The sequence below is a fragment of the Aythya ferina genome, assembly GCF_964211825.1.
Source record: "Aythya ferina genome assembly, chromosome: 1".
In the NCBI taxonomy this organism is placed as follows: Eukaryota; Metazoa; Chordata; class Aves; order Anseriformes; family Anatidae; genus Aythya; species Aythya ferina.
Window position 1 is genome coordinate 30,222,005 of NC_140296.1, and position 72,089 is coordinate 30,294,093.

The 72,089-nt window shown below is 45.1% G+C and overlaps 1 protein-coding gene across 1 annotated transcript; it reads left to right on the top strand.

The window, feature by feature from the left end:
• The first annotated feature begins 19,019 nt into the window (after positions 1 to 19,019).
• SIAH3 (siah E3 ubiquitin protein ligase family member 3) lies at positions 19,020 to 58,306 on the top strand. The gene is made up of 2 exons (XM_084506455.1): positions 19,020 to 19,589; positions 56,715 to 58,306. The coding sequence occupies exons 1-2, from the start codon at positions 19,155 to 19,157 to the stop codon at positions 57,306 to 57,308; spliced, it is 1,029 nt and encodes a 342-aa protein (XP_084362581.1). The 5' UTR covers positions 19,020 to 19,154; the 3' UTR covers positions 57,309 to 58,306.
• Positions 58,307 to 72,089: the final 13,783 nt, after the last annotated feature.

Below are 72,089 nucleotides of genomic sequence, written 5' to 3' on the forward strand. Positions count from 1 at the left end.
TATGACATGAAAGCAGAAATATGGTAAAATGCATTCGTGCATACCCACATTTTTGATGTTAGGGTTTTATCTTGTCTGAATTCTCAGTGGCTTCAGGAGTAGCACAATGCATCCCATCCTCTCACCAAAAGCTTGGGTGTGTCCAGATGAGGTTCAGTCTTTAACTTAAGGGCTGACTCCTTCGTGACTAGCACTTGATATCTTACAGGTTTATTTTATGGTCTCTCGCTATGCACAATTGAATATTGATGAGAGTCTTGCACTTATGGGATGTGGTCATAGTACAGATCACCGCTCAGTGGTCTGTTGACTGTTTTCTCTGTTGTCCATGTTGTCTCTAATGCATCACAGCAAAGCACCAAGGCAAAACCTTCTCGTTTAGCATACCCTTGGAGACCTCTAAAAATCGCCTCACTTCATTACTGCTGCAAAATGATCAATATGCTTCGCCAAAATTAACTGTACTTTGGATGTTTCCCTTGCCAGATTACTGTGCATTTTTTATTCCTCAAGATTAATGGAGGTTTGTTCCTGGCCAAGATTTTATCATGGGTGTAGGCATGGCTGTGGAGTCTCTCTGTGCCTGTGGCCTTTCTCAGGAACAGGTCTTAGCTGCTAATCGAAAATTGTCTTTGTACAAGCACACACGATTTGTGTTTGGTGAGTATGAGTTGGAATTCATAAATGGGGAGTGATTGATTGGAATAACATACTCCTGTGCTTTTATAAACATTAGGACGAGGGCTGGAATACCTCACTTATGACTGTCAACAGCGTATGTCCACAAATCAGACATGTTTTCCCATCCCTCATTTCCTGCTGACCTTTTAATGTACTAGCTGAAGCTAATATTATGGATACAACAGCATACTGATTTGATGTGTTTGTTACAGATAATTAATATTGCTCTAGTTGGCCATGTTCTCAATTATTACTTCCAGTTGATTCGTAGTTATTAAACTGTCACATTTTCAAGCATAGACAAGTGTCCACGATCATATACGGAGGCTTTTTAAGTGGAAAACTTCTAGGTGCCTTTTTATTACTCAGATCCCCAGGGGATACTGCTGTGGTCATGCTGTCTTCAAATATACATTTGACCTATACTTCATACGCACAGCTAAAGGTTAGAATAAATATGCGTGTTTTCTCTGCTTATTAAGTGAAACTCGAGACATTAAGAGAACATGAGAGGAGGCTCTGCTGGTCTCACAAATAACACAGCAAATTGCTCATACTGCCTGCACCTGCCTGTCCCAGCTCCACTCCACTCATCCATGCCTCTGTTTCGCCATGCATGCATGCACAAAAATCCATTTGCATGGGAATATGCCTCAACAGTTAAAGTTTGGCATTGGAAACCCAGCTTTAATATTGTTGGCAGTGCTCCCTGCCATGCATCAGGTTTCAGCAAACCCCTCCTCTGTAGTGTGTGTTGGAGGCCCCATTGCACATCCTGCATCTTCTAGGCTCTTACATTCTGCTATACCTCCTTCCAGGTCCCTCTTGCTGCTGTGGTGGCCAGTTGAGTTGCTAAAGTAAGTCAGGAACCTCCTAGATGCAGCACCACTGACTTGCTTATGTATTGTCCTTAGTAAAATCTCCTTATGAATGCCCCTCTGGCTGCATCCTTTCTGTATAGATGGAGTTAGATCCCAGGGGAGAGTGAGCTTCAGCGTAGAGGTCTAAGGGACAAGGTCAAAACTGCAAAACCCTGTCCAGCTCACCTCACTGTCTCAGGGGTATCTGTGGTCCTGAGCACTGTCAGCTGGCACTGAGCAGTGACCGTGCTTGAAGAGAGGGGGAGAGGAAAGCTGCGCTGGAAAAGCAGGGGAAACAGTTTGAATAAATGTCCCAAAAGGAAAGTGAGTGGGTGAGAAAATGACAGAAACAATATCATTAAGTCTCTGTTTTGCAGGTAGTAAAAATCTCCCTTCTGCACATGGAAAAATCCTTTGGTATCCAGGACGGACCCAGCTCCCAGCAAAGTCATGTTGGAGTCATGGAATTGTCTTTTACAAGCTTCATCCCAAGCAAAAACATTCCTTGGCTTTTTACCGAGAAAAGTGGTCACCAAAAGAGGTCAGGAATCCAGCTAAAGATAATCATCAATAGTCCTGTTTGGCTAGGACATGGCTCCCCCTTCCCCTCTCTGCTTTCACACCCTATTACTTCATTTTCTCTCATAGTCCCTCAGAAGACCCTTTTGCTCCCCACTATAGCCCTTGTCCCCTTCCCCCTTTCCAGTTTGGGTACATTTCCACCATTGCCACGACCTTCACAGCTGATATATGGAGTATCCCTGCAGGATTGTTCTCTCTGACATTGAGCGTGAGGCTGTGCAATAAAATGAGGAATTAGGAGGCATTTACATTCTGAAGTTAATGACGAGGAGTGTGAGCCTTATGAACATCTGTTTCCACTGTTTTCAAGGGGGCCTTCAATTTACTCCTGGTTCTCATCTACACAGCCATTACCATTAACCATCAGCTAGTGCTGCCCTGGGTCTGGGGAACAGAGGCTGGGCTGTGGAATAAAGGCTTCTAAATCATGGTAGGGTTTGGTTTTGGGAGGGGATAGCTGTGACAACCACAGGGTTAGGAAGTGATGGAGAACTTTGCAGGTGAGAAGAGAAGTACAAGAAAAGCTATCAGCATGTCCTGGTGCCGGTTGCTGTTCCTTCTTATGTGCAGGATTTTGTACGTCCCTTTGTGGAATTTCATCACATTCCTGTTGGCCCATTTCTCTGGCCTGTTGAAGTCCCTTTTAAGGCAGCACAGACACCTGGTCTACCCACTGTCCCTCCTATTCATCACATGCAGACTTGCTGAGGATGCACTCTGTCCCATCATCCAGGCCACTAATCACGATATTAAACACTTTTGGCCCCAGTATTGACCCTTGGGACATCCACAAACCTGCTGAGCGTGTGGTTGGTCCCATCATCCGGGTCATTAACGAAGACCCCAGACAGTATTGACCCCAGTATCCAGTGCTATGACACACCACTTGTAACTTGCCACCAACAAGAATTTGGGCCCTCCAGGCCCATCTGCCTAGCCAGTTTTCAATCCACCTCACAGTCCATTTACACAGCCTGAACTTCATCAGGCTATGAGGATATTATGGGATACAACGCCTATGTCCTTAATAACATAGAGATAAACAGCATCTGCTCCTCTGGATCAGGTCAATCAGTCATGATTTCACCTTTTCAATTAGATTCGTGCTGACTACTCCCCATCACCTTCAATTTCCAGGATTAGTTTCCCCATCACCTTCCCAGGGATCAAGGTGAGCTGACTGGCCTGTGGTTCCCCAGAACTTCCTTCTTGCTCTTCTTGGAGTTAGGAATGATATTTATTTCCTCCCAGTCCATGGGAACCTCTCCCAGTTGCTGTGACCTTTCAAATATCATTGGGGGTGGCCTCACAATGTTGTCAGCCAGTTCTCACAGCACTCATGGACACAGCTTCTCTGTGTGCAATTCATTTAAGTGTTCCCTAACCTGATCCTCTTTCACTGAAAAAGACTTTCCTTGCTCCAGACTTTCCTGCTGGTCTCAGGGGCCTGAGATTCCTGAAGGCAGATCTTACCAGTAAAGACTGTGGAGAAGGCATTGACTCAGACATTTTTCACATCCTTCCTCACCAGGGTCCCTGTCCCGTTCAGCAACAGACCTACATTTACCCCAGTCTTCCTTCTGTTATTGATTTATCTGCAGAAGCCCTTCTTGTTGCCCTTCAAGTCCATTGAGAGTTTCAACTCCAGGTGGGCTTTGGCTTTCCTAGCCCCATTCCTGCATGTTTAGGCAGTGTCTCCATATTCCTCCTCGGTGACTTTATCCTGCACCCATCCCCTGTACCCTTCCTTTTGTATTTGGGTAAAATATCAACCCTTCTAATTCTGACCCATAAAAAACAAAATCTGAAAGACTCTAATGCAGAACAACACACCCAATGTCCTGTGCTGTGTTCAGGTGGCAGAGAGGGCCTTTTGGAGAGCAAAATGCCTGTAAAAAGGGAAAGAGACGGAAGAGAATGCCTAAGTGAATTACAAAGGGCAGCATAAGGACAAATCTTCTGGAGCCTCTGCCTTTGACTTTAAAGCCTTGTAAGAGGGCATGATATGCAAATATTACACCCCTCCCTGATTTAGTGATGCTGGAAGTAGTCCTCACCTCTGACAGTCTCCCACTTCATTGCCTTTAATAACATCATGAAGGGTAATGAAGCATTTTAGGTTTCATGTCGAGATGGCCAGTATGGTGAGGGTAGGACACGAGGGCTTTCAGACACCTGAGACAAGTGCTCGTCGTTTTGGCACCACACTTGAGACCTATCTCTGCTGTGAAGGAGCAGCTGTGACATGGATCATTTGGGAAAATGCTGTCGCTGAGGCTCTGTCTCACCCCGTACTTTATTGGTCACCAAGAACATGGGCAAGGTTTCAAGATGACTTTGAGTAGGAGCCCACAGAGAGCAAGGGCTCCCAAAGCTCAGTGGGGGGGAAAGGGTCCTGCTGCTGTAGGATTTTTGACTAGGAGCCTGGGAGCTGCCCCTGTATTCAGTGATAGCTCCGTGGCCTTTCCCAAATTCTCTGTAGTCTGCCCATGAATTCCTACAAACCCATGGAAGGGCTGTGGGTATCTGGGGTTGAGGCATTGCCAGGCAGCAGGTAGAGGGGGTCATCTGAGGGTTGCATTTTAGCTTTCCCCCTCGTCAAAATCTAAGCATAATAATAGCCTTGAGGCCTTTAAAAGCCTGACACCAAAAGCAGCTCTTATTATGCGTCACCCTGCTCTCAGTCTTTGAAAAGCTGTGATGCCGGTGCACACCTTAAATTACACACCTGTGACAGCTGGATTCATCACATAGATGTGGAAAGCTTTGTCCTCTCCCCCGATAACAGGGAGAGACAGGAAAATCAACATGTCATGCGAGTGTCTGTTGGTAGTCGGACTGATTTAACAAGCTCTACACTTTTCAGTGTGTGTGTGTTGGATTAGCTTTGCTTTTAAAAGCAGGAGGGCTCTCCAGCTGCAGCCACTCTCAAATCAAGCAACACTCACCACTCCGTTCCCCATACTCTCCCCAAATTTTTTTGGCTGGCACGGGTTGTCTGATGAAGATTCAGTACTAAAATGCTGATTTTTTTTTTTTTTGGTCCATTTCCCTTTTAAAAAGGGTAACCCAGAAAACACAATTTGCACCCAGGAAGGCTGATTGCGCTAAGTAGTTTAAGTCCATCAAGTTCCCGGTGACACTTTCTGTCTGTGAGTTTCAGATAAAGGCGGGGAGCTAAAGTAGCTTAATGGATTAAAGCAATTGCCTTCACCGTTGAGACACCTCGGTGGGAATCCAATTTCGGCACACGAGTGAAATTTCTCATTTGCTTCAGATCACCCCAGTTGCCCCAGTGGCCAAGAGCCCCCGTGGAGCAGCCGTGGGGTGACCATGAGCAGGATGGTGGGAATCAAGCCCCTGGTCCTGTAGAACCACAGCCTGTCACATCTCAGGGCTGATGGATATATTGACCTGCTGATGCACATGTCCCTGTAAATAAATCACCTGCCAGATGGCCTCGTCATATGGGATTTCCCCACTTCTAAAAAGGTAGCTTCCTATGGCACGGAGTAACCATTCCTTGGGGCAGATAGCCCTATTGCCAGCAGTGGGAAAGCAAGGGCATGGAAATGGCACAGAGGAAGGGCAGAAATATTGTATTGGCACAAAGCAAACACCCAACAGTAGCATATGGAAGATGAACAAGAGATGGTGCCCATTCAGGTCTCCCTAAATAAACCTGCAATGCTTCTCCCAAGAGGAGAGCAGACAGATAAGCAGGAAACCTGCTTTGTCTTTCCACCCCACCAGAAGGTACTTTGAGCTGGGACTGAACTGGGCTGTCAGGGTGGGAAGCTTGTCCTGCTGTTAAATCTACCAGGACAAGTCCTGCCAGATTCTCATTCACTTAGAAAACAGAGTTCAGACTGAGGAGGTGCTAAATGGTTAACCTTTCCATCAGACCACGGAGAGGCTCTGGCTGTGAAAACACCAGTAATTTACCTTCCATTAGGATTCTGCAGCTTCTCATCTATTTGAAGGCTGATGGAAATTGTTTTTGAAATAATAAGGCTTTCCCTGTAAAAAATACCATAGGTAATGGAAAGATTAAAACAAAAGTTGAGACAGGACCAATCTATATATTCAATCAATGCTGAATGCTGAATGCAGTCGTTCTCCGCTTCTGGACACATGCTACTAGGACCATACCCGAAAGCTCAGGAGAATTTCCAGGAATTGCTGCTATTTTAGTTTTTTTTTGTTGTTGTTGTTGTTTTTTTGTTTTTTAGTTCTGCTTTGAGGTCAAGAAGAGAATAATTGAAAGCTATCTAAATGATCTGAGGGACGGGTGGAAAATCTTGCAGAGCACCCACGACTTTTCATTTACAATCTTAGCACCACTTCCAGGGAAGTGGCACAGTTTTGGGGCCGTTCCTTTCACTTTCCAGGGTGGCTATAGAAAAAGCAAACTTTCGTAAAGGATCTGCTTGTTTCTGTGTGTAGCTGAAGCCCATCACTCCTCATTTCCCAAGACATCCCAGAGGGTCACCTCTTCATTACTGTCTTCTCTGAAGGGGAATATTACAGTTTTGTCTGGGCTGGTGATGGTACACTGCAATTTTCATAAAGAGAACATTTCTCCAGGGTAGACAGGTTTTGTCAGGAAGAAGAGAAGAAGCCCGGATGGGTCTAGCCAGGATATAAACCCAGTTTTACAAACTCTTTTTCCCCACATGGTGTCTAGAAACTCAGACGAGGGAAAAGAAACCTCTTTCTAACCCCTGCAGGTGGAGGTTGATCCCATGCTGCTGGTTGAAAATCCCGTGAAATGCATCAAGGACAGCACTGCACAGGAATGATGCATCTGTGTGTCGGAGAAGAGAGACAGAAATACCACTTAATGCCAGATTAACCCAATGCGATTTAATAATAAAGAGCAAAGGAACATAGCTGCCATTTGCCACTGGCTTTAAAATGCTTTGTGTTAACTGTATTTACTCCTCCATCCGATGTAAGCTCTCTGTTTAAACCCTCTTGGCATGTTCTCTCTCTTGGTATTTCCTGCAGATCCCTGCTTCACTCCCCTCTCTCCTGGGCTTTTCCTGCCCTAACTTTGACTGAAGTGTGATGGGAACAGAAAAATGGCCCAAAAGCTGCTGCATGGGGGTTCATTTCTCTCCATTCCCATTATTCTGTTAAGAACCTAGAGGCCTGACCTTGACATAGGGCACCAAGTCATGTCCTCTGCCCAGTGCCACGCAGTGTAACCATTGCTTTCTCTCATGATGGAGTAGGAGGGAGATTGCTCTGCAGGCTTAACCAAAACAAAACTTTTCCTTGCCAATAAAGCAAGCAGACAGGATGAGAAATCGTTCCTGGGTCCCATCTGCAGAGCTGTTTCTAGACTGCAGCCAGAGGTGATGGACGGATTTATTTTTTTCTCCACAGAATTAGGGACTTTCGCTGTCTGTGCTGGTGTTGTGCAGGTTTCTCCTTGAGAAACCCAGAGCCTGAGAAATAGAAACATTTTGGAGTTTCTTGGCAATGAAAGACTTTCAGATCACGGAAAATCATTGAGAATAGCATGTAGTTGAAATTTTTATTGAGTGGAAATGCTGTTTTTCATTGGAAAATATCAGGGACAATTTTCTTCTCCACTCTAGCGGATCGGGTCGCACCTGAGCTTGAGTTCCTTTTCCACGTGGCTTTGTTTCTGTTGATTTTGCCTCCTTTTCCCCAAAATGTCCCTGTCCCACTAAGGCTGGCAATGCCATGATGAGGCAGCAAGGGTGCTCACAGTGCTTTTAGTGCACAAGGGTGTTCAAACAGCCCAGATAATGGTGTCATTTCGTGGTACCCTGGTGTTGGGATGAAACCACCTAAACAATTCCTCATTTACTTCTTCGGTCTGAAATGCAGAGTGACCCAAATGACTGCAGGGAGCTGTGGGCTTTCTTCCAGGCTGTCTTACAGGCACCACCCAGGTTCTGCAGGCAGCAATAGCTCACGTACTCACCACCAAGCTGCCCCCATGCCCTCTTTGTCCCATGCACTGTCACTTAAAAAGCACCAGGACCTTCATCTGAAGTGCCATGACAGTATGGCTAGGGTACAGGTGGTCCCATTGCTCCTATCTCATTAAGATCCACCACCTAATGAAATTGCTATTTGCCACAGATGGCCACAGATTATTGCTTATTTACCTTACAAAATATACAAATAGGCTGGCAGGCAGAGGGTTAAGAGAAAGCAGCAACTAAGTACTTGTAAATTGATGTAGTGGCCTGAGGGTATCTCTGCTGGTAATAAAGTGCATCTCATAAACAGATCTGACTCCATGCTATAGTCCAGCAAAGCAAAGTGGAGTGGATATGTCCCAAATTAACTGTGAATGAGACTGACACTCTAACACAAATCGAATGCCCCTAGGGCTCTGCTTACATTAATTACAAAGCCTTAGAAAATGATCTAGAAGGGCTTTCTCTTCTCCAGGAGAAGCTAATTGAAGGGATCTACAAGCAGTGGAAAAGGCAGTGGTGTAAGAAGCAAAAACCATTTAAATCCTCTTTCCTCATGCTTTCTCATGATGCACACCAGCAATATTAACAATTACTGCTAAGTGTGAATTCATCTGGGAGCTGTTTTCCTCCTCCACAGCTCTCCCTGTTCAGACCTTCAAGAAGAAGTCCATCCAGAGCCAGAATTTATTTTTATTCTTTTTCATTTCATTTTAAAGGAAATGAATCTGGCAGCCAGGACAAGGTGAGGGGTCGGGGGTCATGACTCTGTCCCACACGGGTGGTGACACCGTGCCAGCATCACAGGGACAGCACAACCGTGCACGACTGTGTTCAAAACTGATCACAAGAAGGGTGGCAAAATGGGAAACACAGACCGGAGAAGCCCTTTACTATCATCTCAAAAGGTATAAAGCTGGGATAGATTTAAAAAGCCGAGCAAAGCCTCACAGCAACCCCAGCAGCCTGCCTTCAACAGCTGGGATACAGATGATTTCTAGTGTAGTTATTTTTTCCCTTGACATGGCATGACGGATGTCCTTTGGGATGGCTCTGAACCCACAAACCCGGCAGTACAGAGGGATGAGCCAGCAGGGTTCTTGCAGATGATGAGGGTGAGAGAGCTCTGCCAAGGCACGGCGTCTGGTCCTGCTCCTCCGCCTGTGTTTTCTCCTACAAGACCTTACTGAGCATCACGAATCAGCAGAGGAATAACAGCTCGGTGCTTTGATTTACATGCAGCTGCATGGACTTGCCAGATTCCTCCAAGCTGGTTTGACGACAACATTTAATGTTTTACGTGCTAAGCCACGTGTGAATATTAACCACTTCGGAACATCTCCCCTTCAGAAGGCAGAAATGCCAACGAGGTGGAAACCTGTGGACTTCACACCCAGGGACTGAATGAGACTTGGAGCCAAAAGTTTCAAATAAAAATTAAAAAATCCTGATCTGAACTTCAGGATGGCAACTTGTCACTCTGTCCTTTTTTGTGATGGGCTCTTGAGGAGCCACAGGATGGTTTCTCATGTGCTTTGGCTCACCAAGCCACCGCATCAGCAGCAGAGGGTGGCTCTGTGCCTTTCCCTCCAGCTCTTGCATTTCTAATTTAATTCCAAAAACAAAGGATGGCATCTATTCTTTATGCTTTGTTAAGTAGCCTGTTAGGACTTTTATGATTCGACTAATATTTGTGTAGGTTTTTTTCATTGTAAGCATCAATCCAATGGTGACATTAAATAAAAAGTGCAGTCTCTTTATTGATTTTCTCTTAGTTAAAAACAAACATGTCATATATAATCGAGATGTACGCTGCCTGCAGACCGTAGAGGGCACATTTATAAAACCATCGAAAGAAATAATTAAACAGAATATATCACTGCCACCTTTCCAAATCATTTGAACAGGGATGTTACACACATAAAACGCTGATAGTCCTTCTGGCAAACTTTTAATACAATCATTTGGTTTGCACTTTAAATGTCTGGCATATTTTAACCCTGGAGATAAATTAATCTCAGTGGGATTGCTGAGTAATTAAGAAAAGTATCTCTGATGGGCTTGCTTCATACAGAGAGGTGAAATAACATGGGGGTATTCATTTGATGATTTGATATCTTTACATTAAAAGGAAAAAAAGGCAAACCCCGAGGCGTGCCATTGTCGCACAGAAATTGCTTTCAGACAAGTTGGGTTTTCAGTGTTGGGTGTATCACGGTTTTATAAATTGCCATTTAAAATGTAAAATACCCTGCATCCTGAAATGAAGTCTCTGGAGACCCCCCAGAGATGGATGGTCTTTGATGTTTTGTATTGAGCTATCTGTATGCTATTTTGCTGGGCACTGAAGGCTCTGATTTTGGGGGGTAAAAAATGCCAAATTGAAATTTAAACACTGAGTCCTACCCCTGGCCCCCACTCACCCACCCGCCTAAAGAAAAGAAATCAAACCTTGAGTTACTGCCTGACTCTGTGATGGGCCATGATCACTGCATGTGAGCAACACAAGTAATTTTATTCCCAGTGCTATTACATGCACATCACTCCAGGAACTCTTCCCAAGCTGTTACTGCTATCGGAGGGATGCTTTCATAGCAAGGCATTTAATTCATTTAAGACATTTTTAGTTGGACTTGATGATCTTCATAGGTCTCTTCCAACTGGAACTATCCTATCCTATCCTATCCTATCCTATCCTATCCTATCCTATCCTATCCTATCCTATCCCATCCTACTCCAAATAGCCATTTTGCTGAAAATCCTCCTGAAGGAAGGCTGTGAGAGTTTCCACTTCAGCACCAAGCACCAGAGGTAAATCCCAGGCAGGGAGCAGTAGCGTTGATCTCTGCTGGCTGTGCTGATTTCAGGCTCTGCTTGCTTCTGGAAGGCTGGTTCCAACACAGGATATGAAACACAGTCCTAGTTGAGATTTGAGACAATGATCTGGCTCTTGGTTTCAACTTGTGTCCTCCAGCATGAAAAGGATGCCAGGAAGTAGTAGGTGGATGTATCTGTAGAGAGGAAACCCATCTCATTATGAAAATAGTTCTCTGGAAAACAGACCTGAAATTAAGACATTAGGCAATTAGGACAGTCCCTTTACATGATTATTTTCAGCTAAAACACAGCGTTATTGCTGGCTGAGTAGTGGCTGCATGAACAGCCCCTTTGACTACACTGTTTGAGAGCAAGGGTCAGAAGCTCCTGTTAATTGGCTATATAAATAAAATTAATTTAGTTAAATTTACAAAGAAAGGAAGAAAAAGCAATAAGGTCTGTTCCTGTGGCTTGCCCCAAAACAGAGGCAACGCCATCCATATTAAAACAGCTCTCCCCAGAGAGCCTGACAGTGCGATGTGGCTGCAAGTAATTATTTGTTTGTGGTCATTTCCAGTGCTACATATTTATAATTTATTTCAGGCTCTGTTGAGCCAAACACCTACATCAGTGAGCAATTACCTGCCCAGATGGAGCAGGTGGAGCGATGGGCTCACCACTACAAAGGCGAGTTATGTCCTCTTGCTCCGAGGAAATAGTGAATTAAGGGTCTGCAACCAAGGTTAATAACTCCAAATATATCCACCGCACAAGGAAGATGGATTATTTATAGGCACATATTCTGGATCCCAAACTCTCACCTCCTGCCCCTCCCCATTGCTCTGCCAGCATCCTCTGCCCTGTCCATGACTCCAACTACATTTGAGGGCACAGCATCACTTTTCCACCTGCCATGTGAAGAAGCTGTACTTCAACAAACCTCCCCAGGCTTCTCACCTCGGTGTTTGTTGTGTCAGCCAAGGCAAGCCCGATATCTAAGGGGACATCCTGGACATCACAGCCTGTTTCTAGCTCAAAAGTCATTTGTCCTGATGCAAAGAAAGTAAGCAGTGACTGTAGGACATAGCCCAGAGGGCTGGCCAGCTGGCAAGGGCAGGCATTGGTCTGCTTCATCTCTCCTGACATTAGCATAATTGCAAGGGTTTATTAGCCTGAGGCACAGCCCAAAAATCCACTTCAGGGAGGACTAGCCTCTTCTTTATTGATGAGAAGATCCTGAAGGTGAAATAAATGGGCTAAGAGTGAAATTCTACCATCAGATACCTGTCTACAGCTGCAACTGGTGTCATTAGAGCACCATGGAAGGAGGATTTGGTGCTTAATATGAGACCCTTCTTGTTCAGTATCCTTCTTGTTCATGCTTTCTGAGCAAAAATATCTCCTGCACTGTCTCTGACCGAGGTGGGCTCAACCTCAACTATCTAAGGTCTGAAAAAATGCCACTCGCTGCCAGGGTGCAAAGTATAGATGTGAAGGGAGGTGGTCCAGGCAGGCTGCTAGCTGGTGCAGGCCATGAGGGATGGATGCCTCGGGTGCAAGCCATGAGGGATGGATGCCACTGAGGCCTGGTAATCACTGTAATAGAGCTTGGCGCCAGGTACTGCCTCCTGTCCACATCACTCTCTGAATCTCCATGCCATTAGCTAATTGGGCTTTGCAGCAATGCCTCAGCAGCCCTGGCATTGTCAGGCATGTTTTATAAATGAGTAAAGACAGATTAAGGAGAGCTGCATGTCCTGCCTGGCCTGTGGTTGTCAGTGGGGCTTGCGAGCCCTGAGATGGTAGCAAGCAGGGAGGTCTTCGGGTCATGGTGGTGGCCTCTGGGCTCACCATGACCTCAGGGGAAGTTACTGCAGGGCTTCATCCTGGAGAACTCTGTCCCGGGGACTCTCATCTGGAGGGGACACAAAGGTGTTTACAATGGGATATACCCACTGAACCCAGAGTAATCTGGGGTCACCAGGGCTCCGGGACTTTCTGTAGGAGGATGCAAGGGGGGAGATCTGCCCCCAGGCCAGGGGCAGTGGGCACCAAGGGGCAGGCAGGAGGCTCCCTCTGAGCACCAGGCAGCACTTCTGTGCTGGGCGGGCGGCTGAGCACTGGCCCAGGCTGCCCAGAGAGGCTGTGGGGGCTCCTCCTGGCAGAGCGGCACAAGGCACCTGCACGGGGCCCTGGGCACCCTGCGCTGGAGCAGGGCTTGGGGATGGGGGCCTCCAGAGCTCCCTGACAGCCTCAGCTGTGCTGTGGTGCTGTGAGTCTGTGATGCCACAGCTGGAGACTATGTACAACAGGCTTGACCCCTCTCACAGCCTTCATCTCACCTGGTTACAGAAAGGAGCATGGCCTGTGAGAGTCGCAGATGTGCAGTCAGTAGAGGTGATTTGGTGGTGAGTCATCCAACCCACTTTAGACATCTGCTTTAACCTGAGATGCCCCAGACCTGCTTCTTCACAGTATCTCTGGAAGCACAGCCAGGTAACTCAGACATCAACATCTCTTAGAGGAAGATGAAAATCACCTCTGATAGCCAGAAAATATTCAGTGAACATCTTCTAAATCTGCCTGGACCAGATTTTGAAGACAGAAAATCTAAGGCTAGGAAAATGTGAACATAGGACCTGAAACTCTGAAGTAAGCCTGAATTATTCATTATTCTCATGACCCAGCAAATAAGAAATGCTCCATCCCTTAAAACCCGCTCAGAGTTAGTGGGTGCAGCTGAACAAGCTGCTGGCGAGGCAGATAAGAGGAGAAGGAGTCTCCTCCACCCCTCACCACTGGCTCCTGGTGCTTTTTCACTTCAGTACAGGGTGATGGAGGGGGCTATGGTCCTTATGTCCTCTGCTCTGGCATGGCCCAACGCAGTAGGACTCTCCAGTGCATTAGGCTGGTGGTGGAAAGCAGTACGTCCTTTTGGTAATGTGGGCAGCAGGCAGCCACTCTGGATAGGAAATGATGGCAGTTACTTTATCTAATAACAGCACGAGAATGTAATGTGTCTTTATTGAGCTGCTGGCTTGCTGGTGAGAGCTGAAGGAGATGCTCTCTTGGGTATAGCATTTGCAGAGAGAAGTGACATGAGATATTGCCATAAACTCCCCTGCTAATAAGCAACGAGAGGAAAGGAGAACATACCAACTGCTGCAGTGTGAAGGGAAAAATTAAGAAGGTGGCGGCAGCAACCTCCTTCCCCAGGCAGCAGATGTCCCCCAGGGAGAAATTAAGAACTCCCCTCTTGACCCGGCGACTAGAAAACTCATGTACGACTAATAATAATGTAAGAAGGATGTCTTTGAAAGGAACCATAAAAAAAGCCTCTTGCCATATTATTGTCCTTCAGAGCCAGAGGGAAATGTAGGCTTCTGCAGAAGGAAGATTAGTGTGGAAAGCCCAGCTCAGCAGCTGTACAGTGACCATGCTCTGCAAGCATCCATGGGGTGCGGGAAGGACAGATCTGAGAGTGATGACCGCATGTGGCTGAAGGGGAAAAGAAAGGTCACAAAGAGCCTCAGCACTGTGAAATCAGTTCCAGTTCACCAGGTTCAGTTTCCTCCCTAGATCTGTAAAATTATCTGTGGCATTTATCACGGGCATTTTAATTGGCATGTTATTTAACTGCATTAAGGACCACTTCTGATACTTCTTGCCCTGTAAAAAATGGCCTTTTGAGAAAATGAAAATTGTTGCGAAGTTTAAGATCACCTTCTGATTGAAACTTGGCAAGTTCTCTAGGGGTCTCTGCTGGAGCAGGGGGTTTGGCCAGATGACCTGCAGAGATCCCTGCCAGCCTCAACCTTTCTGTGGTTTCGTGAAAGCATCCCTGAAATTCCAGTGCAGTTACTCTTTATAACTTTGTATAAAGCCTAAATGGATTTTTGAACATGTATTTGGTAAAAGAATTCACTGCTAAAAAGGTATTTTGGTAAAGCCGACAGATTTGGACAACACTTTGCTTTGGAAAAAAAAAAAAAAAAAAAAAAAAAAAGCAGGAATAAACAAGTAATTTTTAAAAAGAAGAATAAAATAGATTTGCTGATGTTCTTTTCTACCTCTCATCACTGTAGATACCAGGGAAGGGGAGAGGAGGGAATACCTCCATGCAGTCCAATTTGGGCATTTTCCAGGGAGGTTTTCAGTTGTCCTCAGGCAGGCAGCTCTGCCTCTCACGTGGTTGTGCTGAAGTGAGTGGGGTGAAGCCAAGGGGAGCTGTGGGAATGGGATCCATGGGAGCAAGACTTTGCACCCATAACCCTGAAGCCCTGAGCTGGATGGGCCATTTTACTTCTGCATGCATCAGCTGGGAGGAGCAGGTCAGGCTCAGGAAGCAGTGATATGCAGAGAAAATGCATAGAGAAGCTGTGAGAGTGATCTGATCTCAGGTTGAAGGTGCTATGTAAGGGAAACACTATCCATCTCTTTGGTTTGCTGAAGGACAGCTCAGGCAAAAGCTGCACCTTCACATGAGGGTGTGTGGTGCCAGAGACCGCCTTAGCCCAGCAAGAGAAAGCACAAAGACTTTCTATATATTATAGAAGCTTATGCAGGAAAATAATTCAAACCGGAGTTAGGATGCAAATTGTTAGTGGTGAAGATAAATCACCTTTGGAAGAACCTGCCAGGAGGTGCTGTGGGTCTCCTTCACGGGAAATTTCAAACCTAGGCTGTGTGGCAGAGATGGGCCTGAACAGCAGTCATATGAAGTGACAAATGCTTTACAGGGGACACACATTGGAGGGCTACAGCACTCCTTCCAGTTTTAAAAATTGGTTCTGCTTTGCTGATGATGTACCTTCCGAGGCACCAATTCAACAGCATTAAACGCTGGGGAAATACCAGGCAGGTGGTGGCCCTGGCTTATGTGCCAAACCAAAATGCCACCTCCTGCAGTCACTGCCGGGGACAAAGCACTGGGCAGGAGGGACCATTGCCCTGAGCCAGTGGGACATTTCTTAAATTCCTGCTTAAAATGCTGGGTGGACAACAGAGGAAAATATTATCTAGCAGTGCAAACACCTCTCCTCAAAACCTGCCGTGAGACCCAGGAGAGCAGATGGAGCTTCATACAGTAAGTTTGCATCCAAAGGATGAGGAATGCTGCCTGATGTCCCGGCCAGCTCAGGGGAAATCCATCCTCAACGTGTCCCATTCAGCCAAAACTATAAAGGAAGCTGGGGTGACGTGCTCGGATGTAGACACTGAGAGGTGCCAAAGTGGCCTGAATCCTGCTTCTGTAGCTCCTTGCCAGGTAGAAAATGGACTTGGCTAGAAGTGGCCAAGGGCTTTTTTAAATAGCCAGCTAGCATCCCTAACAGGCAGGGCTGAGGGTGTAATAGGGATCATCCAGTGGATGTTGGTGTCTTGCACAGATACAGGGATGGGAAGGAATTTGGGTTCGCTGTGGCTTTCACCAAAGCCCTGCAACTTAATGTTCAGTTTTGAGAGATGTGTCTCCTGGACTCCTGGCCTGAGAATTTGCATGGTTCCTGGACACCTACAGTTTCCTATGGGTGGTTCCCTTCCATCGTGGCAGCTCCAACCAAAAGCAAATTGGCAAAGCGGAAAGCTAGCTGCTGTATCCCTGGGCACATCTCCATCTCTTGCTTCTTCTTTCTTTTCTCTCTCTCTCTCTTTTTTTTTTTTCTTTTTTTTTTTTTTTTTTTCTTTTTTTTTTTCTGGTGTTTCAGTGAATGAAAAATTTTAACCCTGACTTTCGAGATCCACAAAGTTTTGATGTCTGGTTCATCCTATGAATATGTCAACAGTATGCAGCTGCACCAGTAGTTGAACTGTTGGAGGATTATAATCTCCCTCATATTATGATGATGTCCCTGGAGCTGCTAATTTGGCAAATCTGGGTCGTAGCAAGGATTTAGCCAAGGGTCTTTTGCTGTGCCATGCAACTCAAATTACAGAATGAATGCCCTTAGAAATAAAGACTATAATCTCCAGAAATGAGCAGTAAGCAGTTAAACGGGAGTTTAACTCCTGCACGTGGACTTGTTCTTCCTCTCTCTGGGTACACCAGTGCAGATAAATAAAGACGACCTGGTCCCAGACCTGATTTGAGGCCAGGTAGGGCAGCAGACCTTGCCTCCACAAGCCTGACTCAAACTGATGGAGTTATGCTGGCTGAGAGCTGCTGGGCAGTCCCTGCATGTGCAAGCAGAAGAAGGACCTGCATTCACCATGCAGAGAACAAGGATGGCCAGGTGCCTCCCCACGACCTTCACAGCAACACCCAGCTCAGCAGACGTAGCCTCCAACCTCTGACCAGGTCTTCAAGGCTCTGGGTGAGAGCAGGAACTCTTCTTCTAGGGGCAGGATCCTTCTTCTTTAGGAGGTCTGAAGATGCACCCTAATGCAGCCAATATCTTGGTGTTTTCTTTACAAGAAAAACATCTCTTATTTATTTATTTATTTATTTATATTTTTTTGCAAACCCTCCCAGTGGCGACAATGAACAGAAATGCTGAGCACCTTTTGCTCATTCAGGACTTGAGCAGCAGAGTGCTTGCACCGATGATTTGTAGGCTGAATTTTACTGGTTTGAAGTGTTTGTGCAGCCACCAGCTACAGACTGGCAATAAATAAATAATAAACAGTCGGATGCCTGCAGTTACTTTGAGAACAGAGGAAAGGATACATTTAAGCAAATCAATTCGCTCGCTTGTCCTTAAGCCTGCCTGAAAATATTCTCCAAATCTCTTCCAACACTGCAAAAATTATCTCCTCATCTACAAGTGAATGCTAAGAGCTGCAAGATACATATTCCTCCCATCTTTAATGCTTTTGGGGGGAGGTTGTGTCGTCAGCTGTTCCGCTATTTGCAAAATCCCACTTATTTATCTGCCCGAGCCCCTTCTTTCTTCTTTTTATGTTATTTTATTGTTTTTACGCCCGGGCTCTCTGCAGTCTGGCAGAGCTGGTATTGCAGTATTGATTTAGGAGCTTGCAGTGGTGACAATCCGGTTCCAGGCTGAGACTGGTGCTGTACGTGGGCTGCTCCGTCCTGAGCCGAAACCTCACCCCCCAGAGCCAGGATCATGTTTAAAGAGAGGCAAAAGAAGAAAGGAAAACTACTTTTAGCTGCTTTGAAGAGGGGGGAAAGGATTACAAAGGCTAAATAAGCCATCTGAGTACTTAGCTAGCAATCCTAAATAGCACCCTAATAGGAAGTTCTGGCAGAGAGCTAATTAAATTAGCTCTCTTTGATTTATTAACAAGCAGAGCAACACATCACACAGGATTGTCCCATGAAACAAATGTGCTTTCTGATTCCCTTGGCTGCTTCAGTGCTTTTGCCTCCTGGAAAACCTGATCATGAGGAACCCTGTTTAATGAGACCCAGTGCCTTGAAAAGGATCCCTGCCCACCAACACAGACACATGCTGGTAACAATCCACAAAAGCATCTTATTTTCCTTGTCCTTCCCTAATTTATATATTTTTTTTAGTACCTAGGACAACTCAATGGCTAATTAGTCATTTCCCAGCCACCGATACGCAGATGAATGACAAGTGAAAGCCTTCAGCATGTTTAATTATTCTGTTGATCCAGAAGCCACTTGTCCCCCTGTGCAAGTTCCTCTCCGTGCGTGTGCCCTCATGCATCATGCATTTCATTATTTTTAGAAGCCAGCTCTGTGCCTTTCCACGCTCTTGCAGTTCCAGCATCCAGCAATCGCCTTCGGTGTCCAGCGGACCCAATGCAGCCAGTGTAAATCAGGGGGAATGTTGCTGACTTGGCATGGAGTTATACCAAGTTGCACCAGACCCCAGACCTGATGTCTCCTATACTTTTTTTGGGGGGTGGGGGGCACATTGTCTGCGTGCTGGGAATGTCTCCGTTATGAAGCAGCAGAATGCAACATTTAGAAAGCATCAGAGTGATAAAAAGCCAAAGCGAAGCCTGCAAATGCACAGGCGTGAATCTATTTATATAGCGAGCTCTACTTCTGCTTAACCCCTGCAAGGAGCTGCAACTCTCTCTGCATATTTGATTTTCCTCCTGGGCTGCAAAACGTAGCCTGCTCCACCTCATTTCGCTACTTTCCAACAGTTTCGCTGGTGGGCTTCTTCCCTACCCCTTCCATTTAGCTCCGGCATGAGGGCGCTTGCTGCTAAATGAAGCCAATTAATAAATGGAGACGTTAAGCAATCAATTTCGCCTGCCTATCTCCCCAGCCTCCCGTACGCCCGGCTGTAATCGCAAGATAAATGCGATGTGCTGATGTATGGTAATGTTCAATAATACATTCTCCGCCAGGCTCAATTCATCAGGGACTTTCTGGAGGGGAGGCATTCGTTATTGGCTGTCTCCGGACCTCAAGGATAACATTCCTGTCCTTTCCATTGGCCGCCCCGCTGCTGCAAGCCTCTTCCCGTCTTGTTTTGATGATGAATATGAAGGCACGCTGAGCTGTGCCGGAGCGCAGCGCTCGCCCACCGCACTCCCTCCCCGGCCTCAAGGACTTCAGGGGCTGCCTGGCCGCTTCCCCTGCCCGCCGCCGGCAGCAGCAACGACCAAAGTTGTGATGCTTTTCTTCACCCAGTGCTTTGGGGCTGTCTTAGATCTCATCCACCTGCGGTTTCAGCACTACAAGGCGAAGAGGGTTTTCTCGGCCGCCGGGCAACTTGTCTGCGTCGTCAACCCAACGCACAGCCTGAAGGTGAGCCAAAGATGTTTTTTTTCCCCTCTTCCAATTTCTTCTCTCCCTAATCCCCAACCCCCTCCCGCCGGCGTTTCTCTACCCAGGGATTGAAATGATGCTCCGGCAGCAGAGGGAGAGTGCTGTTAACACCTCGCAGCCCTGGCGGAGGGGGGGTTTGCATTGTCCTTGCTGCAGGAGCCACTTCAGAGGGAAGGGAGAGCATCCCGCTGCTCAAAGCGGTCGCGGGAAGTCGCTGCTCCCCAGATCACCAAAGTTTCCCTGTTCCTTTCATCCCTGTGACAAGCAGGCATGTTGCGAGCCTTTGGGAAAAAAAGAGAGAAAAAAAAAAAAAAAAGTTAGTTTGATGAATTAGCATTTTTTTTGTTAAAAGGGCTCTGGCACAGCTAGTGCTGCTGGTGGTGTGACAATGTGCTGCTGGTTAACAGCAGGGAGCAGGGCATGAGACCCCACACACACAGCCCAGGGGTCTCTGGCTGTTGGTCGTGCTCACTTTTGGGGTGAAAAAAAGCTGTTTTTGCTGCCGAGGGGAGGCTAAAGGCATTCCTGTGGTGTTGAAAGCCTCCTTCGTCCTTTGCAAGGTGAAGCTATTTTAAGGTGGGAGAATACATTTGCCTTAATGCAAAACTATTTATAGCCCCCATAAAACATTTCTCTCACTAGCACGGTTCTGGATTTTTACTGACAAAGTGTCAACAGCTCTGCCTATGCCAGAACACTGAGGCTTTCATGTAGCGGGGGGGGGGGGAAGAAAGTGACTGGGAGGCTTGAATTACTTTATGATGGTAGCAAAGAAACAACTTCACCAAAGTGAATCCTCTCTTGCTGGTAGCAGACCTGACTCGCAGAGCAGCTGATGCAAACTCAGGAGGGGATTTAATTCAGGAAAACTCATCTCTGGCTCTGCTTTTCTGCACTGGGAAGTCTGCTGATGGGGTAACCCCCGCCTCGGAGCAGCATCCCCCGGTGCAAACAGCAGCACCCTCTAAAAAGCAGATTTCCAGAGTTATATCTGCAGGCTCAGGCAGGGAGAGGTGGTTTCCAGCACAACAGCAGCTTGGGGAGGATTTCCAGTGAGCGTAACCGGCCAGCAGGCGCTGTGAGGGGATGCTGGAGTGCAGGCTTGCCTCTGGTGTCATCACATCCTCGGCCACCACTGACATGAGCTGCTTAAAAATCCCGCAGCCCTGTCATTATCTTAAAGGGATCTGCCTGCCCAGATGGGTAAAGCACTTTGCAGAGAGACAGACCCGCCTTCCCGAGTGCACGGAGAGATTTGGTAAATGAATGCTTCTGTACTTGACCCCTTTTATGTGACTCTCCCGCTACTTTCATCTCTAATTTTAATTATTAAAAAAAAAATCTAAGCAGCAAACGGTTGTTGAAGGTGACATTACAATGTCTGTCGGATAAGACACCCCACAAGCACACAGAGGGGTGCCCATTGGTCTCTCCCCCGGTAACTAGGACAGGACCTGAATTTATCTGTTCATGTCCTCCTGAGTTGCAGATTCACTCCAGCAGAACCTGCAGCATTTTGCCAGGAAAAGTTGATGCTTCAGCTACTCTGTTAAACACATGGGGCTTTTCAGCACGTTAAAATCCCCGTGGCCAAGCTCTTCACTGCTGGGACTCAAAGCCCAGCAGAGAGATGAGCAGTCTCAGTACTGTTTTGGTGGCTCTTGAAAGCAGGCAGGTGGGACAAATTGACAAGAAACCTTGGTTGGAAAAATAAAAAAAACAACAAGCGAGCTACCTACACATGAAGCAGCCACCCCATCTTCTCCTCCCTGGCCATAGAGAGGGGTCGCGTCCAGTGGGCAAAGTGTTTTGTCCAAAATTTGGTGTCACAGACCAGCCAGGTGACCTGCTTCCACCCTGGGGTTGGACCTATCCCTCCGTGGTGGCTTGCAGTATGATGACTTCTTTGGTGTTTCAGAGTCTGTTATTTCTAGCCGGGTCATTTCATCTGTAACATTTTGTTGACAGCCCCCAAATCTATCTTAACAATTGACAAGTGGAGTGAAAACTGTATTAAGGTTTGTGGTCGATGAATACGAGCCTGCTAGGAAACGAGGGCTGGGAGCAATGTCATTCCTCTCCATTCCCTTCAAGGCTTAAATGTTTGTGCTTACCCCAGAGCTGTGCTGAAGGGATCACCTTATCCTGTATTTCTGCAGCACCCCAGTGAGGGGGCTCCGGGCTGACTTGGGTGAATGCCCAGAGGGACGTGAACAGCAGGACCCCTGCTGCCCAGGGGGGTGCTCATGAAGTGTGGTGGCATCCAGCTCCCACCAAGGACATCATGAGATGCACCAAGGGATTTGGCACCATGTGAAGTACCTGGTGAGCAGCAGAGGGCAGGGGAGCCCCCATCCACCCTGCACAACACAGGATTGCAGTACAGCCATGGCCAGTCGTCCCCACAGGATTTAAAGGAATTAATTAAGTTATGAGGTAATGCATACATGAAGGAGGGCATAAGTAGCTTAATCTTACACTTAAAAAGGTTTACAATGTGGTTTATCAGGGCAGTCTGTGTTCCAGGTGTTTTCTAAAGCCAAAAGAAAGTCTGCACTGAGTTAGGGGAAGGGTTTGAATCCTGCCCTACCAGCTTGTCTCTCTGCACAGTGGCCAGCCAAATAGCGTTGTAATTCAGTTAATCCCCAGCAGCATTAAAGTTCTGTGGTGCATTATACCCCCACGAGACTTATTTATATATGTCCTGTAAGGGAGGAGATGGGCACTGAAATGTGCGACTCACAACCCGCCGCCATCCTCCACCACCGTCTCAGCACAGGTACCGATTTAGGACTGGAATCTGGGGGCCAAGTGGCATTTCCCCATCTGAAACAATAGGATCCTGATAACCAGGGTGAGAGGGGCTTTGGCAGCCCCCTGAATCCTGTAAGCCCAGGTTCCTGTCCCAGCTTGGGGACAGGATTGTACGGATGCAGCAAGCAGCTGATGCTGGGTACCAGGAGCTCTCCCCTCCCCAAACCCACTGACCTGGAGCTCGCAGACCCACACATGTACACCACATGGGTCCACAGCACAGGGATCTGGTTGTAGGGTGGCACAGGCTTCCCTTTGAGCCTGTTGGAAAGCAGAGCAGCTTCGAGCTTCAGCATCAGAAATCACAAAACCTCCTGGGGGGATGCAGAGGGAGGGGAAGAGACGTTTCCAAAGTTTCTGTGTTACTACTTTTAATGCGTGTTAACTGGTGCTCCCTGGCATGCTACAGCTCTGGAGACCCCCCAGCACACTTTTTCTCCATATTTCTGAGGTGGGGACACTTAGAAACTTTTCTCAGAGAGAATTTGAGATTCTTAAACAAAAAATGGATTTAAAAAAGATTCTTAAACCCAAAAAATGGAGTTTAAAGGGAGCACGGCACCCCCAGTGCCTTCCTCCATCAGCACCTCTTGGCTCAGGGTGGAATGGGGTAAAACTGAGAATCCTGCAGTATTTTCATGGGGAAGGAGGGGCAGTCTTTGTCCAGCTTTACCCAGGACTGAGAGAGGCAGTGGGAGATGAAGGCCAGCTCTTCTGGAGGTCATGAGGACCACTGCTGCGCTGCAGTGCTGGCTTGTGCCTCTCCTCCACCTGCTCCCTCTGACCATGGGAGCTACTTCTCAGCCCACCTGTGCACGTATGTGCTTTGGAAGTGAAAAGGATGGAAGTTGGGAAGTTAAACACCTTACCAGGCTGCTTGATTTTTCCTTCTTTTCAGTTTGTTTCTTTGTTGAGTGCCTTTTTGTCCAAGCTATTGTTGCATTCTCATGTTGCTCATTGCTGGTAACACAAAATTCTGAAGGCAAAGATTTCCTTGTCTGTTACATAACAACCTTAATTTGGGCTTATTTTTTTTCTTTTTTCCTTTTCTTTTCTTTTCTTTTTTTTTTTTTTTTTTTTTTTTTTTTTGTACTTCTGCTGAAGGAAATCATCACTAGCTTCATTGCAACTTCAAGTCTCTTATTTGTCTTTAAGCTCCTTCAAAAAAAAAAAATAATAAAAATTCAAACACCAACTTGTTTGTTGACATCAATTTGCATATTGGCTGATGAAGTCCCATTTTAAAACAATCATCGGCAAGACAGGGAGTGCTGCAAAATTAAGAGATAGGTTGCAGTCACCACTGTCTGATCTCATTAGGAAGGAAGCCAAGTGCTCTACACGCCTGCAACTTGCTGTTTAGGTGCACTGGGCAGTGGTTCCAGCAGGCAGGTCCTGCTGGGGGGGTCGCGGCCATTTGTTGTCCACCCAATGTGGGGAGCCACGATCACGATTCATTCATCAGTGCTGCAAAAAGATCTCTCTGCCTTGATTTGGTGGTGCAAAACCACCTTCAGCATCTTCCCTGTGCTGCAGCAGCAAACAGCTGAGCAGGACAGTGGCTTCAACTGGCTCTCACAACCCCCCACCAAGCTCTAACCCCCAGGCATCTTTGAGGACAGTGCTGTAGGTAAAATGTAGGTAAAATGGTAAAATCTCAGTGCTGCATGGGGATTTCCTGAGAATTTACTCTGGGTGACCTGCTGCTCGCAGTCACCTGCAGCACTGCTCAGCTCTCCCGCAGCGCTCTCGTCTAAGCAGGGAAGAGCATTCGGGCACTGCAGACGAATTGCCTGACACATACACGTGTACAATTTACAGCAGCTTTATTTATTTAGAGGCATTTCTGAGCACCTTATATAACATTAATGGGTTTATCTTTAGCTCTCCCTCTCCCCTTTAGTCTCAGCAACAGCGGGAAAGCATCTTTGGAGAGTGGCAGAGACCTCCAAGTGCTTTGCACATTTATTTTATTTATTTATTTTTTAGGTAAAAATACTTGAACCAACTCTGGAAAGGGATTAACCACTTCTTTCCACACCAGATGTGGTACTTTCAGTTCTGTTATTTTATTTAGTTAGCTAGTTAGTTTTTTCTAGAGCAATTTCACCCTGCGCTGAAATCCCTTTTCCTTCCAGTATGGCCTCCCCAGTAAAAAATAAAACAAAATAAATCATTTGCACAGCTCAAGTGCTGTTGCTGGTATCTTACACATGGAATATTAAGCCTCAGAGTGGTTGGAGAACTACCCACCAGCCTCTGGGAAATGCATGGCAGAGGAGAGACACGGGTCCTTGTGAATATCTTAAGCACAAGATCACACACTCTCTCGCATCAAGTGTCAGCAGGAATGGGAAGAGAAATAGAGGGATAGAGCACAAATGAGACAGAAAAAGATGAAATCAGTAACTTCCCCTTGTGCAGAAAACAAATAAACACTTCAGGCAAACAAGGAGGCGGCTGCCACGGAGCAGAAAACCACATCAGCAGCGGGTGAAAATGTTCTTCCTCTCTCAGGGGCTGCTGTGTGGCAAATAAGCCAAATAATTAATAGGAGTGAAAATAGAGTGACTCACCACCACATGGGGTTTGTGTAGGGCAGTGGGGACAAGGGGACAGCTGAGGTTACCTCCAGGTTGAAATGTGCCCGAGGGTGCAGTATTGGGAGCCCGATCCCAATTGGAAAGGGGGGCACCAGGCTGGTCAAGAGGCTGGGGCACAGCATGCAGGAGAAGAGGCTGAGAGGACCAGGCTTGTTCAGCCTGGAGAAGGGAAGGGAATTGCAGTCTACAATTAACTAATCGAACCATACAGAGAAGGCAGAGCCAGTCTTTTCCCAGAGATGCAGATTGGAAGGACAGGAAGGACCAGACGTAAGCCAAAACAAGAGATATTTTGACAAGATACAAGGGGAAAAGTCTTTCCCAGGGGAGGGTGTGCCACTAGCACAGGCTGCCCAGAGGGTCTCTGCCATCTCCATTCTTGGATATTTTAAAAATTTGATGGGGCAAAGCCCTAAGCATCTTGACATAGCCTGGGGGTTGGACAACACAGTGCCCAGAGGTCCTTTCCAATCTGAACCGTTCTGACCCTACAATCCTACATAAAAACAGAGCTTGGTGCACAAGGAAGGGTAAAGCATTACAAGGGTCTCAGGGGCAGTCTTCAATGTTTGCATCAGCAACAATCAAGACAAAGTGTGGGAAATATATGAAAATAAAGAAGACAGGAGACAGACTGATACGTGGGAGGTACTTGGGAATCCAAGGGTCAGCACAGATGATTGGCAATGGTGGAAAAGGATTGAGCTATATCAGTTACATAAGTATCTGACAATTTAAACTCATCTTCTAAATCCTTACAGTAGTCCGAAGCCCAGGGATATTAGTAGTTAATGGAATTAACCTGGATTGAGAAGAGGGTCACTGTGGCAGGCAAACAGTGGCAAAAGAGAGTAAGATATATTTCAAAATACGCTTTGGGATAAGCACCCACATTGGTAATTACAAGCAATATGAAATAAATCCTGAAGGAGAGAGGACAGACTGTTCAACATCTATCTGCAAAGGCTTGAAACCCTGGCACAACAGCAAACATGTTCCTAAAGAGCACTGAGAGACTACCGTGGAGCAAATAATCCCCTCAGCCAAACCTGCCTTTCATTCTCCTTATGGGATGGTTGCCAGCAGAACAAACTTTCCCCGGGTTTATTCAATTAACTGCTTCATGATTACTTTCCCCCTCCAGCAGGATCCCTAATGCTTCAGACCTGCTTTTTGGTGCGTGAGTTGTGTTAATTAGCTGTGCAAAGAGGTACAAAGCAGAGGGGCTGTGTAGGTAGTGTGGTTTCCTTTCCCTGCCTGGATTTTGGGCTTGATCACAGAATCACAGCATGGTTAGGATTGGAAGGGACCTCCTGTCCAAGCCCTGCTCCAGCAGGTCCCCCAGCGCAGGGTGCCCAGGGCCCCGTGCAGGCGCCTTGTGCCGCTCTGCCAGGAGGAGCCCCCACAGCCTCTCTGGGCAGCCTGGGCCAGTGTTCCCAGTAGTCATTATGTGGCCAGAGGTTTGTCTGGCTCATATAATTTCCTCTCTGCCATCATTATGGCAAATGTTTTGGGGGGACCACTTTACCCCTGGTAAGTCAAGTGGTATCCCCCATAAATAGCTATCTCAAGGCATGCACACAGGCTTAGACCTCTCGTTCTGTAGGCTTTTGGGACTGGGTGGAAAGACGTTTTCCATAACCACATGCCAACATCAGTGGAATTCAAACACAAAGAGGACAGCAATACAGCACAAGCACCTTCCTTGCAAACAGAGGTGTCTTTACTTGCAGGCAATTCACGGCTATGCCCACGCCGAGATTTAAAGTGTTGCAGGAAAACAGATAGAAACACTCATAGGAATTCACAATGGCTTCATCTGGTTTGTCCCATAGAAGCAAACGGGAATCTTTCTTCCAGACGCAATTCCTGCCTGGAATCTCCCAAGTCTAATTCATACGGGAAATAATGCAGCTTTAAAAATAAATGAAACTTTTCCCGTGTTTCTTCTGTCGCAGAAAACATTTCAAAAAGGCGACTCAAAAATGTTAAGGTCATGCAAGGTTGCACAAACATAACCACTGGTTTGTAAATAACTGATTATAAAGGCTGAATTTTCTTTCAGGCTGTTGGTAAAAGATGAAAGCACTATCACAAAACAGATCTGAAGCCAGCTTAATCTCCAGCAGCTTCACAAGGCAATTGGAGATAATTTAGTATTGCAGCTAAACACAAGCTTACTGGGGAGGCATCTCTTAATAATTTTTAAGCTTTAAATGTTTTTTCTTTTTTTTTTTTTTTACTTTTCTTTTTTCAATAATAAGCCAGTGATTAGGAAAAAACATCCTAGTTCACAGATAAATCCAGGCTGTATCTGGGCATTTTGCTTTGTGCTGCTTTAACTAAAGCAACTTTAATTTGCCAGAGACCAATCAACAGCCTATAGCAAAGAGAACGCAGTTTGATGAAGCAGATGTTGGGGAAGGAAGACCTTTTCTTTACTCACTCATAGGGAAAATTAATTGACGCCGAAAGCAAAATTTCAGCATTTTTTGTAATAGTAACTTTTGCTTCTTGACTTTTACAGCACAGAAGAAACTTGCAGATCAAGTAGCTTCTGTTCTGCTTTTCACAAAAAAAAAAAAAAAGGGGGGGGGGGGGGCCTTGATGCTCGGACCAGAAGTTTGCTGTTCTCTGCCATCAGGTAGGAGGTTTGGGATGGAAGACAAAATACTTGAATCCTCTGCTATAGGTTAAGCTTCTGTATGTGTGTGAGGGGCCCATCTGCAAAAAACAGCCCTGTTGCCATAAATCCTGTGACGCTGATGATGCTTTTGGTGTCAATGAGGGTGGGGTGTGTGCTCCTCCAATCTCACAGTTGAGCCGTAAATATGTAAGGCTCAAAATGTGGATGCTGAAGCTTAATAGCAGCCACCTAAGTTTATTATTTTGTTCATTAATCACTTAATGATGATCATAGCCTGTGTGACCTTGAGTCACAAAGCTAGCCCTAGCCTTATCTAGCAAGGAATTAGCTATCCCTATCACCATTTTTGGAGGCGAGAATATTTTATACTTCTGGAGATCAAATTCTTAAAGACTTCTTAAATTAATTCTTCAAAATAAGTCTTTAAGACTGACGATACCTGCCTTCATGTTCATGTATCTTATATAATAACAGTAAAATGTTAGAAGCCCATTTAAGACATCTTCTTGTACTTAAGAGAGAGCTTTAAAGCATGTTAAGCAATTCATGTGTTTTGCAGTGACTCTTCAGCAATAATACATTTTAATCATTATGGAAATTAAATAATCTCAGTTTGGCAGGCTGGAGAAATGAGCTGACAGGAACATTGTGCAGTTCAGCAAAAGCAAATGCTGAGACCTGTACCTGGAGAGAAATCTCATGTACTAGTAGATGCTGGGAGCCAGATGGCTGGAAGTGATGTTTGCAGGAAAGGTATCAGGGATCATGGTAGACACCGTCCCTGGGGGTGTTCAAGGAAAGGTTGGACGTGGTGCTTAGGGACATGGTTTAGTGGGTCATGCTGATGGTAGGGGGTGGTTGGACCAGATGATCTTGGAGGGCTTTTCCAACCTGAATGATTCTATGGTTCTGTGTTACACTGATGAGAGGCTAGAGCCTGAGCTGGCAAATGTCATGTGGAACATGTGGAACAAGGTGGATAAGGCTGAAATTTGAAAGGTCCTGTAGTTTTACCACCTAACCTAACCCACAGAAGTGGCCTAAAAGAAAGCTGGAGAGGGACTCTGTCAGGGAGTGTAGTGATGGAACAAGGAATAATGGCTTTGAAGAAACAGAGGGGAGGTTTAGATTAGGTATGATGTGAGGAAGAAATTCTTCACTTAAAGCACAAACTGCACATGGGAATTAGGGCTGAAGATGCATCTTGCTTCTGTTCTTTCCCATAAATTAATTTTAATTACCTAAAAAACAGTGTTAAAAATAAACCCAGGGCACGGGATGGGTGGTGGAGGGCAGTCCCCGTGGCCGAGGGGCAGCCTTTCTCTCAGGCAACCCAAATACCCTGGGGGAGCCAGCCCCAGAAAAGGGGTCCTCAGCCCCCCAACCCTCTTCCTTCTTCCACGTGAGGGCATCTTCCAGGCATAGTCATAAAGCTGATGGCAGCGTTGGACCCACTCATGGAAATGAACCCTACTCGTATTGCAGGCCCCATCCCAAGCATTAGCTTGGAGCCACCAAACAACATGGACATCCTGCAGGCTCACCTGCAAGATGTCCCGGCAATAAAGAAATCTGTTGTCAATTCTCAGGGGTGGTGTGAGTGCTTCTTTCCCATCCCCCAGCCCTGGTGCGAGAGGTGGCATCTCTTCTGCACAGAGCCTCGAGGAAGAGCACAAGACAGGACCCAGTCTCCCTCAGGCTGCTACACTGGAGTGACAGGAGGAGACCCCAAGGGCCACCATGTGCCTTTAACATTTGTGAAAATAGACTGAGGGATGAAAATAGTAGTGTATAAGCGATTATAGGTGGCTAATTTCTTGTATTAGGAGTGAGTTTCTCTATCTGAGTAATTGTAATGACAGACATGGAGAAGACTGAGGTACTCAGCAACATCTTTGCCTCCGTTTGCACTGCTAGATGGCCTTCCCAAGTCTTTCATTTCCCTGGAATCATAGATGGAGGCTGGGCAATCAAAGTCCCACCCACTGTAATTGAATAGCAGGTTCGAGACCACCTGGTGAGTCTAAGCAGGTACAAGTCTATGCGACCTGATGACATGAAGCCCAGGGTCCTGAGGGAACTGGCTGATGGAGTTGCCAAGCCTCGCTCCATCATAGCTGAAAAGTCCTGGCATTCAGGCAACGTCACTGATGAGTGGAAAAATGGAAACATCATGCCCCTACTCTTCAACAATGAAAACAAAGTATTGAACAAAGAGCACTACTCTTCAACAATTAAAACAATTATTAGACATTTCTTCTCAGAAAGAGCAGTCAGGCACTGAGACGGGTTGCCCAGGGAGGTGGTGGAGTCACCGTTCATGGGGGTGTTCAAGGGAATTTTGGACGTGGTGCTTAGGGACATGGTTTAGTGGGTGACATTGGTAGTAGGGGGATGGTTGGGCCAGATGATCCTGGAGGTCTTTTCCAACCTTAATTTTTCTATGATTCTATACTGTACTTAGAAAATATAAAGCACTTTAGGAGCATTAAGTAATACTTCGAGGTCTCATCAATCCACTGTTAGCATGCTGCCACCACTGGGAGGGAATGAAGGAATCACGTTGCCACAGCGTTACGCATCACACCGCCCCTGCCTGCCTTCAGGAGGGAAGCAAAGGATGCCCACTCCACCTGGGGCTGCGTGAGGACATGGGGGCAGACAGAAAGCAATGGTCAGAGGTGAACACCATGAGGCATGTGTAGCCATCTAACTGCCCTTCTGGTAGAGCACTGGGTTTTCAGGTTGGATCTGCACCAACATCTGGACTTTTTACTACTAAAGACAGAAGAATCAGAGCCTTTTTGCTTTCAGTTTCCAAACAGAGAAAAAATCAGCCACCTATTTTGAGTTTGAAGGTGATGCCTTGGAAAGGCATGCGTCAGTGCAGTAACCTCTGTGCTTTTCCCTAGCAAAGCCAAACTCTTGGGAAGATAACCATAAATCACCTGGGATTCACCTCCTTCATGTGCTGCCCTCATTGTTAACATGGACATATCTTTTGTACCTCCTCTAATCCAGAAGTGATGCTTGGGGAAGCAATAAATGCCATACCATGTTGTGAGGCTCCCACTTTTCCAGGATTTTTATCTAAGCATAATCTATTTATGTTATTTAATTACCATGAAGCAGCTGCCTTATATCATCTAAAAAACATCTATTTGCCTTAATTTTACAGTATGGTAATTAACTACCAATGACTTATTTAAAACATATTTACAGAGGCATGTCAGAGGTGCATCACTTTTTCATGCCCAGTAAATGCACCCGCAATAACCAATTTGGTACTTAATTAGCTAGCTTATGAGTTTACCTCTGAGAAAAAAAAAAATATTTCAAAGAATGTGTTAGCTATGATGCTTAGTAGGTTCTGAGGGAGAGGATACACCAGCTGTAGGTCAGTAACAATTTTTTGGCTTTATTATGTCGCACAGTTTTGCTATGCACACAGGCTTAACATAGTTACGGCCTTCACATCATTTTTAAGTTCAACTATTAAATACACAGCAAATCAATATGCAATAGAACAGCATTCATTAAGTGGACCATAAATCAACCCTTCTGTTGACACAGTAGGTACCAAAGACTTTCATAAAGCTCCTGGCCTATCACGGCCAAAAAAGAGGTGACTGCTATCAAGAACAACCCATTTCTGGGTTAAGTGATGCACAGGCACTAACAAATATTAATTGGGAAGGGAATTTGTGTCTGCCAGCATGGCTCTTCAAGGGTTCCTTGAGGAACGAGTTAAATGTCTACTCCATTCCTGTAAAGTGCTCAGGGATATAGTCCTCCTGGTACCAATCTCTCATGTGGGGGTCATCCCACTGTCCCTGGGGATCACCGAGAGGTCTCAGCCACCAACCCCAGGAACTGTGGGGCAGCACATTTGTGCCTTCCTTGGCCTAAACAAGGTGTGAGTTGCAAGACAGCATCTTCAACTTCTCACCAGTGACTTTGTGTTCTCACAGCACGGTTCATCCATTGCTGAGGAGAGGCATATGGAAGGAGCCTGCAAAGCTGGAGATGGGTAGGCAAAAGCAGGGTTCCTGTTTTGAAACATCACTGACAGATCAACAGGGTGAAGCCTTGATGCTCAAAGCCAAAATCGTTTTTCAGGAGCATAAGGCCATAACTTCAGGTCCTAGACATCTTTTAAAAAGGTCTCCAGGGTAGACACAATGTTGATAGAGATCACAACATGCCTATGGGCAAAATATGACAGAAATGACACTGTCAGCAGAAAAAGGACTACACTTGATTGCCTCAGAAGGATTTTGGGGAAACTGGGGAGGAGCTGTTCAGTGTTTTTTGTTTGTTTGCGTGTTTCTGAATGTTAAAGAAACAGCAGCAACTTGGCATCCTCCACAAAATCTGGCAATTCAAGTATCCCTCCCCTCCTGCTCAGGGGAGCTTTGATATTCCCACAGAAAGGCTGCGTCTGTTGTAAAACTCAAGCTAACTTTGCTGGGGATGGGTGAAGCAATGAAATAACCCCAGAAAAATCAATCGCAGCTAATCGAGAGCAGAGGCTGGTATCGATTCAGTGAGACTCCTCTTCCTCGGGATAGTTTCACAGTAGTCTTGTGTTCCCTTGGTGCTCTCTGCACCAACCCATTCCCTCCTCAGCGGCTGTTCCCCACGCTCCTCTCCCTTCCAGCCTCTGCAGGTGTGGTTACAGCCCATCTCAGCTGCTGGATCAGCACTTCTTGCCCTCTGAGGCTTCATGAAAGTCACCCCAGCTTGCAAAACCACTGTCTGCAGCGGTGCTTCAGCACTCTGCAAAAAGCAGCAAAGTCTGCAAGTTGCCACTTATCTCATGCGCCAGAGTCACAGCTCTCTGCACACTTTGCCAGACTGCTGTTTTTACTTTTCATCCCACAACAGCACCCTGACCTGTCCAATTTCTCCAGCCAGGAGCAGCCAGAGAGCACCTCTCCCTGCAGAGCATCTACCCCTGGAGCATCTCTTGTCCCGCTCCTTGTGGCCACCAGTAGAGCCAGCTGTGGGCTTCCCACTCCCTCATCCTTTTGGTACCAGCCTTAATGCCCCATTTCTAAATGAATATTGCAGCTCCTGTTTCCAGGGGCTGGATCTTCATGTGCTTCTTTTTTTTTTTTTTTTTTTTTTTTTTTCTCATTCTGCAGCAGAGAGGCAATGGCTCATTGGTCTGGAAAATATCATGCTTGTCTTTGGCAAATAGCCAGGCTTTCATCAAACGTTCCTCAAGTAGAAACCCCTAGCCTGCTTATAAATACCATTACCTTCACTTTAGAGCTGGAAAAACTAAAGCCTTTCTGAGGTTAAAGCAAGGTCTGTGCTGCAGAAAGGAGAAGGTCCCAGTCTCCTCTCTGTTAATGAAGGAGGCGTCCTGAGTAATTCTGTGGAATGAGAGATGAAACCTCTTCTGAAGTCAGGGAAAGTCTCAGGGGCTCAACGCTTACAGGTTCACACCTCGTATGAACAGAAACAAGGGGATTTATTTTATTTTATTTTTGAAGCTGATCAAAATAGATATGATTTTGAAGGCATAGAAATCCATTAATTATGCTGTTTTAAAAGATAATCAGTCCAGACACCTGCTACATACAACAAACTGATATACACTGCTAAAAGAAATGACAAGTAAATGTAAGCTGATTGCATTTATAGACAAGAACATGAGCCCCTTGGAGGACAGACCCCATTTCCTACCTCTCCTCAAAGTTCATGAACCACGAGCTTTGTGAGGACATTTCAGTTCCTGATGGGGTGCTCATGCCAGCCCCAATAGCCTAGAAAATAAATTGTGAAAGTTACTTTCAAGTCTGTGTGGCATCATCTCAGCCAACTTGTCACCCAGACCATAGACAAAATAGAGATGCTGTTGGGTCTCCAGGGGCCAAAGTGCAAATTTCATGCAAGATGCCTTCTGTTTGCCCCTGGGCATCACTCGCAGGATGATGCTTTCCAGCTCTGCCTCTGCTGAGTGATAGCCATAGAGGAAAAAACTGCAGCAACTGCCTTCTGCTGCTTATTTATGAGGAAAGGGGGAAGTTTTGGCTGAATTACATCTGTGGTAGAATTGACTCAGGACCAAATGGCAGCTGAGTTTTGTGTTTTTCACAACTGGGAGTGCATTATTCTCATTTCCTTGAGATTTTAGCTGCCTTTGAACCTGGAGAACTGGTGTCCTCTGGGGTTGGGAGCTGGAATTGAACAAAGGCGAAAGAATGGAAATGGAAGGCTGTTTCAAATGCCAAAAAGGGAGGCTGGATTTGGGTCCCTTACTCTGGATGAGTATAGTTACTTCCCCTTGGGCAGAGGATGACCCAGGACAGGAGAGAAACCAGCTCTGAAGCTCTGTGTGGCTCCTTGGCCCTTCTGCAAACCCAGCTCTCCTGAAAGCAACAGGGCAATGCTCCAGCAGGTGGTCGAATCTGCATTTTTCTGATCATTCAAATTCACAACGAAATTGATGATAGTGCAGGGCTTGTATTTTTTTTTTTTTCTTTAATACAGCAAAGTGGTCTGCTATTAATGGGCATGCATTAAACTGCTTGGCACAGCATGTTCAGCGCTGAGAGCAGGAAATGATCATTTCAGGGCCCCTGCAAAGAAAACCTGTTGAAGTGTCTTGGGGCAGAGTGAAAACCTAGTACTTGGGGATTAATTATCTGGAATATAATGAGGCCAAAAGTCAGGTAGCAATTAAATCTCTGTAGATGGAGAGAGTAGTTTCATAATAGACTTCAGTGGTGAGGTTTAAAAAGTTCCTACTCTCCCATCTCAGTCTGTTACCAGTATTACCATTTTGGGGGCTGTGCTGTAAACCAGATTGCTGGAATGATCTGCATTGCAAAATCCTTCAGGGGATTATATTTGAGCTGTGGCATTTCAAGAACAGGCTCAGGTTTCTGCCAAATTGGAGCAATGAAGAAGATGTGTGTGCGTGTTAAGCGTGCGTGCATGCATTTATTCACATCTCCGTAAATGTGTTGCAGAAGTGATGCTTGCACACAGAAAGCACAGTATCAAAGTCCAAGATTCACTGGTTAAGTCTGTGACGCTAAATAAAGGAGGAGTAGGGACCAATCTCTTGCCTGAAGTTAAATGCCACTGGCTTCTCCACCTGGTTACGGTTAGCTATTGCTGTAGCAACTTCACCTTGGAGAGATGTAGCCAGAGTGGTCTGAGCAGAGCCAGGGAGTGAGCTTAAAACTCAGCCATGAAGACAACAGGGAGTCCAGTGTCCAAGCCCACAGGTTGATCTTTGGTTGGACATCACTGAACAACCCCAGCTGCAGACACTGACTTTGTGTTTTGGGCTTGTGTGTGTTGTAATGAACCCATGTGACTGTGACATCTTCAGAATACTTTGGTTTGACTTTTGACCTTCTAAGTTTAGCTTACATTTATAGAGTGTTTTTTTTTTCTACAGTAAAATGCACTTTGAATAAGTCAAAGGGTAGTCCTGACTATAAGCCTTATTTATGTTAATAAATATGTGAGTGGTTTCTATGTGAGAAATAGATGCTTTTAAGAGAAATGTGGTGCATGACAAGATTCCTGACCACTGTATCATCTGCCAGATAGCTGTCTAGTTTGCAATCGTCAAAACCCAGTCCTATTCCCCATTTCATCCAGGCCAGTTTTTCTGCAGAGTTCATGTTTCTCTCTGAGTACAATAACCATATCACTTCAGTTATTGCCTGTCATAGTAAGGAGATCAGACACGCTCCCTGACTTCTCTATACAATATATCAATGGTGGTTATGTAAAATATTACAATAAATTATTACATCAAACAGGATGCAGACAACAGGATTAAAACACTGTGGCATGACACATATAATATGAAAGCATAGGCGTGTTGCTTGACTAAGTATATGTGTATATATTAGTTTGTATGTGGGTCCTAGGAAAAGATATGAGGAATTGCAGATAATTTTATTTTTTTAATCAAAAAAACAGAATATAAGCATCCAGGGCTTGAAGACAGCCACTTCTTGTCTCTTACAAAAAGTCTGGTGGTTTTCTTACAGCCATGGACCAGCTCTCCATCACGTTTTTATTTTTTTAAGCTATAATGAGATCAGCCATAGCTCAGCTTCCCTTACCTCTCTGCAGGCTTGTATTAATGCAGACGTTCATGGAGAAGAGATAATGGTTTAAAAGCTCTAATTTTGTTACCCTCTCCACCATCTGAGCTGATCCTAATGTGATTAGGAAAGCCGTTTCTTACTTAGGCAGGGTCAATTTGTCCCAGAGGAGGCAGGGAAAGGAGACACTGAGGGTGCCAGAGCTGGCTCCATACTCAGAAATGTCAGTGTGATGGCCAGGAGACTTTAACGCAGTGTCCTTCACCACATCCAAAGGCAGGGGGGAGTGACCCACATTAGCTATTCCTTCTGTATTTGCATTTATCTGGAAGCAACATGCTGCCACGTTTCCGTAAGTGCACTTTATGCAAAAAAAGACACTCCCAAACCCTGTCACTGCAGTTGCACCAGACCAGGTTGGGTTTATTTATCACTTGGTCCCTCAGTGAGGTGGAGGACAGCAAGAAACCCAAACTGCATAGTGCAGCAAGCTGCTAAAATGATGATGCAACACGTTTGCCTGCCAGACCTCCTAAGCATTTTCATCACACACAGACGGACCAGGAGATGCTAATACACTCATAAGGAAGCTGGCTTAAGGCCAGAAAACACCAGGTTGCCAACAGACCCTCAGGAGCTCTTGTGAAATAATAATAGCAACTGGGACAAGGAGGGAGCCCTGAAGACATCTTGCTGCAGTGTTGGCCAGTGGGATGAAGTTTGTGTAATTTTATAAAGATGGTGTTATCCTGTGCCTACAGCCCCCTTCTTCATCGTGGCAGCAGGCAGATGCTCACCATCACACCTGAAACATAAGCAAGCCACCACAGCATGAGTTAACCCTCATCTGCTGGGATGAAGACCACAGGTCGAGTCTTCACTACCAGCTCAGCCCATTTCCTTGGGGGATGCCTCCTACAAAGCCAGTGTGCAAATCTTGGCCTCATGCCACTTACTTCTCAAGAATTTATTTTCTGGTCATCCTGACACGAATCCCAAAATAACCCTGGCAATTCCAGCTGACGATGCTCAGCACCGCTTGCTGCTCACACGGTTCCTCCGCTGCAGCCAACTGGTGTGCATCAGATGTTTCCTGCTGCCCTTTCCCTTTAGCTGTTTCTGTTGTAGGGCTGGGATTGCTGCTGCCATTTGGGCTGATCGCACATCTATCAGTGGTGGATGGCAGGGACCAGCTCGTTTGTTGTTTGTCACTTCTGCCTTGTGTTAGTGTTGTTTCACGAAGGTCCTTCCCCACCACTGAACTGAGCACAGAGATGGCTTGGTGCTCTGGGCTGTTTTTTCCATAAACAGCACAAATGTGTTTGTTTCCAACTGTGTCATTCTCAGCATTACAGAAATGTTCACATTCCTGCTTTTTCGGTCTTAGGTTTGGGTCACACTGCAGCTTAGTTTGCCAAACTGCTCTTCAGTAAGTGTGAGTGCCTCCACAGCTGGTGCCACTCTAAGAGGATTTTTGGGTTTACAGTAGTAATATCACTGAGACCTTCATGGGTCTAGATGACAGTTCATGGGTCTAGATGGGTCTAGATGACAGTTTAGTAAGTGAAGGAAGGGAAAGAAAAAAAAGCAAGTGATACAAAAGCTACAACTTACCTCTTCCCACCAGCAGACTGATGCCCAGCTGGTCCCCAAGCAAAGGCCACTTTGGCAAGACTTCTCCCAATTTTATTGGTCAGCATGATGTTATATGACATGGAACATCTCTTTGGACAGCTGGGGTCATCTGTCTCAGCTGTGTCATCTCTCAACCTCTTGTCCACCCCCAGTCTGCTTGCTGCAGGGGCAGAGTGAGGAACAGAGAAAGCCGTGATGCTGTAAGCCGTGATGCTGAAAGCCGTGATGCAAGCACTGCTCTGAGACAGCGAAAACATCAGCTTGTTATCAAAATAGTTTTGGTCACAAATCCAAAGCACAACACCTTAGGGGCTACTGTGAAGAAAGCTCATTCTTTTCCAGCCAGACCCAGTTCACCCTTATTTTGATTTCACTTCACAGTCTTGGTGACATCTCTTTTCTTGTCCTCTGCTCTTTTCTTCTGCCAAATACAGAAGATACCTGGCTAAATGCAAGGTTCCATTTTACTGAGTGGAGGGAAATAGGCACACCTAGGTTAAATGCAAAAGCAGATCAGGAGACAGGCTCAGTGGCCTGCTATCTCCTTTGACTTTTAGCCTACATTGGCTAGCTCATATGCCTGCAAACCTGTGATGTTCAGTTAGATGAATCACATTTTTCTTTGAGTTGTTTTGGAATTCTTTCTGTGATCTCCAAACTTTGAAACACAGAGTATGGAAATGTTACCAGACTTCTCCTGTTGAGATTATAGATACTGTAGCCCAGCAGGCTGTCACATTCTACTAACTAAATAGTCTAGATCTTCGAAAGTATTTTGTTTTTTTGACTTAGTAAAATCTGATTTTTTTTTCTACTTAAGAAGTCTCAACATCATGGCATGCCATTTGCAGCACTTCCCACTTGTGTGCAAGTGCAAATACAGCCCTAGCTGGATCTTTTACCCCTTTGCCTTTGTGGCTACCCCCATACACCAGCAAATCAAAATAAGTTTCTTCTTTTAATTGGCTGGAGACAGGATGAAGATGAAGATGAAGAGAGGGTATATGAACAAAGAAACTGAATTTTCTTCTATTGGTCTTGCTGGCTCTCTACATTGGAAAAAGAAAAGTGTAACCCTTCTTTTCTAGGTCATCTTTGTTCAGGCACCCTTGCTATGCACAGACAGACTCTGTAAGTAGGATTTACAAAACTTTGAAGTATAACACAGTTATTTATTGGCTGATACAGACAAGAGACAGCTGGAATTTAATGTGCTACCAGGCTAAGCATTAGTATGCACAATGTCCCAGACAACACACCTGATGAGTCCTTGCTGGCCAGGCAGTGAGCCGTCATGTGGGGCAGAGCACGTCTACTGCATTGCTGCTGTGTTTCCACTTTCCATCTCTCTTTGTGGCCTCCTAGTACTTTATAATTTCCCATGTTGACGTTTTTCTTCCTGAACCCTTTATCTACTGCATATCCTTGCCTCAACTTCTTCTGTTTCACCATTCTCATTTTGTGAGTCTCTGCTCTGCAGACTCTCCCAGTTTCTCCTCAGTGGTCTGAGCCGAGAGTGTGTAGCTGAGCTGAGCCGGAGACAGGAGATAGACTCTGGGATCACAAAGAGTGATGTTTTGAGGAAGAGAGGAGGTTGTAAGTGTGTCAGGGCATAAATGACATGGATGTACCCATCCGCAAGCAATTTTTTTGCTTAGTGCCAAGATCTCAGTGCTGGTGAGGTTGTGTCTTATTACTGAGAGGTCATGTCACCATTGCAGGCTTGCATGCCACTGGTATTGTCTGCACCACAGTTAGGGAACACCCATATTAGCATTTCAGACTGCATCCTTGCTCTTGCTGAGCCTAGTATCATTCCTCTCACCTCTTCTGCAGCTACAACCAACACCAGGCTCAGTCCCATTAGCAGGGGAATGACAGCCTAGGAGGCCACCTTGCTCAGCTCACCTTTGTCCCACTTTCTCTGGGTGCAAAATCAGGCAGTCCCACGCTCCTTGAAGGTCTATATCCTGTATTTAACCTGTGAGCGTAGCCAACACAAGGTGACAGCATGGAAAGCAGAAGACACCACGCCCTGGCAGCAGCTTTCAGTCTATTTTTCATCCACCACTTGCAGAGAGACTTTGAAAATAAAAATCCCTCTCATGGGATGGGAACCACATCTCTTACTTCCCACAGGAGTGCTCTAAAGGTAGGAGGGATTGGGAGCAGTATCACACTGCACTGTTCCTGTTGAAGTGAAGTCATCACACAGCCAAGAGAAGCTTCTTGGGGCTAGAAGAAACATGAGTCCTTACCTACGTCTCTTGTGGATACAGTGAGCTTCAGCTTGGATTCTTTCAGCTACTGTCTCCTCTAAAACACAATCCACAGAAACTAGGGCTAAATCCTAAATTTATCTTCCCTCATGTCACTACCCAAACTGTGAAAGCCTCCACGGTCCCTGTGCTTGTAACAGCACTGCTCAGTAGAGTAGGAGCAATGGCTACAGTGGTGGCTTTGTTCAGCCAAGAATTTGGATTTATGGTGGTTCTCCCTTTCCATACAGTCCTTCACGAGGTATCTCTTGTATTCAGCACAAGAGAAATAATAACAGCAGAAATAATGAGGATGGCAAAACAGTAACGCAGCCATGTGAGAAATGCACTGCTCCAGCACAAATGAGACCCATTCCGGCTGCTCAGCATCTGCTGCTGTCCCCCAGAGATGCAGCTCCTTCCCCAGCGATGTCTACGAAACCTTGAGGTGCCTCTACTGAAGCACGATGTCCCCTGCGTGCAGCTGAGCATGTTCTACTGAATGTGACCCTTTGCCAGGTGTCTGTAGCTGTGCTGATGGGATTTGGATGTATAATGAGGAGCCAATTTTACTTGAGATACCCTTGCTCCTGAGTGCCAGTATCAGGAAACAAATGACATAAAAGGAAAGTAATGCAGTCCTATGCCTGTACTATACACTTAAGATTAATTCCCTGTAACTGAAACTGATTGTTCACATAAATCTCACCCTGCTTTTAAGCTAGGACATAACCTCAGCTTAATTGATATTCTTGCTTGAAGAGAAGACAAAGAAATCAATTTGGCACATCGAAAGAACCTCTAGGTTTTTCACGGAGAAATCCTTTCCCCAGCAAACGAGCTTGTCTTTTTATAGGCTCAGGTTTGTGAACACAGATTATATGGCTCTAACAGTTACACACGTAGATGTAGTTTTCCTTGGTGGGCTTGGAAATAAAAACGCCGTCTGGATATATCTTTACAGTGGTCTCCTCGGCTTTCACATGCCCAGGCACATGAAAACTTGCACAGATAACTCCCATTCTTACCCTCACTGTCTAGCTGTTCCACAGTAAAGTGCACATTTATAATTATTTATTACTTCATACACAATCAAGACCCATGGTAGCACTTACTAGAACGTAGGTATGGCACTTCTATTCCTGTTTTAATATTCTTTAACTGTTGCTCACCCAGTGACATCCTCAGATTCAAGTTAAAGTGCCCAAATTAGGTAGGGAATCTCATTTTACCATTGAATCTGTAGTGTGGGTACATCAGCATTAAAAATATATATATGACATGAGGAAGCTCAGCCCCATTTCTGGCTGAGCAGAGTCTGGATGGGGTTGCCCACGTACCTTCACAAGCACATCCACCCTTTAAAGCTCTGAACCAAGCAGGAGAGAGAGCAAGGTGTCCGTGCTGGGTTTTGAAATGAGCTTGTACAGCAGGTTCGCTGCACGCTTATCATGCCTTGTAACGCGCACTGCCTCCGTGTCCTACAATTTATGTGTTAAGTATTTCTAATATAGCAGCTGCATTGATTTCAAGGGCAGTTTGCAGAGCAGTGCTCTTCAGCTGACAGGGAAGGTAAAGGCCGAATGCCCTCTTCTAGCCACAGAAGGGCTGCGGTGCAGCTGAGGAGCTGAAACTGTTCCAAAAGAGCTGCTGACACCGCATGCACTTGAAGGAAGGGATGCTTTTTTTTTTACATAGTTCCTTATAAAAACACACACGTACCCGACATGTAGCTGCATCTTGACATGAGATGTCAAAAGAAAGATGGGAAAGGTCTTATTACTTTTCCTTTCCAAATGCCCAAGTGCTTAGGGAAAGTGTCAGAAGATGACCCTGAAGGCTGACAGACCCAATGCAACCATTAACCTTCAGGCAGCACATGAACTCTCCTGATGTGACCGCACAAGCTGAGCCTTCTTTGAGCTCAGGAAATTTTGGTGTGGCTTTATCCACCAAACCACAGCAGGCCAAGGCCCAGCCACCTGCTGGCTGCCATCCATGATACATGATGGCCAGCACTGTCTCCACATTTAACCCATGCCAGCAGGTGCCTCTCCTAAATGGTGGCCAAGGGCTGGGAGAGACCAAGGACTGCTCCCAGCAGGCCACACCATGTGAGCTGTGAGTTGAATCACTGAACCACCTGTCCACAGGGCCAGGGAAGCCTGTATAAATGTAGCTTAGGCTCATAAATTAGAGATAAGGCCTGAGTTTGAGGTTTGGGCCTTGACCTTCTATACCACATGATCCTTGGCATGCATTTGGTCTGCTCTGTGTCCCTCCAGGGAAAGACTCTAAGCCAGGTTGTGTCACCTGAGATTGTGACACATCCGTCCCCATACCTCCTTTACTTGGCAGTTTAGGCCTTGTACATAAGCCCAGTGCATCACTGCCCTTTATAGGCTGCAAGCCCTGCTGAAAACAGGGCTGCTTGCTTTATCACACTTTCACATAAGGGACCACTAGGTATAGAGTTCATCAGCCAGAGAGTCAGTGTCAGGGTACATCCTCACACAACAAAGAGAGCAAATGGAGGTACTCCAGCCATCTAGCTGAGATCCTAAAAGTGTCTGAGTTCAGAGTGGGATGCTGACAGCAGCTTGGTTAGAATAGTGTTCAGTGAAAAGTAGTGGTGTCAGTAGGAGAACGTAAACTCATAAAAACAGTAATCTTAAGAAGAACATAGGGAGATGGGGACATGTTTGAGGCAATAAGGGGAAAAGCCAGTGTGCAGCCAGGCAGATGGACCAGGAAGAAGTAGAATTAAAAAACTGGGGGTGAAGAGGAAGCTTGGAGCCAAGGCAGGAGGCAGGTTGGGATTCATGTTGGCTAAGTGTGGGACCCAAAAAACAAATGTCTGCCTCTGAGCTCAACTTAGTCCCCCTCGGTGCCCCTTACAGTCAGAGGAAAGAAATAGCCTGGTGATGCCAGCATCAGAATTATGCCAGGCTGAACTGGAAGGGCATGCTGAACTATAACTTTGCCATTTTACAGCTACTGATTATCTGAACTGCATATGGTGCTATTTCATACATAGTCTTCTCTAACTTTTCCACATATGTTCCTCTACCAACAGCACCAATGCAAGGCCAATAGCAAGGATCTCCAGCAAAAACACATCTGCAAGTCACTTTGGGGTGATATTGATGTCACTGATGTTCATTTTTACGTTTGACTGTTAAGAAATAGTTGTAACTTACTTCATATATTAATGTAAATTTGCTGCTTAAATCTCTTTAACTTCCACTCCTCATCCTGAAACATTCACTTCCATCTTCTACCATGATGTCCACTGCTTGGCATTATGGTTGTGTTTCCCCTTTTATGCTCTTGTACTGACCTTTCTACTTCACCGCCCAGGTTACATGGCCTGAAAATTAGTAGCCAGTCATCACTGTTACCAGTGTTTGACACCTTTCTAAGGGCAGAAGAAAATAAAATATTGAGTGATAATAAGTGTAAATGAAACACTGAGCAATATGGCAGATGACCACAATGATGAGGTTCTTGAATCATAACTTTTTTTTTTCCTTGAATCATTCTCAGTTCACAAGGTCATCCATGCAACTACTGTGAAACCTAGGGCAGTACCAACCCACAGCTATTTAACACAACACCGACTCTTCTCCATAACCTATTGATTTGGATGATCTCTGGCCAGTTTAAGCCACAGCTGGTTTAGATCCTCTGCTGCTGCCAATTGCCATTCTGATAAACAGCAATGGAGCAAAAGGAAGAAAAAGCATAAAATCATAGAATCATTCAGGGCCGGCTCCTCCATTTACTTAATGTATCCTCAATAGCATTGCCCCTGTAATATATCTGTTAATAATCAATACTTGGTTATAATCTCAGAAAATGGTGCTGGAGCAAGCCCAAAAACTAAAACAGATCTTCATGTAGGAAAAAAAAATATAAAAAAAATAAAATGGAACAATGAAACAATGAGCATAAATGAGGAGAAAGCTCATGTGGGAAGCAAAATGGAGATGTGACTTACAGGTCTGAGTTTGCAATGCTGACCTAGCAGCCTCGAGAGTCCTCCAGAGAGACAAAGAAGCTCTGGGGAAACAGAGCATTTTGTGATAAATGAGTTGGGACTGCAAGGACAGAAAAGGAATGGGAGCTTTCCCATTATAACTGCATCAGCACTTTCAGTGAGAACAGGTTCTCCTTTGCCTCCCCTGAAGTTAGCTGCTCACACTGGTGCTGACAAAGCCCCAGACAGGGGTAAGGTAAACTATCTGCATCCTAAACTGGTAAGAACTGGGACTGCTGAGTTTGCAATGGCAGAGGAGCTGTGTTCCTATGGCCTTCTTCTGTGCTTGAGTGCACTGGCCTAAGAGCTATGGATGGAAGAAAACAGTGAAGATACAAAGTCCTTCACTGATCCTTTAACTTTTGGTGTATGGTCTAAATCTGAAGCTCTTCTTGATGTGTAGCTTCAAACCACAATCTTGCAGAGCCTCTTGTTTCCTGTGCTTTCCTGAGCCCATGAAAACAGGACAGCTAGTTCTGCCGATGTGCTGCAGAAGAAAGACCAGTCAGCAAGAGGTTATAGTATTAATTTCCTTCCATTCCAGTGCTAAGATGAAACCCTAAAAGAAAGAGGAAGATACAACCCAACTCTACAAAGTAAGGGTAGGATACTTCTCAGAGTATCTTTTTCTGTCTATTGATGCACTAAGGAGACATCTACGATTTAAGGGCCTTTGGACAGTTTTCCATCTTGCATTAGATTAGAAAATTAAACAAACAAACAAACAAAAATTAATGACTAGCTGATAGTTGCTAGGGGCAGCCTATTCTTACAATTCTGACAAATTCTTTTTCTTCAATACATGGGACAACGTTGGCATGACTGTAAATGCCTGGTGCACTGGGGTAGGTTGCAGGGAGGAATGATGCTGCTGGATCATGGATGGCTGTCAGATTTAAGGGTCCATGGTGCAGCTGGAGTCCAGAGTCTCAGACAATGAGACCACAGATCACTTGTTTGATGTACAGCCTGCAAACTGTGAGGGCAGGAGGGGATGACCAAAAGCTAAATACATCTTGACATGAGACTCAGCAGGACTCCTAAGGTCTGCTTTTGCCTTCTCATAGCTCAGAGTCCATATGAACAAGTAGGTCATGATGTTCCATCAAGCAGAACAAGCAAGATCCATGGCATTCTTTGGTATTTCCCTTAAAACTTGAAATTATTTGTTTCCCAGCACCGAGGATGCTTTTGAAGGAGATCAGCTATGTTACTTGGCAGCAGGGACCAGCCTGCAATCAGCATCATGCTAAGTGTGCAGGCTCTGGCAAGGCGGCTGGTGTTAGGAATGAGCTGGCCTATCCATTTACCTCCTTTTGATTTAAAACCTCTTTGGTGTGCAATTTAGCTGCAGGTAGTGATAGAAGCAAAAGGCCCAAGTAAGTATGTGGTTAACTGTTCCTTTGTCTGTGTGAAATCTAATTCCTGGTAGCTAGATTGCACTTCCAGGTAATAATGGAAGGAAGCCAGTGCAAGTGGCAAAGTGGAAAGTCCCGCTGGGCTCCCACAATTCAGGCCTCAAGCTCAAGGTCCTGTTGTCTCTGGGCTTTTCCCACAGGCAATTCCAGAAAAAGCCTGTGGTACAGGCAGTGTTCACCTCATTATCAATTCAATTTCTGTGACAGCCCTGCTAGGGCTCTTAATTTCATGTGTTAAAACAACAAATGAGATGACCCAACTGTAATCTCTAATAGGTATCATGGGTCAGTAATCATTCATTTGTTATAGTGCCTCTCACCCAAAGGACGGAGATGAAAATTTGTCCTCCTAATGGCAAGAGCTGTAAATTAGTTTTATTTCACTGTTAAACCTCGAAGCCTGAAAATTAGGATTCCCAGTCCTTATCCAGGAAGAAAATGTGTCAGCTCAAGGGGTTTTCTGCATTAGGCAAATAGGCAGCTCATAATCACCCATTAAACAGTCACGGTGGCTGTCTCCCACCACCCTTCGCTGCTCCGAGTCATGACTCTCCTGCTGTACTGAATGTGGGAAACTTTCTGGGGCTGATGTCCAGTTCTGGACGGTGACCCCAGCTCTACTTCTACCCAATGAAAAGAAGTGAACATCTCCTGTAGCCACCACACAGTAGTTTCCTCTTTCCCCGAAGATGGGGATGCTCAACATGGGATGATGAAGTGCTCTGTAGAGGTAAATCTTGTCTCTATATTAAGGGAGCCTCAAGTGAGTAGCTCAGATTTGAACGTCTTTCTTTCAGACATAATACATTTAGGTGAGTTACTTGGTTTTACTGTGGGTTTGGAAACTTCAGGCCATGGCTGAAACTTCAGCCATCGCTATATGTTCATAGGGTGAAAGTAGGGAAATGAAGAGTTTTAATGACAGATGGAAGATATATTGACACAACATGGAGACTTGTAAGTGCCTAACAGCCTTCACTAAGCAAGTAGCTCCTGCCCACCCCACTATATCTCCAACCCATTCCAGTGGTTTTCCTAGCTCAGCCTTGCTCCTGGGGCACTTCTGACCACTCGATGACCAATTCATCCCACCAGGACAGCATGAAAATGGGCTAGTAAATCAGTTTTTAAAAAGGGAATCATTTTATGCTGGTTTAGGAGGCTGAATCAACTCACCAAGTAGGTCAACAAAATGCCAGAAAAATAGGAGGCAGAAAGTACATGAGCATCTTATTTGGTAGCTGAGATGTCTTGTGAAACCGCTCCCTTTCCTCCACTGGAGGAACCCCAACCCCAACCTTAATCCTCAGGAATGGTAAGTGTAGGATGGAGATCCAGAGACCAAAGCTGACAAAAAGAGCCCATGGTGCTGCAATCAGACCTACACAGCCTAGCTAGTGGATTTCCAGCAAGGGTCTCCCCAGCTTTAAAATTAAGTAGACTCCATGAGATGTGGCTCTGTTGGGCAATGGGTGTCTTGCATCTAGATTGTTCACTGTTTCCCAAGAACAACATCATCACCCCCTGGTGATATCCTTCTTGCTGGTTCTCAGAGCAGAGGCGGTGGTGAGGCCAGAGGATGCCAGGGCTTTCCTTCCCCCAAAAGACAGTGCTGCAGGATGGGAAGCGTGGTGACTGACCTAACCTCTCCTGGCTAAGGAAGACTTTTGTCTCAGATTTAAGGCATTTTGACAGGACAGGGTGGAAAAAAATGAACACTGTCGTTCTCTGCTCTGCTAGTTCTGCAGGCAGAGAGAGCACTGCAAACCTGGGAGATGTTGGGCTGATACCTTTCCATAAGCCTGAATGTTAACTTAGAATTTTTTATTATTATTATTATTGCTTTAAACTTCGACTCTATTAATAGAGATAATTTTCCTACCGTAGGTGGAACATTGTCTTTCTGGCTAATTTGAGCCTCCCTTTCTGTTCTTTCTTTCCACCTGCATCCTCTCTGTATGAAGAAAACTTCTAGAAGAACTATTCTTTGAGAATTTGAGGGGGAGGAAGAAGAAAGTACAAGCTATGATTTGTACAAAATTAAAAGAAGTATTTGTGATGCAAAACCAAATGTGTCCACAAAAAGGGATGTGGAGGAGAAAGAAGAGTTACTCTGAGTACAGCATGATTTATTTCCCTTTCTGTTCTCTTTCTAATGTTCCCAAAACCTGAGCACAATCTCCACCACACGAGGCCATATAAGATGTCGGTGGTGTTGCATGCCCCGTGGTCTCTCTGCTCCACCTACACTGCCCCAGCCCAGGGCAGTTGTGCATTACCCCATGACAGCTGTAAGAAAAATGCAATGTATAACCCATAAAGCACACCCTTGGCCCTATTTGTGTGGTTGGGATGGGCTTGGAGACATTTCTCCCACCGAGAGAGGTTGTAGGTTTGCTCAGCAACCACCCCCTCATCTCCTTCCAGCAGATCCGCAATGCATGTGCCGTCCTTCGGCGCTCCTGAAAGAGCAGTTAGTGAATTTAAATGTCATATAATTGTGATAGCTGGAGGTTGCCTGATGGAAGGGAAGCATTTTGATTGTCTAGGGGTGGATTTGGTCTAATTATCTCAGATGAGACCAGCGAATCTGCTCTTCTTGGAGACATGCTGTTACTGTAGTAACTTGTAAATGAATATTGGATGATGAGTTATTAAAGCCAGTCTGAACTGGTAAGTTTATGAGCACAGTGGGCAATCATTTCTTCTTCTTCTTCTTCTTTTTTTTTTTTTTTTTCTTTTCCATATTAATTTCTTCCTCGGTGCGAATGTAAAACACAAAATCAACAGGTCAGATATAGGGCTCTTATGAACTCTACCTTCCCTATCAGACAGAGCAGATGCAGCCAGGAACTACTTTATCACGTTGCTTTTAATTAAAGCCTTTAATGGTTTTGCACTTTGTTAACAGGCTTTATACAAAATACAAAGTGGATAAAGCATGAAGTGAATCTTAAGATAATTCTACATTTTGGATTATCTCCTTTTACATATGCAGGCTGCTCACTGCATCACCCAGAGCCACAACGAGCACTGCATCAAGAGAGATCTGCTGATAAGCAGTGGTTATATACCACTCTTCTGGAACAAGAGCTGATACCATGTACCTTGGCTCCTGATTCTTTCCCTGTGTGGCCAAAGGGGATGGTGTTTAGAGGCATTACCCCTTCCTTTGAACAAGATATAAAATCTTTATCCTGTCCAAAGAGAAGAGGGTAAACATCCCCATGCCCCTACCCATCAGCAGCTGTAATGTTACACCAAATACTCTGTACTGTGGTTTCTTGTTACTGCACTGTGTCCAGTCCTAAAATGCAGCAAAGCGAATTCAAGTTGCAGTTCAGTTCCTGAGTGCACATCTCACCCTCCTTCCTAGCTTCTCCTAAATCCATAATGGCTCCAGCCCTGCTGTGAGGCTGGGCAGTCTGCCACCATTTGCTGCTGCAGAGGGACCCCCAGAACTAACCTGGAGAGGCAAATGCTCAAATTATCTCTAAATTTCCAAGAGAGGAGGAAGATCATGTTTCTGACTGCCAGCTTCCCACCCTTTCCACCTCTGGTAGCTGCAGTCCAGGCTCTGGGGCCTGGATTTGCCCCCAGCAGCCATCTGCAGATCAGGGAAGCTCCCCGTGCTGGAAGCAGAGTCTGTCTACACTCCTGCCATGGTCATGGTAGACCAGCTCCTGCAGAAGAAGACTTACAACCAAAACAGTCTCAGTTCAGATCCTTGCTGGGGTGCCTCTGCAAAGGTCTTAAAGGGTACAAGCAAGAGGACACTTGAGGCCTTGCAGGATCCTCCTAGTGGAGCAGGAGCAGTTTATTATCTTCTATTACTCCCCTTCGTTTCAAAAACTACAGAATTTCCAGGATATATAAACATCCACATATATATCTGTGCCAGATTCTTCACAGGAATCATCCCGTGTATGTGATTTTGCTTGCATATACTCCAGGTGTTTTGTTCCTCAAAGAAACCACAGAAAGTGATCTGATGCCTAGTTGCAGAGTAGGATCCAGCAAACACAGCTGGTAAACTGGGACCATTTGTCTGCTGTCCACACCTCCCATTTGCAGCTTTGGCTGAGGTGGTTTGTCTCCAGCCTGAAATCTGTGAAGTTTCAGAAGTTATCCACATGGGAGGTTCGTCAAACTTGGTTTTAGAGCAGGAGAGATGGAGTTCATGACCTCATTCCACCCCGCTGATGTCTTTGCTTGGGTCTCCCTAGGAAAGTCTGTCTGAGACTGAAATGCTTTAGTGTGGAGCCTGTTTATATTTCATTATAATTACGTTGTTTGCAATGTATTGAAGAATGTCAAGTTTCTTGATATTTTCTTGCTTGCATTTCAAAACTGCATGACAGTTTATGTTGAAAAGCCTGATTTTTGAGAAGCAAGCAAGGCATTTTAATTCAAGAATAATGTCTTTCTTTCCATCTGGGATACGCTGAAAATGCTGTAACATATTTTTGTTACATCGATAGCTAACACTAAAAAACAATTTTCCTTTTTTCTTTTTTTATTTTTTTTTTTCCAAAAATATCTCTGAAAACGTGTGGCCTCAACTAAAATTCAGGGTCCTCTGCTGCCAGGAAGTGTGGTTGCCACAGTGTGGACGCGGACTAAAGCAGGATTTTCTCTGCATGCTCAGAGGTGTGTCATTAGCATGAGGAGAGCCATTAACACATACTGTGCGCCGTGTCAACAAGTCATGCTTGATTATGTTGCAAAGTGAGATTAGCAAAATGAGCCTGGAGTTGTCCTCTCACTGCCACTAGATAGTGCAGAAAACAACTACTTCCCCACTGCCAAAGCCACAGCTATTATTCAGTACTTAAGAAATTCAACTGATGCATTCATAATGAATAGGATTCTGTGTAATTAAAATTTTAAATAAATCCCCAACATGAGCCCTGGTCTGAACTTCTTAATTTCAGATATGGAAGTAGAGCTTTTGACAAAATAGGTTGAGGGCTTTTTTTTTCTTTTCTTCTCTTTTCTTTCATCTGAGAGATTTACAAAATCTCATTAGCATACTAAAAAATAGCAGAGGAGAAATTAACTGGAGACCAGGATTAAAAGACTCACTAGTTTCTTCATGTCACCTTTATAGCTCCTTGGAGCATCTGTCCCTGTGTGGTGGGTGTAAGTAGCATGGGGGTGGATGTTAGTGGGTGGCAGAGCTTTTATGAGGTAGAAAGAAGCTGAGAGTTAGGAAATTATTGGAGCAGTTTCCATACAGATGAGAAGGGGCCAGGCTCTCAAAAAAAAGACAGGTAAAAGGAGGAAGATGGTAAGAAAAATGAGTAAATAACACATTTCACTGCCAATTTGTTTAAATAGAAACTCTGAAAGTCACTGTGGAGCTCTCACCAAAAGCATCTACTGTGGTTAAGGGACCTGGGGGGTAGAATCCGACACTTGCTCTTGTTAAACTTCATATTGTTGGTGATTTCCAAGGACAGCAAAAATAAACACGTTGTCAAAATAAATGGGATTCCATCCACCAGGTCCCGCCTGAAAAATGTACTAGGATGGTTTAACCTGGACAAAATGATGCGTTTTTACCCACTGTGTTATTTTCAGAAATGCTCGATAGAGATCTGCAAGTGTTATGAGTTTATGTACGATAAGGGGGGGGTGTATTTGTTTGTGTATATTTTAATACATACTATAAAGTCATTTTGAATCAAGTACCTCCTATGAAGAGGTGTTATCCCAAGAACTTGAGTTGTTGTTACCAAGTCCCTCGTAATTCAGCTAAAAAGCTATGGTTGAGGAGGAATGAGTTTGGATCCACAGAGGAAGCAAATACTGCTTACCTCTCAGGAGAAGGATTAACTTGCAGTGTCCCAGGGTGTGCTAAAGCTGGGCAGGGGTAGAGAGGGAGCATTACCTGCTGGTCTGGGATGGCTGCCGTGTCCAGGCATTCAGACTACACCACTGAGTTCACCAAGCAAATAGCTCAGGTTTTATGTGAATTAATGAGCATTTAAAAGGCTGTGTGTGATCCCCAGATAAAATGCAGTTGCACGGGTGTGAAGTGTCTGGAAAATGATGATTACTCACAGCACCTGCTTTGCTGTCAGGAATGTTTATTGACTAGGCAGTGAACAAGTCATTGTCCTCACTCCTTGGGATCTTCTTCTCGGCACTCGCTGCGGTGTTCACAGGCACATAAAGCTCATTTTTTTGCACACTATATGTGTTGCTGTAACTAAAAGTATGAATGAGCCATCTAGGCTCCCTGTCTAGCACTGGGGAACACTGGAAGTTGCAGAAAGATGACATTTAACCTTTTATTTGAAGAACTGAGCAGCAATATTTCTTCCACAATCTGTCAGTGCTGTCTGCCCTCCTTTCACACCACACCCTCGAGGTGTGGGTCCTCTCCCATGGGGTGGGAGGCCTGGATTCAATCTTCCTCTCATCTGCAAATCAGGACTTTAATTGCAAGGAGTTGGGTTGCTTGGGACAGCCTCCTGCTTGAAGCTGTGCTAATGCACAGCAGAAATGGGGGCTCAAGGAGCCACAAAGTAGCTGGTGTCTGCACCCAACTGGATCAGGAGCTCAGCTGGCCAGGGTTGCTCCCTCTGTTTCCACTGTTTATACCACAGATGACCTAAAGAGTTTGCTAGATAAAACACAAAAGATCCCCCAAGCAAGAAGAGTAGTACCAAACCCCTTTCTCTTGGGTAGAGGCCCTGTCTTTGAGGCTTTGAAATCTGAACTCAGAGATTTGTTTGTCTTCTCTACCTCTTGTTGACTCTGTTTGAATTTTGGGGTTCACAGTGACCAAGCTCCAGAGCAAGTCCCACCAGTTATTCCACATGTGGCTAAGGCATTCCTAGGCAAATTCCAGGGGATTTGAACCCTTTTCTAATCAAAGTCTTTAACTGGGAAACTACTGTTAGAGTGGACAACACACACTGATTTTCAGGATGTGCTAGAATTTTTATTTTTATTTTTTTTTCCAAATTTGCAAAATGGATTAATAACCACGCTTCAGACAAGCTCTGAGTGGATTTTCTATCAAGTCACTGGTGACCAGAGTTGTAACAGTGCAAAGGACACAGGGATTTACCCCCATGTGTGGACAGGCACCTGTTTCTCTCTCCACATACTCTGTTGTCTCCAGTACAGCAGAAGAAGCCTGTAGTGCTACAACTTCCTCCTGTCTAAAAGGGGGCTGCCCTTCTGCTCCTTGGTTAAAAAATAGAAAAAAAATTAATAATAATAAAATAAAATATAAAGGAGAAAAGGAAACATGGATCTGCCCTGAGGATGGGAGTGATCCCACCTGTGTGCAGAGAGCAGTGCACAGGGGGACTTCCCTTTGGTCTGTCTTGAGATAAAGAGCACTGCACTCTGGAGCTCTGCATGGGTTGTAAATGGAGCTGATACACTTCAGACTTAGCCACCCACTCCTCAAATGTCAAAGTTAGAACAGATGAGTCATACCTGGAGCAATTTGTTGAATTTTTATTAGAAAGTCTATAGAAAGGATGGGGCAGGACCCAGAAGCACTGTGTCCCAGGTTCAGACATAAGTGTGTGTTTAAGAAAAGTGCCGTGCATTTGTAAATTGCTCTTTGCCAAATGTACAAAGAATTACACTGTAATAAGCTACATCATTAAAAAGAAATTGTTCTGTGAGCAGCAGATCCTGCTTTCCTGGGGTTTTGTGTCTTGTGACTGGATTATCGCAGGTCTAATGAGGAGTACTCTGACTGAAGCCTTTTCTCCTGCTCATAAAGACGCTGTCTCATGTGGATTTTCTGCTGTCTGATATTACATTTGGACTCAAAGTGTAGTTGTTTAGGCTCTCTCATATTTGAAAATGCGATTTTGCCCATGTGGCAAGCTATTCTTCTCTGGAGACACAAAAGGGTCGTAATTTTCAACCCTGCTGCATCTTTTCACAAAAGTAGTCAAAAACTAAAGTCTTTGAGACTTCTATCACATGGTTAAATTTGACTGAAATTGGCCAACAAGCTAAAAGATTATGGAAAATAAGGTTGGACTAATAAAACAATGCAATAAACTTAATTTTATTAGGTAATCAGGAAACAAATTATAGAAAGCAAATATTGGGGAAGCTTAAACATGTAAAAAAAAAAAAAAGTCCATAAATATTTAAGTATTTAAATGCACTCAAGGTGACCATTTTATGCCTCTTTTGTCTTTTGATTTTAGAGGTTCAATTCACAGCCATATGAAAGACCAACAATGGCACAGGCACCCGAGTAGTTCCACTTATCCCCCAAAGTGAAATAATAGTTTTCTGTGAAACATTTTGCACAGAGATGGGGAAATTTAAAATGTTTCTGTCAGATTATTACAAAATTCAGTAGTTAGAAACAGGAATGTTGAGTGATTCAGAAACCAGATTTTGAAGATTATTCTCACCTAGTCTGAAAATAAAAATAGATCATCTGGATTGTGCAGAAATTCCAGAATTTTCAACAAACCTGAATTGTTAGAGCAAAAAATCCTTTCCTGAAGTGATTCATGAAAAATTTTCAAAACTGAAACACGCTGAAGGGAATTCTCATTTGTTTGTGCACACACAGACACAAAATAAATAAATAAAAAATAAAGGAAAGATGCTAGATACAGTGAATAAATTGATCATTTAAAATTATTTCTCCAGTTTTTTGAGCCATGAATCATGATTGCCATATCACGACACTTGTATTTTCTTACCTTGAGTACAGCTTAGATGGATGAGCTACCATTGCTGTCCAAGCTTATCAAATTAGGAGAATGCATTTTTAAATTCAATTACATCCTCAGTGGAAATGGTTTCTCTGACTCTGATAATCTTTGGAGAGGAATTATACACAGTCTATAAAGCTTCGCATTTCAAAACCTAATTTTGAATGTTATTCAAGAGGTTAATTTAAGATTCATCTTCCAAAAGAGGAGTTAAATAAAACTGATAGAAGGCTGGAACTTGTCGAGTGGTTGAGAGGTTTATCAGCATGTGAGTATGAGTTCATTAGTTTTAATTAGTATAATCACTAATGTTGCATTAACAGTTTGGTGAGAGAAAGTAATTGCTCACACCCACTGTATTAGATTGGGAGATTAGAATTCATTTTACGAGGCAATTAGCATTTCAGGGATTTTTTAAAAAGCTTTTACGATCTAGCATTGCAGTAGCTTCCTTCACCAAAAGAGTTTAAATTAACCATAACTTTCATCGTAATGGGATGCAAAAATTAATGTAGAATTAAGCGTGAACCACTCCTCTTCAGCAATCCCATCGCGATAAGCAGGCAGCTAAAGCCACAAACCTCGATTAGTTTATAATGACCTGCTTTATTTCCCAGACAATGATAGTCATTTATCCGTCCTCAATTCATTATCTTGTTGAAAAGTTTATACTCCTGAATTTTACACAGCAAAACAACTAAAAAAATAAGAAAGCCAAAAAGTAGGACAGAACTACTTCAATAATAATTTTCCAGAGAAAAAGCTATGAAGTCCAGTAACAGTGCTTAAATTGTCAATTATTCTTCATAGCAAATGTCAGAGGAAGTAGAAACATCTTCCTTTAGTGTCTTGGGAAGAGCCATGCATTATGCAGCAGCAATCGTAACCCTGCTCTAGCTGTCATGTCTCTCAGACAGCTACTGACAAATGGAGATCCTGAATAGACACCCAGAAACGGGTCATCCTGGTTGGCAAGGAAACCCCAGTTATCCAAGAGTTTGGACAGCTGATCCATGAGGTTGCCTTCCAAAATGTCCTGGAAAGTAAAAATGCAAGTTTTGGGGGGAAAACTGATGGCAGTAAGAACCACTGTGAGTTTGGATGTGGCATTGAGAAGGACAACTGTTAGATGCTAGATCCATGTTGCTCCTGTTTTATGTTTTGGGTACAAATGTTTAAATGAGTAGACATGGGGCAGAAAAACTCAAAACACAACATTGAGGTAATTTACATAGATGAGGCTAGCAGTTGAATTTTCATTTTTTTGGTGTTTCTTCTGGTTTATGGGCAGTTGTAATGGTGTAATGTGGGAAAACAGAGGTTGGACCTCAGGTATGGCATTGCCCCCGTAGTGACTGCCCCCAATGCTGCTCATGGTGGAGTACTCCCTGCACTCCCCACTGCATTGCATGGACACGTCTCATGGCTTACACCTCCTACATCTTCTTTTCCAGGCTGTGCAAATGTGTACATGGCAGGGTTTTAACCATCTCATATTTTCTAGCCTTCCCTTATAGGTACCTGTATAGAAACCTCCTCAATCTTTTAAGGAAAGATGCTTATAAAAGTGCAGGCTATGAAGAGGTTGGATCCATGCATGGACATAAAAACCTTGGTTTATCCCACCTAACCACTCCAAGTTATAAACCCACAGCAGACTGCAGTCACTCTCACTTGGGTACCTGGGGAATTACAGGAATCTTCCTAAAACATATATTAAAACAAAATGTACATATTTATATATGTACCCTTAATTTTTACGCTCTTTATAAGCATCTCCAAAGCAGTTCAGAAGGAGACAGTGTCCTCCTATGTATAAGCACCTAAAATTGAGGAACAGACAGACAGACTGGATCTCAGCCTCGGTCACTCTGGCAGCAGCCGGTGCCACGTTTTGCAGGTGAATTACTCCAGCTAAGGTCTGAATCAGTCGGTGGAAAGGGCTGCATCCCTCTATTGACTGCAGAGACAGTCTTAGGTAACCAGGTTTCTGTCTCAGATGGCTGAAGTAAATGCTTAAAATTAGGTAGGATGAATCATGACCGTCATGCTCGTGCCTGAGGGTTTGTCTACGCAGAGTTATTGCAGCAGAGCCATTACTCTTCCTGAATAGCATTACATGTGGACACACTTTGGATTGAGTAAGACTTACTCATTTCTCTTCAGCGATGTCCGCCTGACAGAAGCAGTGCGATTTGCTTCTTAGTCCTCACATGCAATCGTTCTGCAAGAGCCTCTGCCTTTCCATTTAGCTGCCTTACCTTAATCCAAATTAACTTTAGCATAAAAATGCCCTAAATTTGCCATCTATCCACCTTTGAGAGCCGTTTAAGATTTATGTAGGAGAGCTCATCAGTTAAGCACAAATACATTGACCAGAAAAAAAAAAATGAAGGCACCGTATACAATAAAAACTGACTTTTATTTCACAAATTATGGGTGTTATAAAGCATATCATTTCAGGAGAAATGCCTGTATTTGCCAGTGTGTTTCATTAAAGAATAATAAAGCCATACATATTTCATTTCCTTGTTCTGAGCTGCAAGAGCCATAACTATATAAAATGCCCCATGCTGTCCTAGTATTTTTGGGCTTTTCTTTCTTTTTAATCAGATTTCCCCCCCTGAACTAATGAAATCGCTCTTTAAACACATATATCACTTTCATTTAAAGTGACTTATCATGGCTCAAATGGATTTCTCTCTTCTCCTGGAGAGCAAGGCAGCCACCAGCACCTTTTGCCATGCAAATCCAGGCCTGGATTGCCCTTGCTCTCAGTCTGGTTTCAGGAGGCTGGGTTCCAGATGTTGCCTCTGATGCTGTTTGAGGTGGGATATTGTGTACCTGCATGTGTTTCTTGTCCTGCTATCATGTGTAATTTCTCTCTTCTCCCAGTATGCACCGACCCGCTGCGCAGCCGCGCAGACATCCACGGAGCAAGGCGGCCTTCCTCCCTGCCATCACCACGAGGCCGTGCATGACCCCCAGCTGGTTCCCTGCACGTGCCCGCTCTTCTCCTGCCCGTGGGAAGGCCACCTGGAGGTGGTGGTGTCCCACCTGAGGCAGACCCACCGCATCAACATCCTTCAGGGGGCAGAGATTGTCTTCCTGGCCACGGACATGCACCTGCCCGCACCCACAGACTGGATCATCATGCACTCTTGCCTTGGCCACCAGTTTTTGCTGGTCCTCAGGAAGCAGGAGAAGTATGAAGGCCACCCGCAGTTCTTCGCCACGATGATGCTGATCGGCACACCGACCCAAGCCGACAACTTCACCTACCGGCTCGAGCTCAACAGGAACCAGAGGCGCCTCAAGTGGGAGGCGACCCCCAGGTCGGTGCTGGAGTGCGTGGACTCCGTCATTTCGGATGGGGATTGCCTCGTGCTGAACACTTCCCTGGCTCAGCTCTTCTCCGATAATGGGAGCCTAGCGATAGGAATTGCAATAAGCACCAGCAAAGTTCACAACGGCGAGGCTGAAATGTGAGGGGAGGAGGAGGAGAAGGAGAAGGAGGAATCACGGTGCTCCTGCTGCCTCGTGAGAGCCAGAACTTGCAGACATTTTGGGGGGGGTCTCAGGTCTTTTATGGTATTTAGTACTGGTCCACAGTGGGCATTATGTAAACATCCTGTGGTTACGGTCTCTGTGTAATGTACTCACTGTTTTGTTAATACAATTTTATGAGAAATTTTAAAGAGGCTAGTCCATTTATTGGCACGCTCCCAGCAATATTGGAGCCTTTTGGGTTAACACTGCTCTCCTGGAGAGTGCACCAGGGGTGACCCAAAGAAACCTTTGGTCTGAGAATGCCATGAAAATGGGTTTCCTTTGTTGTCTGCCTGATTTGTTTGGTATTAAGGAGGCCCCCATGCCTGGTAAAAGGTAAAGTATTCCACCAAGGTACAGGAGCACCCAATTTGCAACAGGTTCCTTCATCACTGATTCAAGAGCAGCTTCAGAGGAACTGGTGCACTGCAGTGAATGACCTCAAGTGAACAGAGTTGCAGCAGGTTTCAGACTGTCAGAGGAAGTTTGTGCCTCCCCCCCACACCTTCCTTTTGCACCATTTACTTACCTTCCTGTGGTTTTTCCACACCAGCACCAGAGATTTAACTTTTGTACTATGATCACAACCAAGCCCCAGTGAGTTTGTGGTTTCAGAGCTCCCTTTATCTCCTGAAGAGGCAGCGTTCACCAGCCAGACTGTGAACATTTCAGAAGAAAAAGTCATTTTTTTCACTGAGCCGGGGCCTTGGAAGCTTCATCCTGCATTAAATCAGCCACGACAGCTAGTGGGTGGTCACTGTGAGCATGGTTAAATCTCATTCATGTGTCACGATGCAGAGTGAGAGTCCTGATAGATGGTCTGCTGCCAGGATGGAGATAACCATAACCTACAAACAGGACATTCACCTTTTTATCTACTGTTTCCTCATGTACTACAAATGAGATTTTCAGAACATGAAGTGGCAGGAAGTCCCTAATTTGTGTACTGATCTTATTATTGAATTCTGTGCCCCTTAGCCCCCCCAGCTTGTGCTGCTAAGTATTGGTTGATTTAAAACAACAAAGCTGGAATAGCTGTTTGCAAATTGGCTATGAGATTTGAATGTTTTCCTTTAAAAAGGACCTTAATTTTTTTTTTCTTCTATATACTTGTGGGGTTATGATGGTCCCTTTCTTCTCCTGAGTGTACAGACAGCAGTGGTCAGAGGCACTCGTCCCTTGGGCGGGGGGTGAGTGAGCTAAGAACAGTCCTCCATCATTTCAAAAGGCATCTCACATAGCCAGCTTTGGGTAGGGAAAAACCTTGATGCCAATATCTCCCACCTGATGCTCTCCTGGGAATTACTATAAATGATGCATGAAGTAAAACAAATTGCAATTTTCCTGAGAAATGCAGGTAGTGCATCTTCTGAGTTACCTCCTCACCTGGGCTTTCATAGCAGGTCGCCTCTCAGAAGGGAACAAGGTCCTCTTCAGTAGGCTGCTCATGACCACATAGGAATGGAGGCTGAGGTCTGAAGAAGTCTCGGTCCCTCTAAGAGTATGCAGAGACATACCCACACAGCTCTCCCACCTCCAAATCCTGCAGGGGATGTGCTGGTTTGCAGCACTTCACTGGAACATGCAGGCTTCAGAGTGGCTTGCTTTTTCCCTGAGATGTTAAATATTCAGAACCAGCAACTGCTGCCCTTTCCCTAAATGATGGTAATAAATAAATCATTGGCATTTTTGTGGACTGAAACTGGCTTCTCCAGCTCCTCTGGCAAATATTCTGCTGCTGAACTAAAAGCAAAAGCAATAAAACATGAAGAAAAACAATTCCTCTAGCTTAAACTTCCCGAGCTCTTTGTAGTGACCTAACATCATGCTGCTTGTGCTGTCCGATCACAACCAGCTCCAGAGGAAGGTGTATTCCTCAGGTGTTCACTTGTTCCAGACCTTTACTTCTCACTCATTGACACCTTTTCTTGAAATGAAGAATGCAGTGTTTGTATTTTGGGGCATGCCCCTCTCCAAAGAACTGGTCTGTTTCTGGCAGGATGAGCGTGGTGGCAGCAGTTCTCTGGGATGGGCATCTCCATCCCTTGCCAGTGTCCTGGTTTTCTAATTTCTGTGGTGCTGGAGGTCCTGTGGAAGTCTGACCTCTCCAGCACAGACCTCCTCACACTTCACACATCCTCTTGTCTCCCTCTGGAGCTGCAATCCTCTGGCAGGGATTTCAGAAATCCAAATACAGAATCACAGAATCACAGAATTTCTAGGTTGGAAGAGACCTCAAGATCATCGAGTCCAACCTCTGACCTAACGCTAGCAGTCCCCACTAAACCATATCCCTAAGCTCTACATCTAAACGTCTTTTGAAGACTTCCAGGGATGGTGACTCCACCACTTCCCTGGGCAGCCTTTTCCAATGCCTCACAACCCTTTCGGTAAAGAAGTTCTTCCTAACATCTAACCTAAAACTCCCCTGGCTCAACTTAAGCCCATTCCCCCTCGTCCTGTCACCAGGCACGTGGGAGAACAGACCAACCCCCACCTCGCTACAGCCTCCTTTAAGGTATCTATAGAGAGCGATAAGGTCGCCCCTGAGCCTCCTCTTCTCCAGGCTGAACAAGCCCAGCTCCCTCAGCCACTCCTCGTAGGACTTGTTCTCCAGGCCCCTCACCAGCTTCGTCGCCCTTCTCTGCACCCGCTCAAGCACCTCGATGTCCTTCTTGTAGTGAGGGGCCCAAAACTGAACACAGTACTCGAGGTGCGGCCTCACCAGAGCTGAGTACAGGGTGACGATCACCTCCCTAGCCCTGCTGGTCACACTGTTCCTGATACAAGCCAGGATGCCATTGGCCTTCTTGGCCACCTGAGCACACTGCTGGCTCATATTCAGCCGACTATCCACCATCACTCCCAGGTCCTTCTCTGCCTGGCAGCTCTCCAACCATTCCTCTCCCAGCCTGTAGCTCTGCTTGGGGTTATTGCGCCCCAGGTGCAGGACCCGGCACTTGGCCTTGTTAAACTTCATGCAGTTGACCTCAGCCCATCGGTGCAGCCTATCCAGATCCTCCTGCAGAGCTTTCCTACCCTCAAGCAGATCGACACACGCACCTAACTTGGTGTCATCTGCAAACTTACTGAGGGTGCACTCAATGCCCTCGTCCAGATCATCGATGAAGATATTAAAGAGGACCGGCCCCAGCACCGAGCCCTGGGGGACGCCACTAGTGACTGGCCTCCAACTGGACTTGGCTCCATTCACCACGACTCTTTGGGCCCGGCTATCCAGCCAGTTTCTAACCCAACAAAGCGTGCGCCAGTCCAAGCCTAGGGCAGCCAGTTTCTTGAGGAGAATGCTGTGGGAGACGGTGTCAAAAGCCTTGCTGAAGTCAAGGTAGACCACATCCACAGCCTTTCCCTCGTCCACCCAGCGCGTCACTTTGTCATAGAAGGAGATCAGGTTCGTCAAGCAGGATCTGCCTCTGAGTGCTGATGAAAATATGCCCAGGAAGACTCCCAGGACAGAAAGGGGGGACACATTTAGGGAAGAACAGAACTACAGGTACCTAAAACCAATCCTAATAAGCATTTCCACATAAAACTCAAAAGCTTAAGGGTATATTTAATGACTTTCTACAACGTAAGACATTCTAATTCCCTCATAATTCAAAGCCTATGAGCAATTCTTCACTGCCATAAAGTGAAGGTGAACAAATATTCTGCATGATGGGACATAAATCCTGAAAAGCTGGCAAGTAGGATCAACAATGAAATTTGGTTTACATGCTCTCTTTCAGTGCCCATAATGTAGCACTTTTTACAGTTATCTGATCATGGCTGGAAGGCACTTGTAACTTGGTTTCCCAAAGGAGATTCTGAATTTTTAGATTCTAGAATTAATTTTGTACTATAATATTTTCTATCTTTATAATGTATTATGACCAGTCACTCCAAACACCTTCAAAAACACGACGAATACAGCTTTAAATCTCCGTGAAGCAAGGAATTACCCTTATTCTGATACAGATGAAAATGAGATCTTGCAAAAATTGCTACACAGGTGTTGCGAAATTCTGTTTTCCTACCTACCTGAGAGTATCGGTCCTATTTTTTATTTATTTATTTATTTTACATAGACAAGATAGGGTATTTAAAAGTTTTTACATATTTGCGTTCATTGACGGATTTTCTTCTGCCTAGATTAGCAAATTGCGACCATAATTTCATCAGGCTGAGCCAGATGGATTGCCATCAGACACACTAGAAAACCTACTCTGGTTCTTCTGCTCTATCCATCAGGCACAGTGTGAATGTTAATGTCAGGTCCGCAGTAAAACAGCATTAGTGCTTTTAGCTCAATCCCATTATGAATTAAGCTCGCATCATATATCCACGACTCCTTATAAATCAGCTGAAGCGTCCCGGGTCTCATCATCTTGAAGATGACAAAGGATCTTGCTGTGTGCAAGGTAGCAGTGCCAGCCTCGGGGTTTGCTGAGAAGTAGGGCAGTAGTCCCCTTCCCACTGGACTGCGATATCATATCCTACATTTCAAGCCATCCTTTATGAATACAGGCCGGTAAGCTATTAAAGAAAGGAGCGATGGTAAATTCTGGAAAATGAAAAGGTTATAATAAAATGAATGAGCTACAATAAATTGCTGGGAACTGTTACATGACTCTCTCTTTTGGGCTTCAGAGGAATTAAGTCTGATTGACAGCGCTGCAGTATAGGTGATTTATCTGCTTTTCCAGCCCATAATACAGCTGAAGAACACTTTGATGGGAGTGGGGTCTGTCAGAAAGGACACAGAGATGTACTTCTGCTCCAGATGGATCAGAAACAACTTTCACACAGAGGAGGTGCAGTCCAGACACAAGCAAGAGTTTTTATTTATTTATTTTAAATAGAATTAGTGCTGCATGCTCACACCAGCTGAGCAAAGGACAAAAAGCAAAGCCTGTATTCTGCTGCACATACCATCACCAGAACAGTTAACAAAAAGTTCTGTCCCCAGCGTCTTCCAGATGACCCTGAGGAAAACCAGGGTGTTTCAGAGTGGGGTAGCACAGGGCAGCACCTGCAGCCAACTTTGCTATCTTTCACCCCTGTAGCTCTCACCAAGGTAGGGAAGTATCAGAAGAAACCACCCAAAAAGTCTTTGGAAGAACCGAAAATTACACGTATACCTCCTACCCTTTGTTGTGACTCTTCTAACCTAGTCATTCTTTCCATCTCCACAAAGGCAATAGATTAGTGCATAGCTTCTTTATCCCCCTTTTGGCACTGTCCCTTCACAGCAGACATGTGAAGGATTAAGCAGGCAGTGATAATCTTCAAGAGAAGGATGAAGGCACTCATTCATTGCAAAAATGGCTGTTTCCACAGTACTTTCTTTCACAAAGGGATACCAGGCTCGAAAAAAGAGCCTAACATACCTTAGTGGGAGGGAAATGGGAAACACCAATTACAAAGACTGCTGTCTTTCATGTAGAATGAGCTTTATATCTTCCAGGTACTGAAAATCCTCCCGAGACACTGCCTATCTGAATACATCACTTAATCTTGTAGAAAGCCCCAGGACTGAGGGGTTCGTGCAGTTAGAAATTGCATCAAGTAACCTTATTGAAGACAAATGGCTTTGAACTTTCATGGCAACAATGACGAACTGCTTTAACGTCCATGTAGTGCAGGCTGAAAAAAAAAATCGGGGCTTTTAGACAAAGAAAAAAACTTATTCAAAAGAAAACGTGAGATGTGGGGCAGAGTCTTAAAAGCACTTTCCTTCTTGCCACAGACTGGATGTCTGCTTAGCGAGAGTCGTTTCACTGCCAGTCAAGTCCCACTGGCTTGAGCTCAAGAGAAATGCAGATATTCTTGCTTTCTCCATTAAGGGAGACCACTTTAAAAAGTCAGCAAATACTGCTAGGCATGAAACAACTCTGGAGAGGATCTTGTTTTTCAGACAGGACTGCCTGGCCAGCGGACTGTGGGGACAGTGTTGCATTTCCTACTCATTCAGGGTGAAGCCCCAGTCTCATTTGGCCTGATAAAGACCTGCAAGCACAACCAATGTAGACATTTCCCTCATGTTACGATCCCTACTTCACCTATAGGAAATAACATCTGTCAGGTAGCTGGCTCAAAGCCTTAGATGATTTTAAGACTTCTCCCTAAAAACCTACTAATATTGACGGAGATAGTTTTAGGGCTTGAGACACCAAGGCTCCACTGAGGCCCTGCTGAACTCACCAGTGTGTGTGCCTGAGAGGGATGCCTCTGCCCTATATCTTTGCCTCTCATAGCAGGAACACAAAATATACCCACAGGGATCTGTTTGGTTCTCTTCTAGTAAACCTTGGCAAAGGACTGGACCACAGAACTGGATGAGAGACTAGATGAGTTTTAGAGATGCTCAGCCCAACAGTAGATGAAATCAATGATAGTCCCTCCCTTAGCTTTGAGAATTAAATAGGATCTTGCACAAAAACATTAGGCTGTTTCAGATATCCATGAGAGGGCTCCTATTTTTGGATACAGGTTCCTCTCTGGCTTCCGACAATGACAGCAGGCTACAAAACATGGGAGGTCACCCTGTGTCTTCCACAGTGGGGTCCTGATCCTCAGAAAGGTCTCTGGGAACTACAGTAATATAAATAAATAGCAGTATAATACAGCAGCATAAAATAATAATACAGTGAGACCTTTCATGGCTGATAACATCTTTAAAAATAGCAACTGATCCTGAAGGGGATCATTACTCAAAATGAGCTCCAGGTGATGGCTGTGCTTTTGCTTTATTGAGATGTGGAAGAAGATATCTTGAAGAGTGACAGTCTCAGGGCTACCCTGATTACTCACTGAAATGTTGAAATGAAAAAAAATGAGCTAAGAGGGTCCTGAGTGAAGCAGAAATATAGCATTGTTGCCTCTGGGCAGTGGTTTCTCGTGACGTGTCCTTGGGAAAGGATTTCCAGCTGCCAGAGAGGGCTGAACTTTGGCGCATGATAGCCCCCACTCAGCCACTTCTGGAGTATTTTCAAAGAAATATTTAACTGGGACTGCAAGAAGAGGATAAATATCCACCAAAAGGTGTGACCAATGTGAGAGCTGCCAAGGAGATTTATTCAGCCTCCGCTGGGTAAGCCTCAGAGTGGCCGCTCTGCTGGATTGGCAGAAGGCAGGGACAGCCCCGGGTCTGAGGAGGGCTGGCTGGATTCCTGACAGCCTGTAAATTGTGGCTGTTGTACGGCAACTCCGTGTGATACCTCCAGCACTGAAAAACAGTGGGGATTGAGCCTAGGCCCTCCAGCGGTGTGCATTTGTACCAGCTGGTGTTGGCTGTGGGTTACAGCAAACTCACCAGCTCTATACTGTTATCTAGGAGGACCGACACATGATTGTTGGTTGTGCATATAGGGGAAAATAATATTAAAAACACATCTGCATTTGATCTGTCCTTAGAGTATTGAGGGTGAGAACTTAACCGTGCTGTCTGTGCTGGGCTGCATCACACCCACGTCTCCTGATTGCTCTTCCTCCATCAGCTGAAAGCCTGGAGGAATCAGAGCCAAGTCACCACAAGCATCAGAAACCATCCTGGCATTACAGTCCCACCACTTTACTAGGCTAAGCCTCTTGTTCAGCCCATAGCAGTTCAGCCATCCATCCTGGAGCTAACCTAACTCTACAGATCACAGCCATCTGCAAGACTGATTTACTGTCTAGTGTGATAAACCCCATTTTCCTCCCCTGATTGCCTCAAGCAGACACAACAGACACATCTAGAAACAGGTCTGAACCTGCACAGCCAGGGTAGGAGCTACACGGCAGGTGAATGTTGTCAGTGGGACAAAAAGTCACCCAAAATCTAGCTCAACTACAAGTGATGGAGTTCACCCATGGCTGAAAGTTAGAAGAAATGGGAGGATTTTGATGAGGACAACTATAGCAAAGTGTCTGAAAGCAAACATGACAAGAAAATACACTCCCAGGCTAAAGGTCAGCATTTTTTCCTGGATCACCCTTTAGTTTTGGTCACTCTGCCCTGGCAGAAGGCAGACACAGCTTGGCTTTCAGACCTCTTTGGCTGGGCAGCAGCCAAGAGCAGCATTTACTCATTACATGTAAACTGAGCAAATTGCCTGGGGAAGAGAGAGAGTCAATAAACATGGAGCCTCACGGCACCGTTTGCACAGAGTGACCTTTCGAAGTATAATTGCATGTTAAAAGACTTGATGGCAGTCATCCCCCATCCGAGAAGTGCTAACTGAGCTGGCCTGGGCTCTTATTTGTCACGAAACAAGAGTGTGTTGGGACAGAGCTGTGTAGACAGAAGCTGATTTTGGCCCCCACATGAGGGCCTGCGGTTCAGGAGAGGCCCTCCAGACTCAGCTGCACAAATGTTTGGTCTCGTGTCCTCTGGGGAAAGGCAGAGAAAAGAGTGGTGGTGGTGGGAAACATTTTCATTGTCACTAAAATGCCTGTTGCTTACTGCTCTCTGCTCATTGACATCACTTCAGCCAGGGGAGGTTTTTGATTTTGATCACGGTGATGTGCGATCCTCAGCATCATCATCGATCGCTCGCATTGCAGCCTTCAGATGAAGCTCCAGCTCAAACATGGGTGGGTAGGGAGTCACCATCCCTGAGGCAGAAGAGCTGGTTGTCCCCTCATCATCCCAGCAAGAGGGGGAAGAAAACAATTCAGACATCAGATCCCATCCCCTGCTCCCCTACTGCTGATGTTGAAGGCTGAGCCCTCTCGCTGCCACTGCAATCAGACGACCTAAATCCCACTCACAACACTGGATCCAGTGGTTCCCAGTGGCTGGCAACCCCCATGACCATCTCCAGTCCTGATGCTCCTGAACACCCTGTTATCAGCATCTATGCTGAAGATCCCTCTTCTAACTCCTTGGGTGCCAAACTTATTCAGTGTAACCACAGACCTAGAGCAGTCTCCTTCCCTGGCAGGCTGCCTTGCCTCCAGAGCAAACACCTAGCCTACAAAACTCCTTATTCCTCCACAGGCAGCAGCTCTGCCCCCTTGCAGGGCTCAAAGATGCTCAGTTCAATTCTTTACCAAGTCTTCCTAGATGAGGAAACCTTAAATGGCTCCTGTCCCCACTGGGACGTTAGGCTTAATTAACAAAATGTATATGCTAAGCATGTGTTGTCACTTACTGCAGACAGTGATCGAGGCAATTTCAAGTCACTCATGGTTAACCCTGGTTTTCACTGCTGAGATGGAGCCTGTCCATGCTGGTTTGCAATACTGCACTGCTGCAGGTGTGCAGAAAGTCCCAGCAGCTCAGGGCAATATTAAACTGCAGGACAGCTTCTCTCATTTGTCCCTAATGAAACCACAGCCTGTTCTAGGCTTTTTTATTCGTGTGATGCTTTTAGCCCCTGCTCTGCTCTGTGAGACACTTTTTTTTTTTTTTTTTTAGGGAATGGTTGCATTTGTCACTGTAATTGCACAAGACTTCTTACTCCCAAAGGGTTAGGGGATCCTGGCTATCTCTTCAGCCTTGTGCTAGATGCCACATGTCATAACACAATGTCATTTCCCAGGACAGACACATTTAACCCTAAGGCAAACTAGCACAAGGCATCGCAAAACATGCAGCAGGCAGAAAAACAGCAAGAGGCTGTGAGACAGGATTCCAGTTTCAGATAGAAAGAAGCATCAAGGAGTGCAAGGAGTGCTTGGATCTGAGCTCCAACTGGAAAAGTGAGCAATTCTGAAGCATTCCGAGAAGAGGAGAGGATCTGGAACATGAGGACTCCATGATTTAATTACATGGGTCACCTAATCTAAATGCTTAATTAACCTCTGAGATGCTGAGGTGTGCCCATCTGTGAGCATCAAAGACAGTACCTGCAAAAGCACATTTTTTTCCTTTCAAAATTCAAACAGCGTCATTGCCCTGCTAATGTTAATTAACAAAATTAATCCTCTGAGAAACTGAATCTACTTCTTTTTTGCATGGGCAGTACGTGGCTATGCCACTTGAGACCCTTATGGTGGCAAAACCCCTAGGCAGCTGCTTGCTTTCCGGACCAATGCATAGCAGCTCTTTCATAGGACTTAGTTACGAGACCTACGAATTATGCTTAAATGTTTCACTGAACAGGGAAGGACTAAGCACAGAGATAGGTATGAGTAACGTGCCCAAACCCAGGTGAGTTATGCTAGATTGGAATTTAAGTAAAGGAACTGACATGGCAATGGGTAAGGAATTTTCTGTACAAATCCTCAGCAATGTTTTCTTCCACACATTTCTGATATATACCTGTATTTGTTGGAGCCCATATTCCACTGTCCACCCTCAAATTTTTGTCATTGACCTAATATATTGCATTGTATGAAGTGCTTTGCTTTAACATGCAACAATATCTCAGAAAGAATTGCTTAATCCGTAACGACATATATAATTTTCTATAAATTCCTATGATGATGTACTACATGAAAGAGCAGCAATAAACCCTTCTATTGGTATCTGTAAAACATTTGACAATGTCTGCCACAGAAAAACACCGTTAAATCCTAGTTGGTATTCTCAGCTTGTATCACCCACTTGCGTTGGAGGGCTACTGCTATGAAGAGGGTAGTGCATCATGAGAGGGTAGAAATGAAATATTAGGAAGAAAAGAACAATTGCCAAAGTACACTGCCTGCAAGAGCCTGCCTTGCAATTTGTTATTGCCTACCTTTAATCTTCTACAGTCGTAACCAGTTTGAAAAGAAAAGTGTCACCACCGCCACAATATATGACAAAGGTAAAGCCCAGTTTGGGCTGCTCATGAGCTGGATTCAGCACCCTCAGCATTCGGTGTCAGCAGCTCGAAAACCCACATGGGAATCTGGGCTTGAAAACCCACATGGGAATCTGGGCTTTGCAGTCTGCTTCCGTGTCTAGCCCAAAGCTGGTCATGGAGTGGGGGGGAAACAAAGAAAGGGGCATTGGCATTTTCTTATCTTCCTGCTGTTTGACTAAATAGTAGAAACAACCCCGGGCTGCTCCTCAGGGCTTGGAGGCTTTGGGAGCTGTGTTTTATTTATTTGTTTATTTGTGTGTGTGTGCGAGTATTCTTCTGGCACAATTGACAAGGAATAAGTTGTCAAGGACCTTCAGAGACCAACCCTTTAATTTCAGGTTGGCTATCTGCAAGATCAGAATTGGGAAAGATCTCTAACCCTATTGCCTGTCAATTCCTTTTAACATCAATCTTCTTCTTTGCTCTCTTATTGCCAAAACCTGTTTCAGGCTCACATGAAGCCTGATAGAAATTGCCTTGAAAAGAGCTGAGTGATCAAAACTGACCAGATGTGCAAGATGAATATTCATGGTTTACTGGAGCTACCCCCACCCTCTTCCCAGAGCAAGGTACCTCCAGCTGACCTGTTGACTCTCATACAAATTACAGCCTCATTACCATTCATTACTCCTGGAGCCTGGCTGCAAGGGACATTGAGCTCGTGTTAAATAATTCAGCAAAACAGTGAAAGCAAACTGTACCTGATTCAGGCTAGACTCACCTGAAATTTCCTGCCATATGTGCAAATGAAAGGGGACTTGAAAGGACTACAAAAAACAACTTCTACCCTTGGACATGAAGTGTGGATGTCATCTCCCTTGGCTATAGACATATGGAAGGTACATGCCTGCACCTGCATTGGTCACCCTTAGTTTTCTTTATAGGGAGGCAAGAAATCAAGTCATTGTATTGCTCGCAAAAAAATATATAAATAAATAAATAAAAAAGAAAAAAAAATATGAACTGATGATGGAGGAGGAAGATCTGGCAAGTTTCCTCTACAGAAGTGGTAGCAGAGCAGTCGCTAGTTTGCAGAGATGGTTGCTGTGCCTTGAAAAATTGAGCAGAAAGGGTCAGAGGGCTTTGGCTTTCTGTGGACTGAGATGATGCTTGGGGAAGGCAGCGCGTCACCTCCTTTAACACAGCCAAACATCACGCGCAGCAAGAAGAGGGGCTAAAAATAGCCTGGGATGCTAATGAGGGCCTGGCACACACCACACGTACAACGAGATTATGATTCTTTTTGAAAATGTAATAATTTAAGGGGTTATTTCATTTTGTTTCTTTCTGCTGCTGCGAAGTGTTCAGAAACATGAGGCTGTTCAGGCCTTGATTTTTTTCCTCCTTAATCTTAGGAAAATGAAATGTTAATGGACGAAGGGGAAAATGACTAGAAGCAGGAGTTGCTTTATTTTTCCTGAAGCTGCACGCACGTGATCAGCAAACAAAGTGGGTCAGAGAGCGCTTTCATAACATTTCAGATGGCTTTCCATACGCTCCCAGATGGGGGACTGAGATATTTCATACACAGAAGAACTTTGATCTTCCCCAATTTGTACGTACTAAGGGCTGAAGCATCTACACCTTTATTCCAGCCCAAAACTTGGGCAGGTGGCTTGTCTGCAGCATCTCAGCACCCACTTTTCCAAACTCTCCAGCATCCCCCAGGAGCACACATGATGCATCGTGCCCTCTGTTGCAAACATCACAGGGAGCTCCATCCCCAGCTTTGTTACCCTTTCCCCTGAAGCCCTCCTGGTTATCCCAGGACACCCATTTTTATGGGACACCCAGTTCCCCAGCTGCCCATGCAGGTCACACATGGGCTTTCCTTGGAGATAGGGCATTGCATATCACGGGGCTGCACAAACCACAGCTCAGAGGAAACCAGGCTGAAAATCAGAGCAGGAAGCATTTATGAAACATATCTTTTTTGCCTGTCAGAGGCAGCCAACTACCTGCCTGTTAGCAGCCTACATTGGTGAACCATAAAACATACAGCAGATCGGGAGCTGTTTTCTGGCACACACACGCTCATCTCCTATAAATACTACTCCAGGAGGGAGCAAAACAGGTATTGTCTCTTAATGTTCCCATTAAACACAGCCACACAGATGGTAATTAATGCATCATGACATGCCTAAATTGTAAGAAGAAATTGCTGCAAGAAGAAGTCACCGCAAGAACAGCAGGATTCGGATGAGTGTTCATTTTGAGACCGACTCTTTTTTTCCTTTGCTCGAAGAGCAAGGGACCAGCTATTCCACATTATGAAAGATTTATTCATCTGCTTTCCTGAGTTTCAGGTCATAATGGAGCTTTGTTATCTTTAATAGATTCATGTACTCCTTCCCTAGTGCTTTGTCAAATAATAATACTTACAAGGCAATAAAAGCAAAAAGAAAACACAGAAGGAAGAACCACTCCCTGTGCCATAAGTCTGGGGCAGGTGAATACGTGTGTGCATTTTTGTGGGCATGTGTATGGGAGAGGGGTTGTTTATTGCACCAGCCAGTGCAGAATGAAATAATTTATGTACCATCTACATGCAAATGAATCTTTCATTTAGGTAATAAACTGCAGCCTTGTATAATTTAGCCAAACAATGGAGCTGCGAGGACACCGCTACTAATCTTCAGAAATCAACTGTGCCTTTTCAGAAAGGATTTTTGTCTTTCTATGAATTGATCAAACCTGACAAGTAATTTCAACCTAATGTTCACGGCTATCCTCCTCTCTCCTCACCATCTGTAGGTGAGAAATCCTATTTTCTGGAAGTGACAGGGTAATGCAGCAGGCTGCAGACATCTGTAAGAAAAGAAGTGGTTTTCCCAGGGCTACAGGCAAGATGAGAGTGAATTCAGGAAGAATATGAGTAGGGTTTCTTTTCAAACAAATGATAAGGTCTTCATCCTGAAACTGTCCATATGGAGATAAGATTTTTAAGACACTAAGTTTAATGAGAGCAACAGAAATTAATGTGTCTCTGTATTTCAAATACTATGGTAGAAATACTCCGGTGGAATAGCCTTGTTCTTGTTAACAAACATAATAAAGATTCTCAGAAGAAATTTGTTCTGCAAACTTATTGCATCGATGAAAACTGCATAATAGACAAAGAGACTGAATGTAAACTCAATTTGCTTCCAGCTCTATTTATAAAAAAAAAGAAAAAAAAAATCAGCTTTGACTGAAAGCTGCTCAGTCCTACATCAAACAATGCGGGAGAAATTAGAAAAAAAGCTGGTTATCATCCAGCCAGAATCACTCACAGGACTGAGATTAATCCAAAACAATTTGTACAGCTACAAAAGAGCCTTGTGTAAATTTCATTTTTCTTGTAGGAAGTATGATGCCAGCCTCTTCGGACCCTTTTGCCTGTATCAGGACACTTCAGGGAATGCAGAGCAGCCCCTGTGTACCAGTGGAGGGAGATCCTGTTGTCCAAAGGCTTGAGTATCCAACCCTAAACATAAACGCAGCTGTGTGCAATCAACATAAATATCTCAAAAGATGAAGGAGTCATTTTTATTTTTATTAATTTTTTATGCAGAAAACTTCCTATTCAAGTGCTTTCCCCCTCTTTGGATCACTGCTGCTCTTGAGAAATCACTTGGGGCTATTTTCCACAGCAAACAGGAGGTCCTCATGTGGGACACCAGGTGCCTCACAGACCCCCCAGGGTAAAACTGTGGTGGTTTCACCATGCGTACGTCTAGATAACTGGACCCAAATCCTGGATCCTGCTGCACATCCGTGTGTCCTGCCTTCAGGAGCCCCAACCAGGCTCTTTTCCCAACCACACACTCTACTTCCTTCTACTTAGGAAGCCCCTAACTCCTCAGTTCAGCCCTCTTTTGGGGCTGATATTGTCACCTTTGGGACAGACCTCCTAAATATAAGCTGAAGTACTCGTCTCATGGTGAAGTAAGGTAAGGCTGGGAGG

Bases quoted from the DNA above. Each gene is read 5' to 3' on its own strand.
- SIAH3 (XM_084506455.1), top strand. From the start codon at position 19,155: ATGGTAATGTTCAATAATACATTCTCCGCCAGGCTCAATTCATCAGGG. The intron at 19,590-56,714 runs GTGAGCCAAAGA...CTCTTCTCCCAG, and splicing joins ACCCAACGCACAGCCTGAAG to TATGCACCGACCCGCTGCGC.